At 34.5% G+C, this 72,089-nt stretch overlaps 1 protein-coding gene across 1 annotated transcript; it reads left to right on the top strand.

Moving 5' to 3' along the window:
- The first annotated feature begins 30,203 nt into the window (after positions 1 to 30,203).
- Positions 30,204 to 39,275, top strand: LOC127866572 (Na(+)/dicarboxylate cotransporter 3-like). Its single transcript, XM_052407195.1, has 5 exons — positions 30,204 to 30,366; positions 35,063 to 35,207; positions 35,548 to 35,697; positions 36,574 to 36,689; positions 38,368 to 39,275. Exons 2-5 carry the CDS (start codon positions 35,091 to 35,093, stop codon positions 38,486 to 38,488), a joined length of 504 nt encoding a protein of 167 aa, XP_052263155.1. The 5' UTR covers positions 30,204 to 30,366; positions 35,063 to 35,090; the 3' UTR covers positions 38,489 to 39,275.
- The last annotated feature ends 32,814 nt before the right edge of the window (positions 39,276 to 72,089 follow it).

The following is a 72,089-nucleotide window of genomic DNA, read 5'->3' as shown; positions in this document are numbered from 1 at the left end:
GCTTTACTTTTCCAATATACTCAATAATTGGTTTATTGAGTTTATTATACAGCAATTTAATTGCCTAGCACTTTATAATATAAAATTTAGAAAGCAATTAAACATACACTGATAAACAATTGGTATACTGTTATATTTGTAATCATTTTAATAATGTTTATTTTCCCAATTTCATGGTCTATTGCGCTTTTTATCTCAATGAAAAAGTCACAGGCTGATAAATCTAAAAAATAAAAAATCACTGTATAGTGGTAATTTCTTAAATAGCTAGCAAATATAAATTCTTTATGTTTCTTGGTATATCAATTATAGTTTTGTGGTATTACATAATTATGAAGGTTTAGACCATTTTTTTTGTAATTGTATTGCACTGTAAATATTGGGCATTAAAAGTCACAATATTGTGTTGTGCTTTAACATAAGCATACACATTGCAACTTAGCCATGAAACAACCTTAAAATTGCAATTTTTAATGGATGTGCATTCACAGCTATTAACAACAATTTAATGATGTGTACCATATTCTTAACACCTGCAATTGTACAGTGGCAAAATAGGTAACAGCTGGTTAATGACCCAAGTACCTTCTTATCTTTATGTTTAATCTGTGATCCCAGCATGATGTTGATTGCTGTTAATTGTAAACCATAGTACTGGCTTTTACATACTTTTGCAGGCAATGTTTATATAATGGGTAAACAACTGCAGCAAACATTTAAGGTTGATTAATTAGAAGTTTGGTGCAGGTTAATTTAATAATAAACTACTTCTACTACTGAAACTGCTATTGCAACTACTACTTTTACTACTATTACTATAACTACTACTGCTGCTGCTGTATAATAATACACTTTTACTACTACTTACACTGCTATTGCTACTACTACTACTGCTGCTGCTGCTGCTACTGCTACTTCTACTACTACTACTACTGCTACTACTATGACCACTCGTGAATTAAAATCGATAATCAACCGATTCCAACAAATATCCTATATTTATTTTTTAAATTATTTTTTTTTAATAAAAGGGCATGTCGGGATCTCGGAAGGGCAGGGCAGAGCGCCCTTCCATTTAGGCCTAGCTGGAGCACTGGAGCCTACAACTACTATTAATTACTGCTACTACAGACACTACTGCTGCTACTTCTACTACTACTACTACTACTACTACTACTACTACTACTACTACTACTACTACTACTACTACTACTACTACTACTACTACTACTACTACTACTACTACTACTACTTTTATTTATACTAGCAGTAGTTGTACTTCTACTATTATTACTACTTCTACTACTACTGCTACTACTACTACTACTAAGCAATTACAATTATCTTTATTATTTTTTATTATTATTGTACTGCTATATATAACATATTGGTATCAAATGGGACGATTGGGTAGTGGGAAAGTCTTGTTTTCATGACAAATTGTGTTCTGTTCTATTTATTTAAATGTTGTATTTTTTCATATTGCAGTTACGTTATGTTGCTGTTGTTTTCAGAATGGAAAGACACAGTCAAGGAAAACCTGAAAACCTGTGGACCAGCCATACAGCGCCACCATGAAATCTCATATTTGTTGAATCGCTGTATTTCCACCGAAACAAATTTCTTGTTTCTCCTGGAAAATACCTTGTTTGATATGGCAACATCAGGTAAATTTCCAAAATGTTTTGAACAATTGAAGTCTCAATGAAAGAATATTAAAACAAAAAAGTTTGTGTTCAATTATGAAATATACTCATAACACATTGGATCTCTTTTAAGCTTAGGTTAAGTCTCAATCACACTTTTCTGTTCTTACTGCGGTTGTTGAGCTTACAGCGTCAGAAATAAAGTATGTAAACAATTCGACATTAATTTGAGGTTTTGGACTTGAAATTGATATTTAATTTTATGATCAAATATGTTGAGATAGTGTCCAGATACCAGTTTAACTGTGTCCAGATTCTCTCAAACGCAATCTGACAGTTTCTTTAAGGATTTCACAACTTTATTTTATTTAATTACCCTAACGCTGTTGGGAGCCATAATATGGAATGTGTGGCTGTTGCATGAGGACCATTTATTTGTATAAATTACTATAATTGACATTGTACATAAATGGAAAATGAGGATAGTATACAGATAGATTTTTTCCAAATAACGTTTATAATATACCCATGTTTATAAGCATTGGTCATCTATCCATTGTATGTATATTACACAAAAATATTTAATAACTTGAATTTAAAGCAATAATCATGTTTCTTGGGCAAAGAATAATTTTATTAAAGCAGAGGGTACAACTTTCAAATGCAGGTGTGTTTTTTGGCCGACATATGTTTAGGACATTTTAAAATTTCTTTCAGAGTTAACAGATGGAATTCTTTATGCTGTGGCGTTCAAATGTGGACAGAGAACATTCCTTCGCTTCTTTGAATATGGAGGGTTCTCTGGTTTTATAGAATCCAAAGGTAAGATGCATAAAATATATATGAAATAAACACCTGCTGACTGACACATACACTACAAAATAGTAAAGTATCAATAAACCGCCAGGTTAAGTTAAATTGACATCATACGCCAATAGCATAGTGACAATAATACACTATGCATTCCAGGTTTATCCCACATAGGATTTGATGAAAATATGTTCTGGGAGAATATGTTCACACAATCTGATGTTGACATGGGAAAAGAGTGTTATCGAGGTGCACTGACTGAAAAGAGAAAAAAGTTGTTTGGGGATGAAAGTAAGTAAAATCTATGTAGAACATTAACTCAATGTAACTTCCAAGCTCTGCCTGTTTTACGGTAAAATAACCCATTCAATGTGAATTTTCTGTTTATTTTATTTACTACAGTTTGTATATTTATTGATGTTATATTTGATAGAAAAAAATCACAGTGTGAAAATAATAATTACCGTTAAACTTACTTCTGCATGTTTCGTATATTTATCTGTTTAACATGCAGAATGTATCATTGAAAAGCACCCTGTATTCATAGCTAAAATAACATTTGTTTTGTTCATTCAAATTGCTCTATTCTAGAAATGAATCAGTTGCCAGCGTCAGGAACGAAGCATTCGGCTCTTCTAAAAAAGAACAAATACAGCATTTCAACTCTGATGGAGCATTTTCGTGCACATGTGCAGACAGAGCAGTTCCGGGAACATTTAACCTGTATTGGACTGCTTGCATGCATTATAAAAAAGAAGAGTTTTAAGGACAAAGAAAGCAAAAGGTAATTATTACAATTTTGTACACCCAGAATCTGCCAGTGATAACCCTTTAACTCATGTGTCCATGGAGATTATGATTAAGTGTTATTTTTTTGATAGAATTATGCGACTTATAAAATAATTTAGGTAGATAGGAGTATGTTTATCAATGCTCCTGCTAGGATTCGAAATGGACAAGGTGCTCTTTAGTCAAAACAGCACTCAAGCTTCCAAGCATTATATGCTTGTTGCATATATATATATATATATATATATATATATATATATATATATATATATATATATATAATGGCTGAACTAAAATGTGATCAGATTAAGAAAATAGCATGAAAGGGTGCTCATTGTTTGAGATCAACCTTAATTATTGTGAAAAATGTGTCTCTTTTTTAACTCACCAGAGCACAAAGTTATTATGGTGAGCTTTTGCGATTGCTTTTCGTTTTGTCCGTCTTATCATTGTGTGTCCGTCACCAACATTTATCTTGTTAACATTCTAAGGCAACATTTATTGTATGATCTTTATGAAACTTGGTCAGAAGATTTGCCCCAATGATATCTTGGCTGAGTTTGAAAGTGGGTCATGTGAGGTCAAAAACTATGTCATAACATTTGTTCTAATGATATCTCGGTTGAGTTCCAAAATTTTTCGGTGGGTTGAAAAACATAGCCGTAATAGGTGGGGCAGTATTCCTTATATGGCTTTAGTAAAATCTTGTTTACACTTTAGAAGTGTAATCGATGAAACTGGGTCAGAAATTGTGTATTTATTATATAACATATGGGCAGAGTTTGAAAATGGATCTGGTTGGTTGAAAAACATGTCAGCCAGGTGGCGGGCATTTTTTGTAAAATGGCTATAGTGAAACCTTGTAAACACTATTACTGTAAGTCACATTTTTAGTTTTAAATTCAGACTTTGTCAGAAGATTTATCCGAATGATATTTTGACTGATTTTAAAACTGGGTCATGTTAGGCAAAAAAAAACTTGGTAAAATTAAAGAAACAGATAGTTAACACTCAAGTCACATTTTGGACAGAACATTTGTTGTAATTATATTTTGGCAAAGTTAGAAAATTGTGGTAGTCTGTTGAAAAACATTGCCAACAGGGGGTAGAGCAGTTTTAATTATATGGCTATAGTGAAACCTTGTAAACAGTGTAGAATTCACATTTTTAGTCATTTAGTTCCTTAAGGTCTCAGATAAGCGCCTCAGGGTTTATGGCTGGCAATCTTGCTTATTTGTTTGTCATGTTGATTTTAAATTTTTTAACAGATAATGTGAAAAATAAGATTCATACAAAAACCTGTCAGATATAACAATGTATAGCTGTAAATTCATACAGAAATACATACGGTATCATGTAATTTTAAGTAAGTGGATGCAATTCATGTGTAGTGCTTGTAATTGTACTGTTTACATCAAAATTATGTACATCATTGAGTGTCAAATTTAGTAAGACAAGCACATTTGGATTTAACAAAACTTACTGTCTGACAGGTTGGTGTGTCCTTTTTGCTTTTACAGTGAAAAGGTTTAGTTTTATTGAATAATACAATCATTTTAGCTTCCATTAAGCATACAAACTGTTCGACGATGAGGCCTTCCAAGATCTGATGAATGCATTCAGAGAGGAAGCATCCGTTCCACAGTCACCAATGTCTCTGTTTTCACCTCTTCGATCACCTTTCTCTTGGATGGCACAAATGCAATTTATTTCGTCCATTCCGAATAACCATAAATGGCAATTAAAGAAAGTTAACTTTTCTCAATGGTTACCCCTTTGTGACAAGAAATATAAACCAGCCTCAGCACGAAATCAAATTCTATATTACTTCCATGATGATTACCTGTCAGAAGTGTTTGATGTTTGCTTGAAACTTAAACACATGGAAACCCTACCATCAACCTCCACTGTGAGACTGTCTCCACCAGTGTCATCTGATTTAGTAGATGATGGCCAGCCCCCTCCACAAAAACGATCTCGTAGAGAAGTTAAACGAAGGTTAACGCTTGCAGATTTAGAAGTTAAAGGGATCTTTTCACGATTTGGTAAATTGACAAAATTGAAAAAAGTTGTTTCAGATTGGCACATTTTCGTTTTAGTTATGATATTTGTGAGGAAACAGTATTACTGAACATTAACCATAGTCCAATATAGCCAAATATGTATCTTTTGACGATATGAAAACCTAAAAAATTATAAAGCGTTGCAACGCGAAACGATTTGGAGAGTTCTGTTGTTGTCGTTTAAATTTACGAAACTACGAAGATTGGTTATATAAGGTATAAAATACTTAACCTGTGTACACCCGTCGGAATAGCCGAGAGGGCTAATGCGTTTTTACTTCAGACTAACTCCAGGACTCCGGGGGTCACTGGTTCGAGCCCTGGTACCGGCTCCTTTTTTTTCCTTTTTTAAATTTTATTCTTGATTTGTTTACTGGAGCTTTTAAGATCCAATGTTTACATTTATCAATATAAAGTATTTAATGACAAACTTCACAATATGCCAAAATCTGTGAAAAGGCCCCTTTAATATAAGGTCTGTTGCCCCAGATTTCTCTTAAGAATCCAAAATTGATTAGGAATCGGCTTATCAACAATTTAAATTTGCATTAATTACAAACGGTAATGTCATTTAGCGCCATTCATCAAGTTTCATGAACATATTTGCAATGAACGATATAAGCTTGTCAACTGGCCTTTTCCAAGAAGATTCATATGTTCATCTCGCATATTCCAATGCTAATGAACATACAGACATGTCTTGTTCCTGTGACATATACTCGACATTGTTTCGTTTGGCAACAATAAACATTCCTGCTCAAGAATTGGCCACTATTGATGTCTCCAGGGTCAAATGTTGCCATATGCCTCTCTTTGAAGAAATGATAAAACCTTTCATGAATTTAGTTATTCGAAATGTCACTGACCCTGTACTTCCAGAAATAAATTTGTACAAAAAATCAGAGCTGACTAAGGAAAAGTTAATGGGTTGGTTTGTCCACTTCCAACAAAGTCACAAAAATATGAACAGTATTCTGTATTTTCTGACCATGACTCAAGCTGTTCCATTGTAAAACTTCGTGACAACAGATTTCATTGTCTGTCAGGTTACTGCGATGCAATGTTTTCGTCTTCCAAAAGACACATTGTTTACATGGACAAAGCCTAAAACCTCTGCCCACATTTAGCAATATTGAAATATCATAAATATTTCTGGTAAAATGAATTGCTAAATACTGCTATAGCCAGTAGTTCCAATGAACAGGCCTGTGAAGATGATACTGAAGAGACAGGGACATTGGGACTAGATGAGACGAATGAGGATGACCTAACCGCACAACCTGTACAAGTCCAAGATATTAAGGTATATTTAAATGAAGTGTAATTTTATATTAAACTAATATACTGCAGCTTCATTTGTATGGTCATAACCCAAACTATAGCTGTTATTTGCCATGTTACTTCATTACCTTCAGAACTGACAGAATCTTGACCATTATAATCATAGGAGCTTATCAATACATTGGACCAGTGCTGAACTATTAACTATAGCAAATATCCGATTTTTCTGAAGTGCTTAACCGAAGGACGTTACTGGGTGATTCAGTTAGTGGAATGAGTTGAGTTTTCTTTCTGATTATTACATCTGACCTTGCTATCTTTAACCAGGGTCATCATTTCAACCCTGCATGCGGATTGTGGGAATATCCCAGCCTAAGCAAAGAATTGCCTCTTCCTGATGGTTGTGCCAGTCTGCAAGACAGCATACAAGCACAATCCCTAATTTGTGACAGAATGAACGGAAGGGATGGTGAAGGATTTCTGTTGACCAACCAAGGGGGGGGGGGGTTGGAGAAGCTGAGCGTGCGTTCCGTTCGTTGCCAGCTGAATGTAGTTGTGGAGTAAGTTGCACTTGCATTATATATCCAATAACATACATGTACTCAAAAAGGGAAATTAAGGAAACTAAGACATTATACATGTGTCTAAATGGTATTTTTTTAAGGGGATCCATACTATCAAGTTGAGGGTTATATATACTTGCGCATTATATCGAGTAAAATGCATAGGAAAAGTAAACAATATAGCACAATTGACTTTTTTTACTGTCCATTATGTAGCATTACACATAATCGGATCAACATCAATGCAACGTCATGTTGTTTGAGTATTGACTTTAATATTTAAATGTATGTTTATATAAATTTTGAATTCATTTGAGTATTTACGTTAATATTTAAATCTACGATACTGTAAATTTTGAATTCAAACAGAAAGCTTTACTTATGAAAATGACCAATCGTTTATAAACATAAACTAAATTAAATAAATTTGTGTTTGCACCGATAATCCATTTATTGTCAAGATCAACATCAAATTCATATGATCCATATATTTATCTATAATAAGTTTGATATAACAGTATATTGATTATCACAAAATTGATCAGATATCATAACAAAATATTATGATATCCATGAGACACGTGCATTTGTTTGTAACTACAAAGCTATTGACAACCTTTTAATATAAAGGGGACTGTCTCTAATGAACAGACAATTCAGCTTGACACGAAGGATAACTTTTGTATCAGAACATTTAGACTTGTTGCTGAATTCATAAAATTGAAACAGACAATTGTTGTTTAGAACTTTGAAATTATATTATTTGGAGACTCTGTATAGAATTCAATAACATCACATAATTATTGTTACTACAAACAGAATGAAATTTGAATCACATTTATAAAAGACTTTGTTCTAAATTTTATTTTATTGTGTCGTTGTTTTGAGTTATTGGGTCGTGGTTCCGAGTTACACTACAATCATTTCAAAACGCCTATATGTTTAAATGATTGGTTGCTGTTACTTCGTTCAAATGTACAATACTGAGTAATCAAAATGTTCATCAATTTCAGGCTGGTTATGGTCACATTAACAGAGTTCACTAATATGAGACTAAAGTTTATTTGCTGCATGGACCTGCTAAATATAATATAAGTATACTGGGCCTCAATATAAACTGTTAAGTCAAACAAACAATTTACTAAACACATAAAAACGTGTGCACTTGTGGTATAAAATTGTGGCTATGGATTGATGATTGTAGGGATGGATGTTTGTATGTTTACTTGCTTGCGTGTTTGTTTGTTAACTTTGTATGAATGAATGTGTGTGTGCGTGCGTGCCTGTATGAATGAATGAGTATGTATGTAGTAGTATGAATGTGTGTATGTATATATGTATGTATGTTTTTAGCTGAACTGAGCACAACGTTCTCATGGTTAGCTTTTGTGATCGCTTTTTGTCCGTCGTGCGGCGTCAACATGAACCTTGTTTACACTCTTAGAGGCCACATATATTGTCCAATTTTCATGAAACTTGGTCAGAACATGTGTCTGAATAATATCTTGGATGAGTTCGAAAATGGTTCTGGTTGGTTAAAAACATGGCCGCCAGGGGGCGGGGCATTTTTCCTTATATGGCTCTAGTAAAACCTTGTTAACACTCTAGATGTCACATTTGTTGTCCAATCTTCATGAAACTTAGTCAGAACATCTGTTGTAATGATATCTTGTTTAAATTGATGGTGTGTTGGTGCTGTGTTATTAATTTATTATGCTCCCCAGAAATTTATTTTGGGGGGAGCATATAGTCGCCGCTTCGTCTGTCCGTCCATCCGTGCGTCCGTCCGTCCGTGCACAATTTTTGTCCGGGCTATTTCTCAGCAACTGATGCCCAAATTTCAATGAAACTTTATGGGAAGCTTCACTACTAAGAGGAGATGTGCATATTATCAGCGGATTCTGGTCGGATGATTTTTCACAGAGTTATGTCCCTTTGAAATTTTCCATTTACTGTACATATAGTGCTATTCTTGTCCGGGCTGTTTCTCAGCAACTAATGACCGGAATTCAATGAAACTTTATGGGAAGCTTCACTACCAAGAGGAGATGTGCATATTATCAGCGGGTTCTGGTCGGATGATTTTTCACAGAGTTATGGCCCTTTGAAATTTTCCATTAACTGTACATATACATGTAGTGCAATTCTTGTCCGGGCTATTTCACAGCAACTTATGACCGGATTTCAATGAAACTTTATGGGAAGTTTCACTATCAAGAGGAGATGTGCATATTATCAGCGGGTTCTGGGTTCTGGTCGGATGATTTTTCACAGAGTTATGGCCCTTTGAAATTTTCCATTAACTATACATATAGTGCAATTCTTGTCCGGGCTATTTCTCAGCAACTAATGACCGGCATTCAATGAAACTTTAGGGGAAGCTTCACTACCAAGAGGAGATTTGCATATTATCAGCGGGTTCTGGTCGGATGATTTTTCACACACAGAGTTATGACGCTTTGAATTTTTTCATTAACTATACATATAGTGCAATTCTTGTCCGGGCTATTTCTCAGCAACTAATGACCGGAATTCAATTAAACTTTATGGGAAGCTTCACTACCAACTACTGTGCCCTCAAGACGTTTCCTTTTATCTGAATATATTGTGCCATATTGTGACAAAAAAAAAACTTTGGGGAGCATCACCCGTCTCCAACGGTTTTTTGTTTATTGCTATTTGTATTATGATGGGTCATTATTTATTTTAGATGGATGTTGTGAAATGCCAAGCGAACATGAGGACCTGTGATGATGGGCCAGAAAGATATGGAATACATTTCCTTAGCCGTGAGACTGGAGCTTCTGATGCTATAGGCTATGAATTTGTAGATGCAATTCTTACAAGCAAAACAACATTTACAGCTTTTTGTACTCTTAAAACTTTACAGGACAAGCGAGCAAATGCTAAATCTGCACCTTTCATGCCTCTGAATTATTTTATAGCATGGTGGTTTTCCTGGATCTGTTAATTTAAAATTGATTTTCGGCAACCATGTACTTTTTGTAAATTAAATCCTAAAATGATGGCTGCGGATGGAACTAAGATTGAAATAAATCATTCTTACTCTTCAGTAACAGCGATTGAAAAACCAACTTCAGAAAATATTGTTGATCCATGTAGTAGAAGAAATGATCGTTCTTTCATTAATTTTACACAAGGATCAAAAGACTCCAAAACAAAAGAAAATTGTAGGGATCATCTTATGTACATTGCTAAAATATATTTAGGGACAATTGAAAAATCTAATGTGATAACATATGAAGTGGAAAAACAAAGAAATACAATCCTGCTGGAAAATGTCGATGCTCAATTTCGACCTTCGTTGTTTCTATTTGTTTCAAAAAAGCTTGGTTTTTGGTTGAGTCGAAAGTTAGCTGTGCTTCTTAAAATCCTGTCTTCCAGGCACTCACTATCAAATCTTGTTCTATTCAGGTATTTAGAGGAAGTTCGAGCATTTTAGTTTCTCTACAGTGTGGAAATTGCACATCTTCTGAAATAAATTTGGTTGGAACTTTCTCGCCAGAAATCAGAGATATTCTGATTGAAGTGCATGAATCAGAGCATTTGACTATTGCAGTGTACTTTTTTAACCACTTATGTTTCAGAATGTCCCAAATTTTTGAAAATTGTAAAGAACCTGATTCAGTCAGTCCACAGCCATACTCTTACAACCCAGCAAAGTTTGGACGGGCTTACTATTTCACACCGCATGGAATGCAGTTAAGAAATATACCTATCAATAGTATGGGGAATGGGGGCTCGAATTATGACGATACTCCTCAAAATACAGCTGATCAATGTTCAAAAAAGTTTCCAGAGGTTGGAAGAAAGGGAAGCACATACCTCTTTTTGTGGATTGATCCGCAACATTATGGTCATTGTTATGGCTACCATATGATACCAGGACAAGAGGGCCGCAAAGATCCAGCCTCATCAGCTTATGCTTTTATGGACTCAGCTCAAGATGAGTTATTCTATGATTTTAGTTGTTAACTTGAGGAGTATTGTTTGAATCGAGAACCAGGGTTTTGGAAGAACACACGTTTTTTTCACGATGTGTTTCATGGTTTCACTCACAAATGTCCCCAGACCTTTAAGTCCTCAAGACTCAAATTATTGAGCAAAATTAACACAGAAGTGTCCCTTCTCAAAAAAGTGTGTGAAATGTACGTTTTAAGTACGTTTTGCGTGTGTAAAACGTGGCGGTATTGTCACTGCGTTTTATGTGCGCTTTTACTTACCGAGTGAGTTTTTAACAAAAACAAACAAACAAGAAACTGTGCGCTTTTTGTAGGTAAATGTGCGCTTTATGTGCGTTTAACGTGCGCTTTTTATAAGTGCGTTTTTGACTGCCGTTTATGTGTGTAAAATGTGCGCTTTTAAGTGGGTTAAATGTGCGCTTTTCGCGAGTTAAATGTGCGCTTTTTTATTTTAAAAGCGCACATTTAACTCACTTTAAGCGCAGTTATAACCCACATAAAAGCGCACATGTGTGTTAAATGTGCGCTTTTATGTGCGTTAAATGTGCGCTTTTTATAAGTGCGTTTTTTACTGCCATTTATGTATGTAAAATGTGCGCTTTTAAGTGGGTTAAATGTGCGCTTTTCGCGAGTTAAATGTGCGTTTTTTTATTAAAAAAGCGCACATTTAACTCACTTTAAGCGCAGTTTTAACCCACATAAAAGCGCACATGTGTGTTAAATGTGCGCTTTTAGGTGCGTTAAATGTGCGCTTTTCGCGAGTTAAATGTGCGCTTTTTTATTTAAAAAGCGCACATTTAACTCACTTTAAGCGCAGTTATAACCCACATAAAAGCGCACATGTGTGAAAAATGTGCGCTTTTAAGTGGGTTAAAACTGCGCTTTTCAGCGAGTTAAATGTGCGCTTTTTTATTTTAAAAAGCGCACATTTAACTCAAGTTAAGCGCAGTTTAAACCCACATAAAACGCACAATTTAAGGACATGAATGGCAGTAAAAAACGCACTCACAAAAATCACACATGTGCGTTAAAAGTGCATCTTTTGCATTAACAGTTGATTCAATTATATGCTGTTAAAAGTTTTTTTTAATTTAGATATGCAATAAAAACCAATAATTATATAAACATATATTTGTGTATTTAAATAATTACAAGATTATTCAATTTTATACTTTAATGTACACCAACATTTTTTAACATACATGAGTAATTAAAAATCAATGACAATTTGATGAAATAAATATTAACATAATTAGATAATAAATAAACAAAACATAATAGCATACTAATAAATAACATGTACAGTATATACACAGAAACATCTATATACATAAAAAAGATGAGAATCAATCAAGGCCTGTCATTTCTTTGAGGCGGCGGAGTGCGGCTCTCATCTTTTTCTCCACGTCTGCCACCAGCCGGTCAAACTTCTTTGCAACTATTACACTGTCATGGCCTTTGCGCGGTGCGTCTCGTGCATGATCTCATTTGATCATGTCCTGAAAGATATTTTATAATGTAAGTGTTGAATATTGCTGTTATGGTAATCTCCATGCTATAAAAATTGTAAATTTCAATCAAAACTATTTTGTTTGCTTGTTGTTTTTGGTTGTTTAGTTTTGCAATTTTAATCCCCGGATCACATGTGACTTAACGCTTTTCATAAATAAATATGTTTGGTAGAAAATACTGTTTGAAAATGTACCAAGCTACGTGGTCTCATTTGGCTGTGTGGACTGGTCGGAAGTGTGGCACCTTTAAAATGCAATAACCAGTACCCTGTATAGTTTTACCTCTAAACAAATCCAGCTTTTGTTGGTCAAGGAGAGGGCGCGGTTTTCCCACTCCTGTTCTCCTCATGTTGGCCAGCTTGTGCAGGGTAAAACCTGGTATTCAAGTCAATACATCAGGTAGACTCCCTTTTGCTCCCTTTTTTGGCAGGCGATGCGATGATGCTCATTCTTTCCAAAGGATCTTCTGATCAATGTAAATTTTACGGTCACCATGGGGTATAACCTTAAAATTTAAAATATAAAAGTTCTCATTTAATATGGGGGAAAAAACTGTTCATTAATGACCAAAAATAGGTATAAATAACATTTAAGATGACAATAACCATAAAATACAGCCATACTTATTCAAATGGTGTTGTTTTTCCTTACAATTGCATTACATTTACTCATCCATTAACATTTCCCAGTGACAATACATAAATATGATAATGATCATAATTAATTCAATAAACTAAATAAAAAAGGGATGCAGAATTGAAAATACAAACCTGTTACAACAGACTGTTCTTCAGTATACCAAAAATACAGGCAGTTGTTGAACTAGACCATATCACTTTATATGTCTTTAACCACCCACTTTGAATCTCCTATGCAACAAACTTATTGTTGATTTACACATTGTAGTAAATACACATTTTATTTCATCACACAATACTTCATGCTAAAAGTGGTTTAAGACATTTTACACTAGAATAATAAGTCTGAATGTTGTTCACTTTATACATGTACCTTAAATCTAGCTTAAAAACAGTTGCTGATTCTGCTTGTTTTCAAAAAAGAACTTCCTATCTGTGGTTCTCAAATAGATGGTGCCTGAACCAATCAAAAGTATATTGACACCCCTTTGTTAGGCTTAGATGGAGGACTGATAGGGCCTGGCTATTCTCTTATCTGATTCCATGCTGTGTCTAAGCCAAAAATTACATAATTTGAGAAATACTGATAAGGCAGTCATTTCAACACCAAAATATTTATTGAATAATACACAGCACCCTTAACGCATTATATTTAATTGTGAATATTTAAATATAACATGCTGAATGGTGTTAGCAAATAATAATAATAGTATAAATATTATTTTAATTGCCTTTTAAATGTTTGTTTATGGTCAATGTGGTAGACATTAATTGTATTGGGGTATAAATATCAGTATAAGAAAGTTCAAATACTTATTTTTTATGTTAAGGAAATATTATTGATACTTTCAAGCCCTAATAATATTTTTTACACTTTCAATATTTTTAATTAGTTACCCACAGTCTGATTTAGGTGGAAATTTTTGGAAATGTTTGAGATTAAAACGAAAGCAATGTTATATGCATTGAAATTGTATTTTAAAGTATATTAACATTTAACAGGTTCATATGCACAACCAGTAACCGCTTTGAATTCAAACTGCACCTTATATTATAACAGGTTACTGAAGTACATGTCTATGTGTATTCATTTGATGCAAATAAATTGTTAGAGCCTGCAACAATTTTGTTTCTTGTTCAATTTCTGTACAACATTTGCTAAACGGTTGTTAAAGACGCACTTTTTAAGAAGTGTGTTAAACATGTGTCTTTTTAGATACATCCGTTTAAAACAGATCATATGCTAAAAACGCACTTATGAAATAAAAGACTAACTTATGCTTAAAAAGGACGCACATCAAAAAAGAAAAACGCACTTTTGTGAGAAAAAACCCACATCTGTAAATCTTAAAACACACTTCTTAGAAATAAAAGACGCACTTCTCAGATAAAAAACACACATTTTGCTCACATCTATACTCAAAAGCGCACTTACAGATGAAGAAAACACACAAAAAACGCACTTCTTAAATACAAGACGCACTTCTTAGATAAAAAAAACACACATTTTGCTCACATCTACACTCAAAAGCGCACTTACAGATGAAGAAAACACACAAAAACAAACTTTTTCACTTAAATAACGCACTTGAAAAGAAAAAACGCACAAAATGCGCACTTAAATGCACGTTTTTAACACTGAAAACGCACATATTAACACAAAATACAGAATTAACGCACTTTTAAGTGCGCTAAATGTGTGTTATGGTAAAAAGTGCGTTTTAAATTGACAAGGGGTGTGAGCAGACTAATTCCTATTTGCAAAGAATGAAGTACTAGCTCTGCCAGGGCTATGTTTATGAGTAAATTTAATCATTTTTTGCAGTTTTTCATTTATCAGTGGAATAATAGAAAATTGACAAATTTTATGGAAAGATGCAAATTAGCGGTTAGAAATTCTACTTAAATTTAGAATGCAATACCCACACCTTTTATGTCCCCCAGTCTATACTGGGGGACATATTGTTTTTGCCCTGTCTGTTGGTTTGTTTTTGTCAAACTTCAACATTGGCCATAACTTTTTCAATATTGAAGATAGCAACTTGATATTTGGCATGCATGTATATCTCATTGAGCTGCACATTTTGAGTGGTGAAAGGTCAAGGTCATCCTTCAAGGTCAAAGGTCATATATGGGGGACACATACAAACACATCTTCTTAGAACTACATTAGTAGGTACACTTAAAACATGTGGAATGTTGTTTTGCTTGTAAGAATTGCATCTACAGTTTCTGCTATCATTTGCAGTTGGACAATTGTTGTTGTTTTTATTTTTTCCATTTTTTTTAGGCCATAGAAAGAAATGATAGTCATTTAACACACATGTCAAGTGTTTAATTGTGTGCAATTAACGTCCAGATTACCTATGCAATGAACGTCAAGTGGACATATGCAATGAATGTCAAGTGTACATATGCAATTAACGTCAAGTGTACATATGCAATTAACTTCAAGTGTACATATGCAATTAACGTCAAGTGTACATATACAATTAACGTCAAGTGTACATATGCAATTAACTTCAAGTGTACATATGCAATTAACGTCAAGTGTACATATGCAATTTACGTCAAGTGTACATATGCAATTAACGTAAAGTGCACTTATGCAATTAACGTCAAGTGTACATATGCAATTAACGTCAAGTGTACATATGCAATAAACGTCAAGTGTAAATATGCAATTAACGTCAAGTGTACATATGCAATAAAGGTATTTATTTTTGTTTACTTCTTTTCTGTGTGCATTATTGTTCAACATATTTTATAGCATACATGCATGTTATATACAGAATAGCTCATGCACACACTGTTTGTATATAAAAAATATGCAGTTGTAAAACATTAATTCATCTATAATACAAACAGTTTTATATTTCTTAAAAATATACTGAATTGCACAGACATATTATATAAAGATATAAAGTTGTTTATGTAAGCATGTATGTCTTCTATCTATATACTATAGCATATGAGATCTAAAATACCTGTGCTGAAGTGCAGTGTGTAATATACCGGTACACTGATAATGCAGACTTGACAAAATACAGTAGTTCTGTGGTACACAATATGTGTATTATGTATAATAAAAATATGTAAACAAAGGACCAGTCTCTCAATTCTGCATCTGTTTTTATTGTAGGTTAATTCATTCAAACGTTTGCTTAATACTTTTTCAATAATGTCCTTGCTGTGAATTTTACAAAATTGATGCTCTCATGGTATGTTAAGCCTACGTTATTGACATGTTGTTTATTATGTTCAGTTATGTGATTTTTTCATATTTTTGTGACGACATGATATACTAATTTATGCCATCAAAATATTGTTGTGTCGTGTTATGTCGATAGTTGATCATTTAACTGTATTTTTATTGATGAATTTAAAAATGTTGGTTATAATTGTGTTTAATAAATATTTAAAGGGACACTGCTATTATATATGTGTTTCTTTCTCGACAACCAATTGCAATTACCATTTATACTTGCTTTATTGAATACGATCTGTAGAATTTTCGCCCCAGGTTAATAACTTATAACAGTTAAAGTTGTAAACCACCGTATGTACAACTTATCTATAAATTTAAAGAATAAGTTGGTCGCCTTCACACGTTTGTATATACAACGAACTCTTTTTAAACGTGTGGTTATAATGACAGTGTTTTTACAACAGTAATAAAGTTGTCACAATATTACTAATGAACGAATGGTACAGTACCTACTGCTGTGTATTTGACGTGCATATCAATGTACTGTAAAGCGTTACATAATCATGACATCGTTAAATACTCACAAGAAAACATGCGAAAAATATGTATATATTTCATTGTGCAGTGTATATAAAATTCAACTTGAAATAGCAATGTGCCATGTCTGTTTTGGGGTCTTACTAAGACGAAAAATATACTTGTATCTGTGATTCAATCCGATCCAAATCTGTCGTCACGAGCATATATTAGAAGTTATTTAGTCCAAGAAACCATCACATAATGTTTGTATTTCGTTTTTGATAATAACAAAATCACTGTCCATCAAATGAGAACTTAATATTGTGTGATACAAAGAACGTGTGCGTAAAATTGAACATGTTCATTCTGTGCCAAAAACTTCACTACTTTAGCAGCAACACATGCATAATCATACAGCGCCCTTTTCTGCGAACGCAAGTCATATAGTCACTATAAGGACATTATCATCTAGAACTTGGATACCACCGTGGTATAATACTATTGTCAACACTAATCATGTATTCACTAAACAAACACGATCACCAAGTTGTTGTATACCCTCGCGACCCCGTGTTACTGTCAACGCTCAGCATTATATTCACAATACGGGCATGATCGCCTAGTAGTTTGATACCTCCGAAAACCCGTGTTACTGTAAACGCTCAGCATATAGTCACTATACGTGCATCATCATCTTGTAGTTCGATACCCCGCAGCCCCGTGTTACTATCAACGCTCAGCATATAGTCACAATACGGGCATGATCATCTAGTAGTTTGATACCCCGCAGCCTCATGTCATTATCAATACTCAGCATATAGTCACTATACGGGCATGATCATCTAGTAGTTTGATACTCCCGCAACCCCGTGTTACTTTCAACGCTCAGCATATAGTCGCTTTACGGGCATGATATCTAGTAGTTTGATACTCCCGCAACCCCGTGTTAATATACACGCTCAGCATATAGTCACTATACGGGCATAATCATCTAGTAGTTTGATACTCCCGCAACCTCGTGTTACTATCAACGCTCAGCATATAGTCGCTATACGGGCTTGATCATCAAGTAGTTTGATACTCCCGCAACCCCGTGTTACTATCAACGCTCAGCATGTAGTCGCTATACGGGCATGATCATCTAGTAGTTTGATACACCCGCAACCCCGTGTTACTATCAGCGCTCAGCATATAGTCGCTATACGGGCATGATATCTAGTATTTTGATACTCCCGCAACCCCGTGTTACTATCAACGCTCAGCATATAGTCGCTATACGGGCATGATCACCAAGAAGTTTAATACTCCCGCAACCCCGTGTTACTATTAATGCTCAGCATATAGTCGCTATACGGGCATGATCATCTAGTTGTTTGATACTCCCGCAACCCCGTGTTACTATCAACGCTCAGCATATAGTCGCTATAGGGGCATGATATCTAATAGTTTGATACCCCCGCAACCCAGTGTTTCTGTCAACGCTCAGCATTTAGTGACTATACGGGCATGATCATCTAGTAGTATGATAACCCGCAATGTCGTGTTACTGTCAACGCTCAGCATATAGTCGCTATACGGGCATGATCATATAGTAGTTTGATACCCACGCAACCCCGTGTTACTGTCAACGCTCAGCATATAGTCGCCATACGACCATGATCATCGAGGAGAATGATACCCCCGCAACCCCATGTTACTGTCAACGCTCAGCATATAGTCACTATTCGGGTATGATCATCTAGAAATTTGATACCAACGCAACCCCTACTTACCCATGCTCGTATTAGTAAACATATCATACCAGCTCTATGCAAGAAACCCCTATTGCGGATATAACCAACTACCCCATCGTGTAAGTCATGGCGTATCGCACCAGTTCTATACAAGAAAGTCATATAGCGGTTTTACCCGACTGCCCGATGCACTTGTTGGTCATACTGTTGTACAAAAGTTATATACTAACAAAACATATAGCGGGTATACCCGACTACCCCATGCTTGTATAAGAAAACTTACACAAGTTCTACACTCACAAGTCATACAGTGAATGTATATGGTTAGGTTTACTAACCCTAAACATATCTTTAACAGCTCGCTAACGTGTTCTGTTCAGGCCAGATCATGCCATTTATGAAATAAAATGATATTGTTGTGCTAATAACTATTCTGATTAATGCCAGTTCGTTTTTTAATTGACATATTCACTTGAATGCGTCTGGCACAAATCAAAACTCGGTCAAGAATATAAATTTGTATCGCATTGTTGAGATGTCCTCGAGTGTGTGTGTATGAGAATGAATGAATGCGACCTAAATTGTTATAAATATAACTAATCTTAAGAAAGCGCCCAGTTCACAATTTCTAGCGCTTTTTTTTATCTTTTCAGTTCATTACCGTTTGTGTCTATACATGGAATTAATGAGATTAAACTTTAAGAGTTATTCGAGTGTTCACTGACCATCGTTAGAGTATCAATAGTTTTTAAATTAATTTACTTCAAACAACCCTACTCATGCCGTCAGTATGCAAATTTTAAAATCATTTACATGGGTACAATTTTGATATTTCGCGGTCTTAAACAAGTCTCAAAGCTGTGAAGTTTTACGTTGTATCCAAGGTCAAACATCTATTTACTGGCATGTTATATACGGCGATATTTTTGCCAGGATGCATGAACAGTCGTATATGTTGATATACCTTTTTTCCGAAGTAAACATGTTTTACCAGATAAGTCGCCTGCTGGTCTGTCTCTCTGTCTGTAAACAAAATCCTGTCTGACAAGGTGCCCCGTCACTTTTCAAAGCACATTGCAAATTGCACGTACATGAAGATTTGCATGTGCATTGTCCTAACATTCGTTAACCAACTTGTTTTGTTCTGCTCAGATCATGCCATGTATGGAATAAATTGATTTTGTTTTGTTTATTTCTATTCAGACCAATGCCAGATCGTTTGTTTTATTGACTAATCACTTGATTCGGACAAATTTATTTCGGACAAAATTCCACAATACATTTTGCTGAGAAGAGGGCAGTCTTATCCACTATATGAACGATGATGATCTTGCGTTAGAACCCTAATACAACTTTGTAACGAGTTTACATTGTATTATGAATGTTACATTGTGGTTAATGAATGAAGACTGAATGTGTCAGGCACAAATCAAAGCTCTGTCAAAAATATAGATTTGTATCGCATAGTTGAAATGTCCTCGATTGTGTGTATGCGAATGAATGAATGCGACATAAATTGTTAGACAAATGTAACTCATCTTATGATTCAATTCACATTTTTTTTAACTTTTCTGTATAGCACTGTTTGTATCTGTACAAGGAATTAATAAGATTCAACTTTAAGAGTATATAATTCGAGGGTTCACTGACCATCGTTAGAGTATCAATAGTTTTTTAATTATTATACTTCAAACAACCCTTCTCATACCGTCAGTGTGCAAATCTCAAAAACATTTACATGAGTACCATTTTGATATTTGGAGGTCTTAAAAAGGTCTCACAGCCTTGAAGTTTTAAGCTGTAGGCCAGAAATCTATTTACTGTCATGTTTTGTATCTATTGATTTTTGCCAGGATGCATGAACAGTTGTATATGTTGATAAACCCTTGCACGGAAGTAGCCCTGATATACCAGACACGATTACCACGTCGCCATTCAAAAGGACGGACGGACGAGAGAGATAACCACAATATCCCCATCCTTTTCAAAAAGCGTGGGGATAATGACGTGCGTAATCTCCATATTGCCATTTATCCACGTTTCAAGTTTCATGAAAAAAAGGAAGTACTTTAAAAGTTATCACAGGATCCACCTTTTTCAGCAATATTTCTAGTCTATTAGTTGCCATAGCAACCAGAATTCTTGACGTAGGAACAAAATGAAATGATGTGCATAATCTCCATATTGCCATTTGTCCATTTTCAAGTTTCATGAAAAAATATGAAGAACCTTTCAAGTTATCGCAGGATCCTGAAAAGTGACAGACTCACGGACACGCAGATCGCAAACCATTAGTCCCCTCCGGTTTCACCAGTAGGGGACAAAAATATCAGAAATTTACTGAACTGGATGAATTGGATTTAAAATGATTGAGAACACATACATTTCAATTGCCTGAATTTACAAGAGAAGTTGTTTTACAGGTATTATTTTATGGATCAACTTGAAAATTAGGGCTAAATAAATTTTCTGACCATGTTTTATGAAGATGAGACTATAAATGTTACTCCTAGTGTTAACAAGGTTTTACTTAAGCCATATTAGGAAAACTGCCCCGTACCCTGGCGCCCATGTTTTTCAACCAACTAGAAACATTTTCAAACTTGTCCAAGATAACATTGGGACAAATCGTCTGACCAAGTTTCATGAAGATCGGACAGCCAATGTGGCTTCTAGAGTTTAAACATAGCAATTGTTGACGAGGCACGACGGACGACAGACAAAAGGCTATCATAAAAGCTCACCCTTAGCATGGTTCGCTAAGGTAAGCTTAAAAACACTTTAATACCTGTTTTTTTATAATAACTTACTAGTCCAAATGTTTACACTTTTTATTTCATTATTATTATTGGCTTTTGCGTAGGAAAATGAAAAAGAAAAAGTGTCTGTTAATCAAATTTTTCATTTTCTGCGAAAGAATTGAATTCAGCAGAAAGGCAAGCTAAAAAAGTTCTTTAGCGCATCATTATGTGTATACACATGGTGTGTAAACTATTTTTCAATTATACCAGTAAATGCAAACTTATGTTCCATCTGATACAAATCAGTACAATTGTACAGAAAAATTGGGCAGAACACAGTTATTATGACACGTAAACATTTTGGGATAGTGTCCTCTTGCTTGTTTTTGTGGCCTTTAAAATGTTCAAGTCAATAATACTATAGAAACTACCAGAATTGGTGACCTGTTAAGCATTTTTAACTATTGTGTCACTTCTTTTAAATTTGAGTTATTGGGTGGATATTATACATGGGTGAACATTTAAAACCTACAAATAGACAGGAATAACTACCAATGATGCATTAAAATGAATTCAGTTATATACACAAGTTCATATACGAACATAACCTACCTATGAATTGACTGCATATCGTTTGACATCACTACTAAAATACATAATTATTAACAATATTGGTATCAAAATAAATTCTCACCACTATGTATATTATACTTGCACTTGTCACTTCAAGGTATGGCTGTCAATTAAATATTTGTATTAGTATGTATTTTAACAAGAGCACCGCATAACGGTTGCCACACTCAACTACGGGTGCAGTTTCGAATAAATGAAAGCTTGTCAGATTTATCTTTTTTTTTAAAGGTTACAGCGACCTTGACCTTTGACCTAGTGACCCAAAAATGGGTGTGGTGTGTAGAACTCATCAAGGTGCATCTACATATGAAGTTTCAAAGTTGTAGGTGGAAGCACTTTGATTTTAGAGCCAATGTGCAAAACCTTTACAAAATGTTAAGGTTTAAGCACGACGCGGACGTCGGACCTCGAACATCGGACGACGAGCTGGCTATAATAATACCTTGGGATTTCTCTAAAAACGCCAAGCTAATAAAAAACCAGTAGACAGACATTTTTTTTGTAAGTCTCACTGCAGTTTTGATTATTTATCCATTGATTTTTAGTAAATTCATTGGATTGGATTATGCAATCTTGTGCTATTATTTGCCCCTGCAATACAAATCCCTAATTGATGAGCTCAATAATTGATAGCCAGGTACATGTATCCACTGGTCGATTTAAGGATGTCACCAATTAATCTGTTGCTATATAGACCATTATGATAATCCACTTAAAACCCAAGTTGCCTGGGTGATTGACTTGTGGAAACAGTTAAACTGATACCCAGTATTTTGGGATGAACTTTAAATTTTCACATACCAGTAAGCAGCCTAGCATCACTTAAGCATTAAAGTCATTTGTGTGAACCCCATATTTGTGTGCAAGCCTACCTACTAAGTCCTTGTCTAGCTCTCACAGGTACTGGCACTGTTGTCTTTTTGCCTGGGAAAAGCTTTTTGCATCTTCTTAGCCCCCTACAAAAGCAAACATTTGTATTTTAAAATAACAATTTACACGATTTAACAAAGTCATGTTGGTGCAATTTCTGACTCCCATTATTTGTAGTAAAACTTGTCCATAACCTAGCGACCTTATTTATAAGCGCTAATCTCATTTCATGTTTTCCCTATCACTTGAACTACTGTATTTTATTGCTTATTATCACCAGTTTATAACCTAAATTTCAATTTAAAAAGTTGGTGCGCATGAGTACATATATATATACTGTCAGTATATATTAAAATTTCAACAGTGCTGTATTAGCATCGCATCCATACAGCAATCAAAGTATTATTATATTTTTGAGAGTGACAATTATTGAAAATTGGATGGTGTTGATGCTTTATACATCCAGGGGAGACCACTGAAGACAATAAGGAAAGTACACATAAACTGACTGATGAACACCACCCTTTACAGGACATCTCGTATCCTTCAGAGAGAGAATCTTCTAAAAATAAGTCATCTGTATATGTCATGTATCCTATGCTGATGATAAAAAATGCTTAATATTTTGAATACAAAATAACAGTTATCAATCCAGTGACATTGATTATTGATTCAAATGTTCAGCCAATTACACAATAGTAAAAATCAGCCAATGTTCTTAATTAAAATCTTTTGTCATCAAGTTTGCCATTTAAAAATAGGATACGCATTAAACATGGTTGCGCAGAATACATGGTAAGTGCAATAGATTCATGTTGTCAAGAAAGCATCTTGAATTGTAATTAAATATAATCACATTTTATAACAAGCTGAGCCCCTTTGCCCTGTAAATGTGATCTGGACAGTTTGAATTGTCTTATGATTTATTTACAGGCAAGCTGTATAATACCCAGATTAGATCTTTGACTTGAACAAAAAATTGGAAGTAAAAAAATGATTGAAAAGAATTGGAAGTACAAATATTCAGTTAATTGCAGAAAGAATTATTTGTTGCATTGTTTCACTTTAGAAGTGGTAGTTCGTACATTGGACATGGTTGAAATTGGACTAATGCATATAAAAATAATTGCTTATATCGTTTAATAACCTTGAAAATTACATTTATAAATTGACGTAATACAGTGATTAATTTTTTTTATCAAAGTTTTATCACCTGAGTTAATTTCCCCTTCTGTGTAAAACACTGCTGAAACACCCCCACCAAAGGCTCTGTTAAGGAACTCTAAACCCAAACCACTTAGAGACCATTACTTACAAAACTTTACGGAAAAAGGGGAATTACATGTGACTTATATAACCTTGTTATTGGGTGTGCAATCAGAAACACTATCCACTGAGTGCCAGTATCATCCTGGAATCCTGACACATATCTGGTCATAGTTCTTCAGGCCTTCACTTTAGCCAGAAAGTTATATTAAAAGGTTTGTTTGTTGATAAAAGTATTTGGCATTAGGTACAAAGTATGGATTAACAATTAAATGTATTGGAATTCCAAGTTACTATAGCATTCAAAATATACTTCAATTTTTAATGTATTCTTAAAATATAATCAGGCAGCGAGTAATTATTCAAATGCTTCCGTGTTTTACCAGGGGTGACTGAGGTGAAGTCTGAGGGAATAAAAATTCTGTAGACTGATTTTGACTAAGCAAATCGCCTGCATAACGCAATGACATACCTTAAAACAGACATTAAAATAAACACCATCTTAAACTCATTAACAAGATTTATTTATGAAAACCTTTTTATGCTCCCCGAAATAAAATTTAGGCAGAGCATATAGTTGCCAGTTTGTCCTTACTTCCATACTTCCTTACTTCCGTCACACTTGTGTTACAGTTTCTCATAGCACCTTCAAATCTTTACCAATCTCTTTCATATTTGGCATGTACGCACCTTGCATGGACCTCTACCTTTTGATGAGGTTTGAGGTCACTGGGGTCAAGGTCAAGGTCACCGAGGCTAATATTAGATTTTTCCGTCACACTTTTGTTACAGTTTCTCATAGCACCCTCAATACTTTACCGATCTCTTTCATTTTTGGCATGCACGCACCTTGCATGGACCTCTACCTTTTGATGAGGTTTGAGGTCACTGGGGTCAAGGTCAATGTCACCAATGCTAATATTAGATTTTTCTATCACACTTTTGTTACAGTTTCTCATAGCACCCTCAATACTTTACCGATCTTTTTCATGTTTGGCATCTACGCACCTTGCATGGAAATCTACCTTTTGATGAGGTGTGAGGTCACTGGGTTCAAGGTCAAGGTCACCAAGGCTTATAATAGATTTTTCCGTCACACTCTTGTTACAGTTTCTCATAGAACCTTCAATACTTTACCGATCTCTTTCATATTTGACATGTTGGTACCTTGCATGGACCTCTACCTTTTGATGAGGTTTGAGGTCACTGGGGTCAATGTCACCGAGGCTAATAATAGATTTTGCTGTCATGCTTTTGTTACTTTACCGATCTCTTTCATATTTGGCATGTGGGTACCTTGCATGGACCTCTACCTTTTGATGAGGTTTGAGGTCACTGGGCTCAAGGTCACCGAGGCTAATATTAGATTTTCCGTCACGGTTTTCTTACATTTTCTCATAGGGCCTTCAATACTTTACCGATCTCGTACATATTTGCCATGTAGGTACCTTGCATGGACCTCTACCTTTTGATGAGGTTTGATGTCACTGGGCTCAAGGTCACCGAGGCTATTAATATATTTTCCGTCACGTTTTTGTAACAGTTTCTCATAGCACCTTCAATACTATACCGATCTCTTTTATATTTGGCATGTATGTACCTTGCATGGAACGCTCACTTTTGATGAGGTTTGAGGTCACTAGGGTCAAGGTCAACGAGGCTATTAATAGATTTTTTAGGTGGTCATTAACACATAGATTGACAAAGCGCATCAACGGGAAGCATCCATCAGTTTCACTGATATTCTTGTTTAAATTCAAATTTAACATATTATGCAAAGTAACCAGTATTAATTTTGACTTTCAATTGGGACGGGAGTGTTCTCACTGAACATGTGTCAATCTACTGACGCAATATATGAACATTATGTACCAGTCTGCAAAATTAACCCATCACCTGATCACCAAAGCAATTACATCTCAGCTCTGGCAATTAAAAATTGTTAATCTATCGCCCGATTTGTGATGAAAACAACACAGAAAAGACTGTTCTAAAATAAAACAACAATCAATTTACAGTCTTCACAGTTAAATGTTTAATATTCTATGTTAACAATTACACCGCCTTTAGTTACTTCTGTTACATATTTTTTTTAAAAGGTAATCACCGTATTTATCTCCCCTAGATTTGAGAGGAAGTGTAAACTCCTGTTCGCAGTTTTTAAATAACTTAACATTTATGATAAAAGTAACTTGCTTTGCTGCTAGGCTTATTGTCAAATTAGTAAATCGGTTGAGTTTAAGTTATTGATAGCTCTGAAATTACGAAATATAAATTTAACAGTAACATGATTTATCAAAATATATTATATATTATTTAGATTGATACCCGTAAATACCAGCTTTATATGGATGCTGCAGAGAAATCAAATGTGTTATGTTTATTTATATTCATCTGTCAATTACATAAAACTTTTTACCCAACTTAAGCCCACCTAAAGGCGGAGCGTTGTTGTATTGGAAAATCGATATAAGCCAATGAGAGCGCACGCTTTCCAAGAGCAACAGCACTTTTAGGCCTTCATACATCCTCGTGGAAATAGTGCATTTCATGAATAATGTTGTCAAATCATTTATTCGACTCTAAAGCGTTATAACAAATTATTGATGAATTATACACTTTTACAAATGTTTTGTTGAATTCTCAAATTAGCATAGTTAAATTTGTAATCCAAAACTCGCTTCAGAATATTAATGATAACGCAACATAAATTAGTTCTAGCTTCAAATAAACAGTGCTTCATGTATTTTGTATTGTGTCTTGTGTACCATGTCACTTGAAAAGTGTGGGTGTAATTATTGTTGTAAAAAAACGCAAACAGCATGTCAGGCGATATACGTAAGTTATGTGGGACCCGCCCCCGCCCCGATTTAACGTTGTATAAAAACGCAAACAGCATGTCAGGCGATATATGTAAGTTCTGTGGGATTCCCCCCCCCCCCCGCCCCGATTTGACGTTATTTCATCAAATCTTTAAATAGTCACATATGCAAACATTCATTTGTTACTTCAGAAAAAAGACGACTTTGTGTTTAGGAATTTCTTGAGTACTTTTATCGTCCATATTTACAAGAATTTGCTTTAAAAAGGGAATATAATTATGGGATTATTGGGTAATGACTAGTGACAGGAAAAGAAGTAAGTATTCAGTAATTGAAAGACGGGATGATACGGAGGGGAACCGATCGAGTGGGGATTATGCTTATATATGCTTAAAAGTGTTAAATGAATTAAACAAAGATGTAATTTAAATCATGACTTTATATCAATTTTTTTTCATGATGAGTCATAACGCACCAAATAACGTCATAAGTAAATAAAACAAAATTAACGTATGCAGGGAGTTGCCCTCCCTATACCACATCTAATGGCCCCAGGGTGTCTGAAAAATATCATGTGGAAAGCACTGAGGTACATGAGACTTTCACTGTTAACTAACTATAAATCACTCCAGCTATAAAAGTTTGCCTCTGGCTATGAAATGTTCAACGTTTTGTTGCCAAATTGGCTATACAGAAAAAGTTAGTTTTGCAGACTGATGTACATGAATACAATTTAAAAAAAAGAACAAGAGATGTGTTTGTCAGAAACACAATGTTCCCTATAGCGCCGCTTTGAAGCCGTAAATTTGACCTTTTACCTTCAAGCATGACCTTGACCTTGATCTTTCACCACTCAAAATGTGCAGCTCCGTGAGATTATTTTTAAATATGTTCAAATATTTTATTAAAGCATATGTTAAGTATTTGGCTAAAATGACTGCTCAAAATGCCAAGAGATGACATGGAGGTATCATAAATTGCGTTTAATGACCAGACACATGTGGTTTATTCAGGGTATAGGTCCCCGGGTTTAAGACACCCTGTTTTCTTAGTAATTGTCTGGACAGTATCCGATCATAACGAGATAATCGGTTTGTGATGAACAAAGGGTCAATTAAACACTGGGTTCAAAATGCTGAAACAAAGAGTGTCGAAATTGGTGTGAACCATTAAATAAAAGCAATTACATTTATCGAGAGGATTTAGTAAATCTGTAACAAGGTAAGTTTTTACAGACATATAGGTTCAAATCAGTTTCCATATGTTAATTACATGAAATCAATATATTCGTTTATATTCGTCCTTATTTGTGTTCGTTCATTAAATAAAAGTTATTCTGAGAAAAAGCTATTTCTGAGAATGTTGTTGTTCTTAAAAATGGTCGCGAATATGTGTCAAGTTAAGATTATTATGATAACTTTATCACGATGTGGTTCATCAAATGAAAACAATAGCAAAATGGCCGCAGTTTTGACGGCCAAAGTTCGAGCATGCGCAAACATGACGTCATTATCGGAATCCCCAAAACCTCCTATACCAATCATCAAGCGTGTGTCAAACTATATGGTAAGTACAAATTTATTCGAGTTTATTTAATCAAAAAAGTATTTAGCTTAGGCATTATTTCTTGTCGACATTTCGGTCGGACATATTTCGGACAAATGTTTTGACAAAGCCATATTCACTGGTAAATAGTTTGACCACTCTGAAAACTGTAGACTATAGTCTTATTTAAATGCACTTGAAAAAAACTCAGTCTAAAAGATTTACGGCTTCATACGGTTATAAAAACAATGGCGAACACCACCCCTCCTCCACCCCCATTTTTTTGGCATCCCATCATCTAGCTGCTTGTTCATTTAAGTCACAGACAATGGTTATAGATGATAAATCAATAAGTAAATGGTATATTCCGAAAGTGTTATGAATTACAGATTCCAGTGATTGTTATTTTAGACTTTGACCATCATGCGGCGTCTCATCAAGGTCTCCGCTGTTTACAAAGGCCTTTTTTCTAGACGCTAGGCATAAATGGATTAATTTCACTCTCTAGTAATTTGTAACGTAATAAATCATGTGGGTCGTAAAATGTGTAATTAAATTGCTGTTACGTGTCAAGGACATGCTTTATACACGCAATATACATCCTAAGTTAATTTAATTTATAAGAACGCATTCGTTACGCATAAATGGCATCAATGGTAAAGGTTTGTTTATCATACATCATATATTTTGTGCGGCCGTTGTTTTTTGTAGGGGCGCCTTCTTCTTAAAGACAGTAGTAATATCGGACTGCTGTGTATTTTGTTTATCTGCGCGTTCACGAACACGACACAAAACCTTTCCAACTGTTCTACTGACCCATTCCATTAAAGCTTTATAAAACGATTTCACTGTATTGTACTCCAACTCTTCAGTTCGTTTGAATGTTTATGATTGTCAATTTAAGTGCGGTACTAATTCACAATCCTCTTACGTTATTTGATTATCTAAACATGTGAAACGTAATAACATGCACCGCAAACGTTTGTATTTACGTTTCTTTAAAAAAACAACAGTAACAGTAATACGTACATTATGTTTAATTTGTTCAACTGCATGTACAGAATAAATTTCTCAAACACGTTCCAACTTGTATATAGCGACATTGAAAAATAAGATATTCAACGATAATTTCTTGAAAACTACACTTTAAAATCAACCTTACATTTTTAAAATGCAAAATCTTCGTTTTTAAAGTAGAATTACTCTGTTGCATGCATGAAAATAGTGTGTTATAATATTCTCCACATTTTGTTCTTGCAGGTTTCTGTTATTCTCGAGGAAGTACTAATATATCACAAGTGACACATCAGTATGAATATTGTGCAATATACCCAAGTATTGTTAAAGCAGTTTATCTTTAAATACACGGAAACAAATAAAGTTTTGTGTAAAAAACATTCATGCATTTTACAAGCAGTTAAAGTTAAATACAAAAAAACTTCTATTTGTGTGTCGAACACTTTCATGATTATCACAAAACAGTTCCATGTCTTTATACTGGTTCGTGAAAATTACGTTTTAAATATAAACGTAACCTTTTAACAGTATACAAAAATCCATGTCGGCTATAAATACAATGATCGCACATATTCCATGAAGCGCGACCAAGGTGTAAACAAGATCTAGTACAACTCATATTGGGAAGACTTGAGGTGCTCAATACGTGAATGTTAATGTGCGGTTATAACTTGAACATTGTCTAATACGGATTTAAGAGAGTATGGCCTTGATTAAGACATATATTGGTAACGTCTTTTTCTGTTTTTGAATTGATTTGTGTCATGAATAGTGAACGAAAGACAAGTAATTTAGATATTTGTTAAAATTGTATTCAGCCGTTGCGTACGAAATATTAATATATTTGTTACAAATATATAATAAAAAATGTATGGTCATCAATTGATTCATCCGTTTATTTTTTTCTTTCAAATATCATTATCATATAAACAAAAAAATGCCTAAAACATATGCATTTGAACAAAATTGTTTAATAATGAGTAAAAAGAGCACCAAGGCATAAATCAAAATGTAAATCAAAGCGTTTACATGTACAGCTGTTTGGTTGTAAATGTTTGAATATTATGAAGTTCGTTTGTTGTCAAGTAAAATTTCTTCGATTTATATCATCCGTATTTAACAACCAAAACATGAGATTACAGAACGTAACTTGAATCTTTCGTTTGTGACAAGTGTGTGCATGTTTTATTTACCTTGATTTTATAATACTGTACACACACAAATAGATCCTGGTGATAAAGAGCTTTAATATGTTCTAAGGTTTCAGCGCATTCTGTATAATTGGGTCTAAAATACGGGTGTTGTAGGGTCTTAATTAGTTCTCAAATAAATAACTCACTTATGCATTAAGTAGTCATCCAAATGGTCATTTGTATATATCAATAATACTTGGAGTTATTTTCAATTATACTTTGAAGGTCACCGCATGTGTGTCATTAACAGAAATTAATTTTCGTCACAATAACGTTAACGTTTTTTTTTAGATGTGATTTTATGCGAAGTTGTGTTCATCTTCAATTACGCAATTAAAATTGAAAAAGACGACAAAACAGTCCCATTCGTAAAGCTCGATATGTCATTTTAACGATAAGTGCACTCACAGAAAAGTATCAAGACTGGCATTTTTACCGCACTTAATGCCTTTATCTCACCAACCACTACCAACAAGCGACTTGTAATATTGCGGTCCGCTACGAGGCTTATCTCGGCTGGTTCGGATATACGACGAGCAGATATGATTGTTCGCGTTAAAACTTAACTTCAGTTTTATTAAAGTACAAAGCTAAATATTATTTTATTTGCGTACATATGACCCCGTAACAACTTTGTTCTTGATCACAAACGACCGTCAGAAATGTGGTTTAATTTCATTACTCCTACTCCGTACCTTAGGCATGTAGAAGTATTTAATTAGAATTGCTTCCAATTTTATTCTACAACTTTTGAAACTTGGATGCAAGGTTATTTTCTTTGTTTGACTATTGCAGTGCTTGCACGATAAAGGTGTACGATTTTATGGTTACTGAACGCCTTCGTCCGATGTACAAATGGGATCGATTGTATTATACTTTAAAACTAGCAATGGCGCGGCAGAGGCCGACGCGTAACCCCACGCCGCATGCTTGACCCAGGGAACACCCCAGGGTTGGTAATGGGGCCATGCATAGTTGAGATTGACCGTATTGTCATAAGAGATGTTCAGTATCAATTTGAAGGGAAGCGGTGTAGAAATGAAGAATTTCAGGTAAAATAACATAAAACAAGAGATGTGTTTGTCAGAAACACAATGCCCCCTCCTGCGCCGCTTTAATTTTTTTTTATCATTTTGCAGGTTCCTAACTAACCTCCCTTTGAAGCTTATTACTTTCCTTGGATTTCTTTTTACCTTTGAGTTTGTCAGAAACACAATTCCCCCTCCTGCGCCATTTTTATTTATTAAAAAAAACCCAGAGATGTGTTTGTCAGAAACACAATGCCCCCTATTGCGCAGCTTTGAAGCCATAAATTTGACTTTTGACCTTTACCTGTCACCACTCAAAACGTGCAGCTCTATCAGATACAAATGCATGCCAAATATCAAATTGCTATCTTCAATATTAAAAAATTTGACCTTTGACCTTGAAGGACGACCTTGACCTTTCACCATTCAAAAATGTGCAGCTCCATGAGATACACATGCATTTTAAATATCTAGTTGCTATCTTCAATATTGCAAAATTTGACCTTGACCTTGAAGGATGACCTTGACCTTTCACCACTCAAAATATGCAGCGCAATGAGATACACATGCACGTCAAATATTAACTTGCTATCTTCAATATTAAAAAAATTATGGCCAATGTTAAAGTTTTCGAACGGACGGAATATTTGACATTTGACCTTGAAGGATGACCGTGACATACACCTTTTACCACTCAAAATGTTCAGCTCCAGGAGATACACGTGCATGCCAAATATCAAGTTGCTATCTTCAATAGTGAAAAAGTTATGGCCAATGTTTAAGTTTTTGGACAGACAGAATATTTGAAATTTGACCTTAAAGTATGACCTTGACCTTCACCTTTTACCACTCAAAATGTTCAGCTCTAGGAGATACACATGCATGCCAAATATCAAGTTGCTATCTTCAATTGTGAAAAAGTTATGGCCAATGTTAAAGTTTTCGGACAGACGCCATATATTAGACATTTGACCTTGAAGGATGACCTTCAACTTCACCTTTCACCACTCAAAATGTGCAGCTCCATGAGATGCACATGCATGCCAAATATCAAGTTGCTATGTTAAATATTGAAAAAGTTATGACCATTAAAGTTTTCGGACGGACGGACAGACTGACATACTAACTGACTGACGAACAGTTCAACTGCTATATGCCACCCTACCGGGGGCATAACAATATCATTTGGCAGGTTTATTACTTACCTCCATTTAAAGCTTATTAATTCCCTTGGATTTGTTGTTTTACCTTTGACCTTGAAGGATGACCTTGACCTTTCACCACTCAAAATGTGCAGCATCATGAGATACACATGCATGCCAAATATCAAGTTGCTATCTTCAATATTGCAAAAGTTATGGCCAATGCATCATACCGAGGGCATAAAAATGAGTGAAAATCTCTGACCCCCATTTCTTTTGACTCAGGGGTTTGATCAAAATTCCAAATATTGCAGGGTCGCACATATGCTCATAGCTGCCATGTGTGTAAGTTTCAAGGTTCTAGTGCTTATAGTGTAGGAGGAGATAGTGGCCAGGAGGGACGGACAGACAGACAGACAGACGGCGGAGATAACCACAATATATCCACGCTTGTCAAAAAGCGTGGGGATAATCACTATTTAACTTATGGCGGAGCAAAGTCTACCGAGAGAACAAATGTGGTCTATACGCGTTGTATCCCCCACCCCATTTAAAGAAGGCGGCATATAGATGTCGCACTGTTTTCTGTCCGCCTGTCTGTTGGTCTATGCTTCTGCTAAAAAATTCATGTCTTTCCTATAAATTTGTCATGTATTTATGGATTGTTTCTATAAGTTGCCACACATGTCGACCATCATATTACGACGTGTCACGTGTAACAAAAATCGTTTCCCTACCTAAGAGGTCACGGTCACACCAAGAAGTCATATGTTAAAGTTGACCATAAAACGTTGTTTTTATAAATGTGGAGTTTAAAGACAGAGTGAAATGTGCCGTTTGTTCTTGCCCAATGGACAGAGTCTTGTTTTAACTGTTACCTATTCCCTTTACGCAACAATAAAACACGAACATGTTCATAGATCTTCGCACTTTTTTTTAATTTGTCATTGCATGTATTTAGTAACAAAACTATTTTGTTAATAACAGTCTTAAATAACGGAAAACGTAGATTACAGTCAGTCTCATCAAGGTATTACAAAACAACCGATCGAAAGCGAATAAAACTTTATCATTTTATCTACTTCGGTAAATAGAATGAATATTTGATCAAGGAGACGGCATATCAAGGAGACGGCATTTAGTGTTTCTCCTGTTTATTCTTCAAGTTTGCATGTGGACACAATTCCCGTCATGACTTGTTAAAATTCAAATTAATAATTATAATCAAATTACAAACAAATATTGGCATTTTAAATTGAGAGCTTCATTATGTTTATTTGTTTTCATTTATCATGTTTAGTTTTGATTGGCTGTTGTTGTTTTTGTTTTAATTTTCGACACCTTGTAAGCATTTCATTAAGCTAAATTTAATATTTATAACTACTTTACAAACCGACTGTAGATAAACATGTGAAAAATAATTACATGGATAGTTAATTCGACCCTTTTATCTAGAACTTATATAATTCTTGCAAAACATGTGCATTGTGTGAGAAGGGCTTATAAAGCCAGATCACATAACTAGTGTGTTTAAAGAAGGAACCCTAATCATTATTCCGTTTGAAAACCATCTTTAAGTTAATCTGAAGCAGGCGCTTCTTTTCTGAATTGAAATGAGTGTTTAAACATTAACAAATATACGACATTGTAATTTATAATAGTTTTAATATAAATGTATTCTTATTATTTATGTTTTAACATACCATCTGTTTTCTTTTCGAAAAAAAAAGAAGTTTTATTCTGATTACCGCTCTTAATTTCTTATTTAGTCCGATGATTGCAAAATGTTATGCTTAAATACCATGCATTTCCGTCTTAATTTATTTTATTACGTGCATACTCTGTTTGCTAAAAGTATTAAAAAAAATATCATATTAGTAAATATTCACTTTGAAGTAGTAAACAGACACAATCATATTTTGTTATTAACTTGCTACGGCCTTATAAAATTAAGGTCCTTATGATAACATCAGTCGAGTTACCACTTTTTGTGATTCCTGTATTATCTTGACATTTTGCTGCAATTGATTGAATGAAAATCTGAGCATTTTTTTATAATAGGCGTGTAACATAACCTCAATTTGAAACGATGGGTGTGAAGCGTTTTTTCTCCCATCTGTGGGCACTGAAGTCCATATGGATCACTGTGATTGCGTTCGGTTGGCCGCTTTTCTTCGCAATTGACTACCCGCCAGAATGTGAAAAGGTTTTACCACAACTTTATAAATTAAAACTAAAATGTATATTTAACGCGGATTCTTTATTATAAAAAGAAAGCGATCGTCTCTTTTTTTTATACACTTGTATTTAGAGGTTATTATTTTGTACGATTTCTAATAATTCTTTTCCAACTTAGCATTTGTTAACCGTGAGATTTACTTGTTTTTGTACACACGTCAAACTGACGTGAAGTTCCAGATATGATGTGTAAAATATATCAACCGTTGAACAAATGGTATCTTAGAGAATAGTCTCGTTAATTGCCGGTAAATGTCCATATGATTTGTTATTAACATTTACTGTATAGTGTCTTAAAACATTTCCAGCAATCCAAGTGCGCGTACGTGATCATCGTGATGGCGGTGTTGTGGCTGACGGAAGCCATACCGATATCAGTGACGGCTCTTCTGCCCATCTTCATGTTCCCAATGACCGGCGTTCTCTCCGCGTCAATCACCAGTGCGTCGTACGTTACGGTAAGAAGAGCTTTGGTTTGAAAACAATATTGTTGCAAAACTAAACCCTCATTGAACTTATTTTCTTTAAAGCGCGCTATTAAAATATGTTAGCTCCGCCAATATTATTGGAGAATAATTTATTTAATGCTTTTTGTCCATCTACGTCTTCACGACGTTATTATGACAGCGCTCAATTATGGTTCATTTCCTTCTCTATTTTTATGAAACTGTGCACGTACCGTGTAAGAATCTGCAACAATTATGGTCAGAACCTAATGTTTGAGACATTGTTTTTAAAAATTCCTTGATTTTGTTAAGTAAAGAGCACATGCTTAATCTGAGTCTTCAGCTTAATGTTGTATGAATAAAAGTAAAGATGCGAGTTACGTCCTGCTTCGCACTCTGTAAAGTCACATTTATACTCCATATCGTTGGGTATTCGGTAACAAACTAGTAAATAAAATTAAACGGTTATTACTCTTTTTCGAGCTAGTAAGTTCAAAACATTGTTTATATTAGAGAAGTTGTGTTCATCAGTAACATAATTATATCGACTGTTATTTTCAATGGACCACTATGATGCCCATTCTCAATGTTTTCACACAACACAGAAAAAAATCAAAGTTGAGTCAGAATATTGACTTACGTATGTTTATGATCAAGGCCATTGAATCGGTAATGGCAAGCGAAACTTTAATACCAGGTAATGAATAATAATGTTTTATTAAAGCGAAGTTTATATTGTGCTATTACCAAGATTTGTATTGATTAAACTTTTACTTGAATGCTATGATTGCGTACACAGAATATATGATTAGACTATTTTAAACAGTGTTTTCCACATATATTTAAAAAAACGTGTCCGAAGGCAACACATGATTATTCAAATTGCAGGACACAACCATGTTGTTTTTGGGAGGCCTCATAATCGCTGTGGCATTGGAAGAGACAGGTCTTCATACTCGAATATCATTATGCGTCATGATATTGGTGGGCGCGCAACCGATCATGTAGGTTTATTAGAATTGTCATTAAATCTCGCTGTGCGCTTGATTCATGTGCGATAAGTGGCGTATCCGATTAGCCAGTGTACGTCCGAACAGGCTATTCAATGTTCGCCTGAAGTGAAGTTTCACTAAGAAGAGATTTTCTTTAAAAAAATAATATTTAAAAAGCGGAAAATGTCGCCCCAGAGCGGACTGCACATGCTAATTGTGGACGACACGTTACGCACATGCTTCAAGGCGTGTCCGGATAAGAGCATCTGCATGTTTGTATCCCAGAACGAGGGAACGAGGCTCAATTATTCTGGAGTTTATATTTAACAGAATAACTGCTCTGAGGTGATTGTCAACATATCAACTGATATATTTTTCATGAACCTCTTTAAAAAGTCAGTGCGTCATAACTTAAATATCCAGTATGATAATAAAAATTTGTGGATGCATAGATATTTATTAAAAATGTTATTTTTTGATTTGCGTATTCAACGATGCTTGTTTAATGGACGTTTTCCGAAAACATTAATGCCAAGAGCAAAGCATAAATGATAGGAATCGTATGTAAAGGTGGTCATCATTTGAATTGTTTCATTACGTCAAATCGAGCGTACCCTCAGCAGACATGAGTGACACTTAAAGCCCCATAACACTAACAAACAAAGACTATTTCGTAAAATATTTAACAACATAAAGTTAACGCATGAAAAATAATTGTTTCTTATAGAAATAGCCAAAATTTCCACGCAAGATGTGGTATGGTAACATAGATTAATTGAAATACCAATTGCTCGTTTATAGCCCATTTGCAACGCAAATAGGCTTTTGTAATACCGCATTTCAAAATCACAGGGGAACGGTTGTCCTTGTCCAAGCCTTCCCTGATTTTGGGCAGACGAAATAGATATTTAATATAGTATTTCGTAATCCTTATCATTTTATTTAGAAACTTTTTTTTCTAACATTTTCTTCGAAGAATATTGCTTACACCATTTTTAGTGAATTTTTCAAAGACCGTTTTACGTAAAAAAAGTTCTTAGAAACTAAAACAAATTTCGTTCGTAAAACAATTCTGATATTGGCAAAAGCTAGTTATTTTTAGAAAATAACCAAAGACAAGGCAAACTTAAAAGAATGTCATCAATAATCTGACTTAAATATTAAATGTCCGAACATTAACGAGCGAGCGCGGGATTGGCCTCGGGCAGCATTGGACGCACGCCGTAATTTCTGAGCCCCCCCGCCCCACCCGCCAAGCCATCGTGCATTCGCTCATTAATGTTCGTATATCGTCGCAGGAAATTCACATGGAATATTATGTTCACAAAAGATAACGAGAGCGCCGATGGCGTTGATAATCTATTTGCAAGATACAGGAAAGTTTCTGCTGAAGTAAATTTTACAGGATTATTTGTATGAATGAATATGTAAATGGCTATCAAAAATAGTTTTTTTCTGACGAACAAGACTTTTGCCAAGCAATGAAAGTCTCCTACCTCGCATGGGGCAGTAATTTAATTGTCTCCCTTTGGTCAGTCAGTAAAAGTCCTTTGAAGATAAACAAGGCCACTTTTAATTACGCTTGCAAACATGTATGTCTTAATTGTTTTGAACAGTGCCTTCTTAAAGCTTCCTATCCTGTTAACGCATCTTTATAACACAAAATAATGGTGAATATTTAATCCGACAGTACGATGACTATCTTTATCAGCGGGGCACCAGGCACATACTCAGTGTCTATTCAAAAGGATCAGATGTCGCAATTTCCACTGTTGGGTTTACCTGTTTTTCTTTTTAATTCTTTGCATTAATTTGCAACAAAATGATAAAGAGTTTAAATGTAAAAAATGTATTCAAGTATTATGAGCAAAGTAGTTACTTTAAGTTCACCACTAGTAGCTACATACCTGTTGTAACCTGATCGCGATACAATACAGTGCTTACAAAACTTTGTTAAATATATTCCTGTTGTAATTTAGATAAGATCTTATTTACATGTAAATTTCTTTTGTTTGTATTTTTGAGTAAGCTAACCTACTTTGACGATACAGATGTGAGTTGTTTATTCATCTATGACAATGTGATGTTTTTGTATTTCATTAATTTGAATGCAGTCTGTATACCCAAGTTATTTGACGTACAGATGCTGTTGACATATATACTGGTTGCTTTAATATACTACATTCAAACGGAATATAAAAACCGCTGAACAGTGTCATATAAGGGCATGTGCACTAAACATGTACTTTTGTATGTAGATCTTATATTTGATAAGTTGCAAGTATGTCTCTTTGTATGTGAGTCAACGTCTGTCAGCATGTCTATTTAACCCATTTATGCCTAGTGGACTCTCCCATCCTAAATTGGCAAAATTAGGGATATCTAGTATATTTAGTTCTATATTTAGAAATTTTTCTTACAGAAATTCCTTTAAGCAAACAGCGCAGACTCTTATGAGGTCTTGGTCTACGCTGTTTGCCAAGGCCTTTTTTAAAGACGCTAGGCATAAATGGGTTAATCTTGAATAATTTGTCGATTTTGATTACTATGTTAGTATGTTCATCCTTACCTTGACAAAATACATGCTCGATAAGATTCTACCAGCTTTTGTTCAATTTAAAACACCAAATTTCATATAATAAATCTGGCAAACAATTGCATTCGATAATTGTATTCGATAAGACTGCAAGACTATTGCATCACGGTGTCTACAAGCATGCACATAAGTATTTGAGTCAATGAAATTCACAACATCTAATCCTTAAACTCGTACACTCACAACATGTACTCGTTAGTCTTGTACATTCACAGCATGTACTCGTTAGTCTCGTATATTCACAACATGTACTCGTTAGTTTCGTACATTCACAATATGTACTCGTTAGTCATGTACATTCATAACATGTACTCTTTAGTCTCGTACATTCACAACATGTACTCGTTAGTCTCGTACATTCACAACATGTACTCGTTAGTCTCGTACATTCATAACATGTACTCGTTAGTCTCGTACATTCACAATATGTACTCGTTAGTCACGAACATTCACAACATGTACTCGTTAGTCTCGTAATTCACAATATGCATTCGTTAGTCTCGTACATTCACAATAGGTACTCGTTAGTCTCGTACATTCACAACGTGTACTCGTTAGTATCGTTTATTCACAACATGTATTCGTTAGTCTCGTACATTCACAACATGTATTTTTTAGTCTCGTACATTCATAATATGTACTCGTTAGTCTCGTACATTCATAATATGTACTCGTTAGTATCGTGCATTCACAATATGTATTCATTAGTCTCGTATATTCACAACATGTACTCGTTAGTATCGTGCAGTCACAACATGTACTCGTTAGTATCGTACATTCACAGCATGTACTCGTTAGTCTCGTACATTCACAATATGTACTCGTTAGTCTCGTACATTCACAACATGTACTCGTTAGTCTCGTACATTCACAACATGTACTCGTAAGTCTAGTACATTCACAAAATGTATTCGTTAGTCTCGTACATTCATAATATGTTCTCGTTAGTATCGTACATTCACAACATGTACTCGTTAGTCTCGTACATTCACAGCATGTACTCGTTAGTCTCGTACATTCACAATATGTATTCGTTAGTATCGTACATTCACAACATGTACTCGTTAGTCTCGTAAATTCACAATATGTATGTACTCGTTAGTCTCGTACATTCACAATATGTACTCGTTAGTATCGTTCATTCACAGCATGTACTCGTTAGTCTCGTACATTCACAATATGTACTCGTTAGTCTCGTACATTCACCATATGTATTCGTTAGTCTCGTACATTCAAAATATGTACTCGTTAGTCTCGTACATTCACAATATGTACTCGTTAATCTCGTACATTCACAACATGTACTCGTTAGTCTCGTACTTTCACAGCATGTACTCGTTAGTCTCGTACATTCACAACATGTACGCATTAGTCTCGTACATTCATAATATGTACTCATTAGCCTCATACATTCACAATATGTACTCCTTAGTCTCGTACATTCACAACATGTACTCGTTAGTCTCGTACATTCACAGCATGTACTCGTTAGTATCGTACATTCACAATATGTACTCGTTAGTCTCCTACATTCACAATATGTACTCTTTAGTCCCGTACATTCACAGCATGTACTCGTTAGTATCGTACATTCACAACATGTACTCGTTAGTCTCGTACATTCACAACATGTATTCGTTTGTCTCGTACATTCATAATATGTACTCGTTAGTCTCGTACATTCACAACATGTACTCGGTAGTATCGTACTTTCACATCATGTACTCGTTAGTCTCGTACATTCATAACATGTACTCGTTAGTCTCGTACTCGTTTTCGTACTCGATTCCCATGACAATGGTAACAAGTCAAGAAAGTTTTCTAACGAGTAAGCATTAACGATCAAAACACGTTAACAATCTTATGAATTCAAATTTCACTGAATAACGTTTATTTTTTTCGGCGTAGCTGTTTAACGTCACTTTTGACCTTACCTGACTATTGTAAGTGTCCAATAAAATTCAAATAAAATTTCCCGCGGCTAGAAACGAATGAATACACTTCATTTATCCTATTGGCTGATTTGAGCATACCACCAGAATATTGGATACATGAACGCGTCTTTGTAACAATGTTTTACTGCGTGTTCAGCATGAAACAATTTTATCTCTAATGAAAAGGCTTGATAGATAGAACAGTTTTACAATCAACTCTTGACATCAATACAGTTTGTGCGTGCACCTTTTATTTTCAGACGATTGCCAGCGACAGAGCGTTTGTACTCAAAGGCTATGTTCTCATATTTAGTAATTACTTACATATTCCTGTCTGTTTACTAGTAAATTTAAGTTCATAAAAGTATCGTTTTCATTATTCTGATATTCGTTTTGGCCAAACCATTTTAAATTGCTTTCAAAATTGAGCATTTTACATGTAAAAGAATAAAGTTTTAAACAAGCCGTCGTTCTAGCAGTGAAAGCGTGGCCTCACATAAATGCATTGAATTCCAACCAATGTATCAGGGTCAGTTCACGGCAAGTAAAATAATCGTTATATAATATAGACGCTATCGCGTGAACGAGGTGACCTGGAATTTTTTTTAGACCAGAAATATGTTAAATGAAGATATTCAGCGATATAATTATGGTATGTCAATAAAAGATTCTTAAGGTGTTTTCAACAATACCATGATAAAAAAATTTTTTGATTAATTTAACAAGAATTATTCCGACATATGGACGAATGTATTAAGCATGAGCGCGATGATTCTCGATACTGTTAATAATTGAATCAAATAGCAAAGCCCGACAAACCATTAAACAGGTTTGTTCGAAGAACGCGCGTATACATATTTAAAATATGTACGGATATTTCGCGTGTGGCCGGTTGACTCATATGTTTTAATTTCACTTCTATTCTTCTTTTGGTTTTCTGTTTTGTATCTATAGGTTTATGACCAGCAATATGTAAAAATGTAAAATAAGCCGCGAAAACTCTGCGTAACATCCCGTACTGCGGTTGACGCAGCTAAGAACTGCACAGAAAAATACATTCGCTATCTTTGATCTCATGCATTGAACCCTTTACCTTTCACCAACTCCAACCACAACCAACGCCGTATATCTTTTTTTAAAGATATTTCTTGTTATTATTGTTTATTCTATTGATACTGTTTATCTACTTTCATTACTATTCTAGTTTTACGACATTGATACCAACAAGTAATACTTGGAGGTACTGAATTCTCATACGAGTTTTAATGTACAACATTATGTTTTTGTATATCCTCTCAATAGTTATTACCATTTTTGTCATGATTAAGACTCAATTTGAAAAATAAATAATACGTTATTAAAATGCTAATGCTTATGCCAATGCTTATAGTTAGTTAATGCAGTCGGGTTATGGAATAAATAGACATCATGGCAAGGTACGAATATGTACATCATGCTTCCTATTGCTGCAGGTGGTTTATATAAATATAAATAAATAAATATATATATATATATATATATATATATATATATATATATATATATATATAGATATATATATATATATATATATATATATATATATATATATATATATATATATATATATATATATTTATTTATTTATTTATTTATTTAATAAAGTCGCTTTTAGCCGTTTATATTTAATAAAACGCTTTTATTAAATTTGCCGTAGCTTTCGACCTCTCGGTCTTCTTCAACGGCATTTATTTGTGAAGCATATCATGTTTAGCGGAAGTGACGTTATATTATTAAACGTTACATTGCGCGCCATTTTTATTAGTCTTTTGTGTTCAGTCCATATGGTTTGAACGTCCTCAATTTACGCTTCCAAAGTTGTTCGATGGTCTTCCGGTACTCGTCCGATCCATTTAATTTTTCGAGTCCCATGACCCGGAAGTCCGCGACGCTGTGGCCGTTTGTGTAAAAGTGCTCGGCAACCGGGTCATTGTGTCGAGTCCGTAACCGGACAGGTTAAGGAGATGTCGCTGGTACAGGGTATCTCCAGTTTACCCTACGTATACAAAGGTCTTACATAGTTTGCAGTGTACAGAGTAGACTACATTGGTGGATTTGCTGGTGACCTCGTTCCGCACATTGTAGCTTTTTGCCGGTGGTATCGCTGAACTTTTCGGCCTCCATCATAAACACATTGGCTAAAAGACATTTCCAAAAGAAAGTGGAATCGACATTTTGACTTCGATGTTGTTATATTTTCAGCCTTCAGAGGCTGGTAGCGGCATTGTTATTTTTATTATTTTTTAGAAACCTTGTTCAAGACCTTTCTTAAACTTAGATTCTTATACATTCTCTGTATTTAAAAAGTAAAACTTGTTGTTCATCAATTGAGAGTTCTTCCGGTTATACTGAATTTTTACAGACCATTATCTGACAAGCTGCCTTTTACTCTTTTATGTATGTTGAATTAACAGTGTGTATTACTGTAACTATAAGTTTGGTGGTTTCGCCAAATTAGAAAACTATGGACAAATTGATAACGAAAAACCCTAAGTTGTCATCTCCCCATTGAAAATTCCGATTGCACGAGGTATTCATTTGCCGTTTAATTATAGACAATTACTTTTTTTCTAAGCCTACACTCAAAATAAGTTTACTTCGAACATCTTACATTGGAGATACTACACAACAAGGTTCTAATTTGCATCGTAATCAAGCTCCGTGTAATCGGTATCCTACAATAAAATCAAAGTACTGAAAGTACTGGTTGACGATGCTTTTGAAGAGGATGGATATATAGAAGATATTTGTTGGATTCGGTGGCATATCGATTTTCCCAGAAAAAATGCGAAAAATACCGATATTTTCACTGTTTAAAAAAGTGAAATACCAGTTTATTTCACTGATATTTCTGTATAAATCATCGGAAAGCATAACATAAATAAGCATCCATTTAAGTTAATCTTCATCACTGCAATTGTGTAATTTTTATTGCTTGTCATTTATCCGCAGGCCAATAGTTAATGGTTGTGGTGCAATCGTTTTCGTTCTTGGACACTGCATCCCTTCAATCAGTTCAATGAAATTTATTTACCTTAATATCTCATATTTGAACTTAAAATTCTTTTGGGAAAAATGGTCCAGACAACTGGATAAAACAGCAACAATATGCTAACCCATTATTTTTCGAGGAACATAATTGAGAATTCCTGTGCTAGCCCCCAATCACAGTATGTTGGGGTATAATAATAATCAAACTTTGTTTTTCTTCTCAAAAGATTGTCGTAGATTACAAATTGATAAATATATCATCCAAGACTACAAGTTTTAGAAAGCCATTTTTTTCATTTATTTTTATTGATAAACAAGGTTTTGTAACAATCTATACTATACATAGATAGCTTTAACAGCACAATGTGGCTCACCTGAAACTGATTGTTTTCTTTTGGTGTTAACTAATTTTTCATGAAGATCTAGAAAAAAAGGCATTGTGAGTATGAACAAACTATTTGCGTCTATCCGATCTAGTTGAGTCTTGTTACCAAGATCCTACTTTTATTTATTTGAACATTCTGATCAACTGCCATGAAGATCAGGTAAAAAATATAAGTTTTAACATGGAGTTTAATGATTTTAGTTATTGATCAACTGTTTGGAAGCACATGACCCTTTTTGGAACGTGACCTGTTAATCACTGAGACTAGACCTTGTGACCTAAATGTTAAATATGCTACTTTCATGCTTGACTTTGAAATCATTTAAAATAATGTTCTAACCAATTTACAAGTGAATCAGAGAGAGAATGTGACCACTAAAGTATTAACAGACCTTTTCTTATATTTGACCTAGTTGCCTAATTTTTGATAAAATATGAAAACAAAAATGATATAGAGGTGACTAGCTTCATAAGAATCTGGCAAAGAGGTGACACCCAAATTATCTTATGTGTTCACAATAAACTTTGGATAAAATACAACAAAGAGTGATAACAAAAGCTCACCTTGTCACATCATAACAAGTGAGCAAAATAACCAAAACTATGACATCATATAATTGCTCAGTTACTTCCAATAACAATAAAATGTTACTTTTGAAACAAATACAAGTCCTTCCCTTTCTTACTACAGGCTGTTCTAAAACAAGATAGACCTGTATCGCTCACCCAAAACTCCTTCTATAGTGTCAAAAACTAGTGTATAATTTGACTAAGTTGTAACCTAGCTTTAGCCTGCCAGGACCAACTTGCAAATTCAGCTTTTGATTTGATTAAGATCATTGTAAGCAATTTTCATGAAAATCAGGAAGATAATGTGACCTGTAGAAAGGTAAAGGAAGTTTTCTATATTTTAACCTAATGACCTAGTTTTTGACAAACTACCAACTTTCAAACTGAAACTTTATTTAATCGAGATAACATTCAATTCTGTCCAATTTTCATGAACATCTGGAAGAAAATGTGACCTCTGGAGTGTTCACCAACATTTTCTGTGATTTGGTTTGTTGACCTAGTTTGGACCACATATGACCTACTTTCAAACTTAACCTAGAATTGACAGAGATGAACATTTACCAACATAAGACAAACAAGGGCTGTTTGTAAAACATGCATGCCCCCCATATGGGCTGTCAGTTGTAGTAGTAGCCATTGTGCGAATACATTTTTTGTAACTGTGACCTTGACATATGACCTAGTAACCTGAAAATCAATAGGGATTATCTGCCAGTCATGATCAATTTACCTATGAAGTTTCATGATCCTAGGCCTTGCTTTTCTTGAGTTATCATCAGGAAACCTTTTGACTGTTATGAGTCACTGTGACCTTGACCTTTGACCAAGTGATATGAAAATCAATAAGGGTTATATACCAGTCATGATCAATGTACCTATAAAGTTTCATGGTCCTAGGCGTTAGCATTTTGAGATATCATCTGGATACTATTTTACTGCTTTGAGTCACTTTGACCTTGACCATTGACCTAGTGACCTAAACATCAATAGGGGTAATCTGTAAGTCATGATCAATGTACCTATGAATTTTCATGATCCTAGACGTAAGCATTTTTGAGTTATCATCCGGAATTCATTAAACTGTTTTGACTCACTGTGACCTTGACCTTTGACCTAATGACCTGAACATTAATAGGGGTCATCTGCGAGTCATGATCAATGTACCTATGAAGTTTCATGATCATAGGCGTAAGCTTTCTTGTGTTATCATCCGGAAACCATTTTACTGAGTCAAGTCACCATGACCTTGACCTTTGACCTAGTGACCTATAACTCAATAGGAGTCATCTGCGAGTCATGATCAATGTACCTAAGAAGTTTCATGATCATAGGCGTAAGCATTCTTGACTTATCATTTGGAAACCATTTTTCAAAGTTGAGTCACTGTTACCTTGACCTTTGACATAGTGACCTGAAAATCATTAGGGGTCATCTGCGAGTCATGATCAATGTACCTATATAGTTTCATGATCCTAGGCATTAACGTTCTTGAGTTATCATCCTGAAACCATTTAACTATTTCGGCTCACCGTGACATTGACCTTTGACATAGTGACCAGAAAATAAATAGGGATCATCTGCGAGTCATGATTAATGTATTTATGAAGTTTCATGATCCTAGGCATGAGCGTTCTTGAGTTATCATCCGGAAACCATTTAACTATTTCGGGTCACCGTGACCTTGACTTTTGACCTAGTGACCTCAAATGGGGTCATAAATTATGCGAGTTATGATCAATGTATCTATGAAATTTCATGATCCTAGGCATAAGCGTTCTGAGTTACCATCCGGAAACCATTTTACTATTTCGGGTCACCGTGAACTTGACCTTTGACCTAGTGACCTGAAAATCAATAGGGTTCATCTGCGAGTCATGATCAATGAACCTATGAAGTTTCATGATCCTAGGCATAAGCGTTCTTGAGTTATCATCCGGAAACCATTTAACCATTTCGGGTCACTGTGACCTTGACCTAGTGACCTCACAATCAATAGTGGTCATCTGCGAGTCATGATCAATGTACACATGAAGTTTCATGATCCTAGGCATAAGTGTTCTTGAGTTTTTATCAGGAAACCATTTTACTATTTCAGGTCACCGTGACCTTGACATTTGATATAGTGACTTGAAAATCAATAGTGGTCAACTGCGAGTCATGATAAATCTACCTATCAAGTTTCATGATCCTAGGCATAAGCGTTCTTGAGTTATCATCCGGAAACCATTTTACTATTTCGGGTCACTGTGACCTTGACCTTTGACCTAGTGACCTGAAAATTAATAGGGGTCATCTTCGAGTCATGATCAATGTACCTATGAAGTTTCATGATCCTAGGCATAAGCGTTCTTGAGTTATCATCCGGAAACCATTTTACTATTTCTTTTTTTTGTTAAACGTCGTCAATTATTAATTGTATATAGATTTCTCTATAGTTCGAAAAACATTTAGGCAAATATTTCTCATGTAAGATAAAATGCAAATAATTAATAAAATATTCCCTTTTAATCAGTATGTTGGTTTATCGGTCAATAACAATATCACTTTGAACATTGAATTATTTAAAAGTTATAACAAACATTAAATGTTCTCCGAACAAATGACTCATAACAAATATAACAGATTGATAGGAAGATATGAACAAATCAAGGTTGCTAGGTTGCCCGCCTAGAATGGTCCTGTTAGTATGGAAGTACTTGATATATAAATTTAGCCTGTCGGTGTTGTAAAGACACAAAATATTCTATGAATGTCTCAAAGTGTAGAATTATTTTTCATTTAGTAAAAGAAAGGCAACATATAACCCTTAAGTGGCTGACAAGAACTTGTGGCTAAATACAACTAAAAAGAGGCATTATGATTCTTGAAAATAAAAGTAAACATCATTATATATGAATTTTCTGATCAAAAGTGTTATTTTTAGTGAATAGGGGAAATACATTTTCAAGAATAAACAATATAATTATAAATGTTTTGGCGAAGTGCATCATAGTATTATCATAGTACAGTTTTGGTCTAAAAATCCCGTAACATTTTTAAAATTTCATAACACCTTGTTGCAAAAAAAAATCATGTAAAATAGAATTTTCAGAGTAACCTATTAAAATAAAATAAACAAGGGCTGTTTGTAAAACATGCATGCCCCCCATATGGGCTCTTCGTTGTAGTGACAGCCATTGTGTGAATATGTTTTTTGTCAATGTGACCTTGACCTTTGACCTAGTGACCTGAAAATCAAAAGGGGTCATCTGCGAGTCATGATCAATGTACCTATGAAGTTTAATGATCCTAGGCCCAAGCGATCTTGAGTTATCATCCGGAAAACCACCTGGTGGACGGAGCGACAGACCAACAGACCGACCGACATATGCAAAGCAATAAACCCCCTCTTCTTCGAAGGGGGGCATACAAATGCTTTATATGACCTTAGATATTATTTTTGCAATCATTTTTCATCAATTACAAATGTTTAAAAAAATATTGTTTCATTCTACTCATGGTACCAGTTTTTTGTCAGAAAATTAATCACATTTTTTATAAATTCATTACCCCTTGTTGCCAAAAAAATCATGAAAAATATAATTTTCAAAGATATCCTTTAAAACAAAAAGAAAATGCCTTCTTAAACCTTAAATATTATTCCTTCAAGCATTTTACATCAATAATTTATGTTTGAAAAAATCATTGGTTCATGCTAAATACTGTTTGATAAACTGTAAATAATGTAACTACACATCCAAGTAGTGAGTCCATCAAACTTTTGCAACCGAAACACCTGGTGTGCCAAGGCACCAGCCGAATTCAAAAGCCTTCTGACTTGGTGCATTTTACTATTTATTTTTGTATGCATTTGTATGTGTTTGAAAAAATGTATAATCTTTAATGACATCTTCTGACCATGCATGTCCTAGATTTCAAAATCCAGGCCCTGGTCTGTCACATTGGTAACATTAATGTTAAACTGTTACCAGGCTTCTGAATTTAATTAGCCAGGTCACAGGAAAAGGGCAGTCTAATATGTATCCAATTAAACTATTTGTCATTGTCAGAAACCGCTCTTAAGCAAACAGCTTTCAAGCAACTGCAGGCTGAACTGGATCTAAACTGGCCACAATCGCCTCAATGTCTCTTTTACTGGGATATGGTTCATTTAACTTTAAAGAGATCTTTTCACGTTTTGGTAAATTGACAAAAATTGAAAAAAGTTGTATCGGATTTGCACATTGTCATTTTAGTTATGTTATTTTTTGGAGACAGTATTACTGAACATTTACCATGGTCTAATATAGCCATTATATGCATCTTTTAACGATTTAAAAAATATAAATCGTTGCAACGCGAAACGATTGAATAATTTGGAGAGTTATGTTGTTGTTGTTTAATTGTGTGAAACTACGAAGATTGCTTATACTAGGTATAAAATACGTCAACCATTTATACTTGCCAGAATAGTCAAGCAGGCTAATGCGTTTTTACTCCAGGACTAAGGGGGTCACTGGTTCGAGCCCTGCTGCGGACTACTTTTTTTAAAGAATTTTATTCTGGATTTTTAACTGGAGCTTTTAATATCCAATGTTTACATTTATCAATATAAAGCATTTAATGACTTACTTCTAAACATGTCAAAGTCTGTGAAAAGGCCCCTTTTAACATAATATCTATTCCTATAAATATGAGGTCAATATACATGGAATAAACGGTAAATTACGTCTAATTATTTGGACTGTAATGACATCAACTACTTAAATATAAAGAAGAAAGAATTCATACTTACCAGTAATTTGAGTAAAGAGTTTGTATTCAATGTTGTATTTCAGGACAGCTTGGTGATATGCAAATCCCATATGACATGTTGATATCGGGTATCATAGCCATTCAATAAGTCGCAAAATGCTTAAACAAAATTTATAAAGCAAAATGTGACTTAAATTGATAACTAAAAATACCAGTATCATCAGTATGCCAGTTTTGCCTTGTCAAACTGTCGAGATCCAGAAAGTGCTTCATTCACATTGAATATATCCTTCGAATTCCATTAATTGTTGCATTACTAAATAGCGAAACAAGCCGATTTAAGCTGTAAGAAAGTCTTGACACGAGTGTTATCAAGTCTCTCATGGGCGAAGCCATAGAAAGTGATCCATTCACATCGAATATATCCTTCGAATTCCATCCTTTGATGTAATTAGCGGAGATTTAGTGAATAAATAATTCATATATCATAAATGACAGCTTCTAAATAGCGAAACAAGCCAATTTATGCAGTAAGAAAGTTTTGACTCGAGACTCTCATGGGGGCGGCCATTGTTGAATGTTGAACCACGAACGACAACTCTGCTAGGAGAATGTAATCAATGACGAGCAATCTCCTACGCAGTGGCGAATGCAAAAGGGAAGTTACTGAAAAATCGAGTTATCTCAATCGGACTGGCTTGGTCTTTTACATAGGTCGCCATTGTGAGAATTTTTTCTACTGGTTATGAAACCTTGGGCAACGCTGTTCCAGCATCGTCAAAAAGCAATGGCGATATTTTTCTCAGCCACATAATTGTTAATAGTTTGATATCACAAAATGAACGTGAAAGTAGAACTGTCAAAAATGACAACCTGTCAACGTGTTGTTTTTGCTGGCACGAGAGGGCGATTACACTCAATGTGTTCACATTTTGACCATAGGCTTTGTCAATGACCTTTATAGTATGGGTAGCTTTGATATTATTTATTGCTATCATGTAACTGCATGATTGTGTATATGTTTACAATACAAAAAGCATAAATAATGATATAAATATTTACTGATTGAGCTTATAAAAATCTGAGAACTATAGCCAGGTCAATTAAGGACTTAAAATACAATTTTGTGTCCTGATTTCATTAAGAAATGACCATGCATGTCCTAGATTTCAAATTCAAGGCCCTGGTTTGACACATTGGTAGCATAACCGTTAAACTGTTACCAGGCTTATGAACTTAGTTTTTATTGAACTATCTAAGGAAATCTAAATCAGGCACTTGATTTTTCTTGTTTTAATACAGTCATAGATCAGTTGTGGCGTCTGGGTAATGACCAATTTTTGCTTACTTGTCACACCCTTAAAACTTTCCACACGTCTATAATAGCAAATCTGGATTTAGGCGATCTTCAATGGTACATTTAAACTTTAGCTCTGTTACAAGAGTGCTGGTAAAGTAAAGTCACATATTTTAATCTAGGCCATGTCAAAATCAAAGTGTCAAAGACAAATGAAAGATGCGTTCATTAATTATTTCTAGTTGTTTACTACTGCTGTAAGTTTTTATATAATATGACTGATGAACATCATGTGAGAGAAAATTCACATTATCATTGTAAATCAGGTTTAGCAACCTTTTAGATAACAAAGAATGCTAGTTTTCAATGTCGCTTCTGGGGATCAAACCCGTAGGGCTTTTAGGAAGATTCTGAAATTTTCGATCCCTCGAGAGCAACAAAACCAAAAATTAAGTCAAATATTGCCGAAATTGTACTCGGTCCATATTAGACTGTAGCCGAGTTGTATTCGCGCCCAAAATCCGATGTCGGCGCAACCGATTATCTTAAACACATTTCTCTTCAAAAAACACTGCATCAACATGCTTTTTGAGTATGTGTTCCGATAATATAGAGGCCATTCTACAGAAAATTGACATAAATGTGTATATATAATTATTACAAAAAATAGTCGACAATGACTGATTTAAGGTTAAATTTCCCGGGTACATTTTAGTATATTTACCGTACCCGGGATACATGTAAGTATACTTAAGAGTACACGGGGTACATGTACGTAGTACCCGAGACGACAATGAACAATCGAGCGATACTGGAAGGTGCAACATCTCTCACGCCCCCTAGCATCGCCTTTAGCAGTATTCAATTCTTAACAGGAAAGTGCTGGAGTCATTGATCCCAAGTGACAAGAAAAACAATTGAATAATGTTCGAAATAAATAATTTGATTAATGACAATTCTGTTATTTGAGCCAGGTCACAGGAAAAGCGCAGTCAAATCAGTATCCAATTAAATTATTTGCTGTCAGAAAAACGCTTTTGAGCAAACAGCTTTCAAGCGACTGCTGGCTGATCTAGATCCAAACTGGCCACAATCGCCTTAATGTCTCTTTTACTGTGACACAGTTCATTTAACTTTAAAATGATAAAAAGTAATAACACTAAGAAAGAGTACTAACCATTAAAGAGTTTGAAATCAATGTTGAATCTCAGGACAGCTTGGTGATCTGCAAATCCCCGATGAAATGTTGAATCGGGTATCATAGTCATTCAATAAGTCGCAAAATGCTCGAATACAATTTATAAAGCACAATGTGACTTATATTGATAACTAAAAATACCAGTAATCAGTATGCCAGTTTTGCCGTGTCAAGCTGTTACGATCCAGAAAGTCCTTCATTCACATCGAGTATATATCCTTCGAATTCCAACTATTGTTGTCATAAGCGGAGATTTAGTTAATAAATAATTCATATATCCTAAATGACAGCTTCTAAATAGCGAAACAAGCCAATGTATGCAGTAAGAAGTTTTGAATCGAGACTCTCATTAAGGCGGCCATTGTTGAATGTTGAAACACGAACGACAACTCTGCTAGGAGAATGTTATCAATGTAGCATTGTGTCACACCGGTTTTTACTGACCTGTGTGAATGCGCGCTAAGCATTGTGGGAAACGGACTTTTTTCCATCATGGCGTTGGTAAACATAATAAACACGGAAGTGAAAAATGGTAATTAATTATTATCAAAAACAGGCCCCATCAAACCGGGCCAGCTGTAATATATAATTGGATGCAGTTTGTGCTTCAAAAGAGCCACTTTTCATGTCAGTCTATTGTTTGTAAGAATTACTAAACACGTAACTTAGACTAACTTAACATGTTGCAAGACTGTATCTTCGAAATAGTAAATAAATCTAAATCATAAATAAATATTTATAATTTAATACCTGCTGAAATTTATGAACGTAAACGATTTAAAATAAACGCTGTGAACATTACAAGAAAACTTACATGTAGGCCTAATGTGTGAGAGGATTAGTCAGGGATAAAATAAAATGGACTTCGAAGGATCTAACATTTTGAGGAAGACGTCATGGTATCTTGGACATTTGGCACTTTCATATATTTATTAAGTAGATACTGAAAATGCTGAATGTGCTAATAGCAACATCAAAGACAAGCAGGTGAGATTTTTACAGCTTTATTTTTCTTGACATAATATTGTATGTTTTCCATTTAATTTATATGCCTGTGTTTTTTTAACCATTTTGGGAATGGTTTCCGGTCATTTCCCCCCCCCCAAGACGTTTCCCCCAAAAGACGTTTCCTCCCTATTTTAGTCTTAGTGCAGATGTTTCCCCCCCCCCAATAAATTTATAATTGTTCGGTTGAAGTATAATCTTTGTTTATTATCAAAATTATTATTTTGTTTATGAAGTCTTTAATTAACTTTTAATATCTATGAAGCAGCTTGTATGGTTTTTTGGTTTTATAATTGTTTTTGGAGGGTTTAACTGTGTAATGATTGCATGTAAATTATTAGTAAGTGCATGTTGGTGGAATACATGAAATATCCTCAAAATCTTACTGAGTATCTTATACATGTTGCTCAACACAAATGCAACCAAGAATAATGTGTAATCAAGACCCGTTTTGAATACACAATTAACACCTTATTTCAGTTTGAGTGAACCTGGGCAGGGTTGTGCAAATGTAGTGTTTGTTGTTTTTTATCCAATTGCATATGGTCAATTGGTGAATTGAAAAATTGTAAAATCCAATTTAAATTAATTTCGAAACTGTTTTCCTTGTAACAGTTAAATATGATAAAAAAATATTTACTTTGTAACTGTCAACATTTTTTTCATGCATTCATATGTTTATTATCAAATTATTCGACGTCACTGATATTTTTTTTTTACTAATAACTCATTTAGACTAATTAAAACAGAATTGAACTTTCCTTGCACATTATTTCATTATTAATAATATAATTTATTAGCAAATGTAATAAAAACTTATTGATATAAGAAACACAAAACACAATTACCCGTTTTTATTAAATGAATTTGTGGAATTTAAGGAAAAATTAATAACTTTATGAATTAAAAAAAGGTAAATTCAAAGCAATTTATTAATAATAATTAAAACAGTGATAAACTATATAAAAATGTTTTTGTATGATAATGTGCTAATCTCATCTTATGAATGACTATCCCCTTCAAAGATGTCACCTAATCTCATCAATGCTGATTAATGGGCCTGTATATTGCACCATAAGTACCCCTTTATACAATAGCTGTTATCTTGTTATATACACTGGCTAATCCTATTAATGCTTGTATATTGCACCATAAGTGCCTGATATATTGTTCAATGGTAGGTGTGTGTTGTTACTTAATATTAGTGAAAACATAACTTTCCTATTATTTGCCTGGTTTTGAAAATATTTTCATTGTTGAGTTTCCTTTAATTTTTAAAGAATATTTTTGAGAGGTAACACCTGAGTACTACAAATCAATGTAAAATGACTCAAACAAGAAAGAAACATGACGGTTTTTTGTTTACAAAACACGAGTAGAAATGTCACATATTCGGTCTCGGAACGAAAAGCAACATTCTTTGGAATTGCAATTCTTATGACATTGAAATTTCCCTTGCAAGAGGCCTGCGGGCGTTCGTATCGGGTGTGGTATCTGCAATACTTATGGATAATATAATTATGTCTGATACTTACTGTGTTTGATAAGCTTTTTGTTATAAGTTTTTTAACAATACCATATATCGTTTGCTAAATAGTGATAAAGGTTGTTTCATGTTTTGAGAATAATTTAAATATGCGAATTTTTAAGATAGTTAAATGTCGATTTTCAGGCAGTCAGTATTGTTACAAGTTACTTGCTGAGATAGTTGTAGATGTAAAGGAAATTGTTTTGTATCGTCTGGAGTTTCGAATAAAAGCGTTGAAGGCACCGAAATTGTTCGCTATTGCATAATTTAAGACGCAATTCATTTTTCAAAATTAATCGCAAGTTTGAAATGAACACACGCCATTCACATTTATGAAGAGTGTGTCATAACACACGGGTCGAGCTTTGTGTGCACTTTTTATCATCCTATTTATTTCATAGATATAACTTAGACAAAATAAAAACAACATGGCCTTTTTTGGACGTTCTGAAAGCATAGAAAGTATGATGAAAATGGCAGTGAGAACTGAATATAAAGGCAATTTGCATTCACCATCGTATTAAATGAATATTGTTGGAATATCGAATACCTATCTCACTAAGAATATAATTTCATGATGAAAACTCACTTTACGAAACTTTTGATTTTTGACACCATATACAAATTCAAAATATACAAGAAGATCATTGATGAAAATAAATAATAAATCTGCGAGTAATACTTTTTACTCACGAATTAGGTAGTCATCAAGACAGCCCTGTGACCCGTACTTTGTTGTTTATGCATTACTTGTAACCCTAGCAGTTCACACGGTGTCAACAACTCTTACCTTAACATAGGTATGGAGCACTTATGCGCTTTTTCGGCGTAGCTGTTTTACTCAGCTTTTCATCTTAATGACTTTTACATAACGCCAGCAGACACGCATGAATATTTTCGAATATTTCATATGCTGATTCGAGATAAAACCTCTGCCTCTGAACTTTGGCTACATCACTGTGTCTGTGCTGAGCGCAAAGGATGTAGCACTGTTCAGTGTAAGGAATTCCGGACTACTCTCTGAGTGTTCAAACGACACTAATTGTGGCCCAGTTACAATTACGCGTTAAAATCTATTTCGCAGAATTTCAGTTTTACTTTCAAGATAAGAAAACAATCATTACCAAAATAGTAAAGTGTCACGATAAGAAGAAAATCGTTTAATTATCCAACCACAATGTTTGCCGTACTCCTTCAGCACGTCTGGAAATCGTACCTGAACGCCTGGATAGGCTGCCCTTATTTACAAGTTTGTTATTTTGAATTCAATTTTGTATCGAAAAGTATTGTGCTAAAATGTGCCATTTACAATTCGCAATGAGATTTTAAATTACCCTCGTCATGCGAAAGTGGGTCCATATGCGCCCATATATATATATATATATATATATATATATATATATATATATATATATATATATATATATATATATATATATATATATATATATATATATATATATATATATTTCTTAAACTCAACATGTGCATTTACGCAGTCTGGTCAGAGGCTATACTGTTCGCTATAAAATCACTCAATATGTTATGGTCTCATTATGTATCTCCTGACCAGACTGAGAGATGAGCAGTCTGAGTGGGCTATATATATATATAGCCCACTCAGACTGCTCATCTCTCAGTCTGGTCAGGAGATACATAATGAGACCATAACATATTGAGTGATTTTATAGCGAACAGTATAGCCTCTGACCAGACTGCGTAAATGCACATGTTGAGTTTAAGAAACGCTAACCGAAACGCATAAGACCCATTTTTTGCATGACGCGGCTATGAAATTGTGATTTAAATGTGTCGAAAGAAAACTGCGTTTAAATCAAACATTAACATACGATATATTTCGATAGTGAAGAAATATACTCACACTAAGGCATGTGAAGACGCATATGATGTGCAGTCCCGTAGTATATTTTTATATTCTTACACTAATGTGTGGTTTGACACTTTATTTCAAAGTCAGCGTTTACGCCGACTACATTTTAAAAAAGATATTTCCTGTTCTATTTAGTCGTTTTCGGTTTAAGCGATTATAAAGCATTTTTGAGGTTGTCTATAGTATACCTGTAGTTATTGGTGAACTCATGTCCAACGTTTTATAAATTGAGAACTGTGAATATAAACAAGCTTAACCTTCTACTATTGCGTTGTTAGCACCCGTAAATAAAAAAGATCGCCGCTATCTGTTGAGAACAAAAGAACGTTTCCCAGAAATCCCCGCTGTAGAAGCATGAATGAGGTTACGAAACAGATCATTCGTGTTATATTTTATTGTTTGTTATATTTGGTTTTAGCGATTATGTTGTTGTCTATCATGTCCCTTATGTTATTGTTGAACTCATGTTTAACGTTTTATAAATTGAGAATATAAACAAGCGTAACCTTATACAATTGCGTTGTTTTCCCGAATCTATTTATAGCCTCAGATTAACAGGCGTAACCTAATACTATGGCTTTGTTATCACCCGTGCAATTGGACTCTCCCTTGTTTATCAGCAGCCGCATCTATTAATAGCCTCATATTATGAATGGGCTGTGCAAAAATACTACGTCATGAAGACGCAGCAGAAAGTGGACTATTTTAATTATTCATAAACAATCTTAATCATTCTTAAACAATCTCTTCCGCGACATGTATAATACAATCATTGTTTATTGATTCTTTTCTATATACGCTCCGTTCGAAACTATTACGTTTAACACGATATTCATATAATGTTTCCATTTGTGAATGAATATAGTTGGAGAACTCAAACCTGTGGCATTAATTATTCAACCTTTCTCGCGCGGATGTGGCAGGTAGTGGGCTCTTCGTAGATAAGCCTAACCGACTTGAAATTTTGAGTAACAGTATTAGCTGGTCGCTACGCGACCAACTAAAAATCATGTACACATGATCATTGTCAAATAAAATGCTCCTCTATTAACCGTAGAAACGAACAACCCGTGTTTAATATTGTGCACTAAATGACATTTTAAAATGGCACCTTACTGTTAACCAATATATGTTAAATCGAACCACCAATGAAGAAATGTCTGTGTGCGTGCGTGCGTGAGCGTGTGCGTGTGTGTGCGCGCGTGCGTGCGTATGTGCGTGCGTGCGGGCGGGCGCGCGAGTGCTTGAGCGTGTGTGTGTTTGCACACCAACGCTGTTTGTATGAATTCATAATTTCATTTAGTAAATATTATATGACATATTTTAAGTACATATATCAATCTTTTTTACACCGTAAGAAAAAAAGCGCTGTTTACAACGGAAATAATGTCTCGCTTAGAGTGTCTAGAGCACTACAGAAAGCAGGTTCTTTGTTATCTTGTAGATTTTAATTTGTTTAAAATAGAAGAATAAGGCAAATATCTACCTTTTCACTCAAGATGGCGGCGGTTTTTTGGCAAATTGATGATAAACAGCAACGCGATTACCCACACTGGCTTATGTTGTGATTTGATGATCAAATGCTGTTTATTATAGGGTGACTTGATAAATATCAGAATGTGGTCTAGCCAACAATACGAAGGTCGGTATAACATCATCAAGACTGAAATCGAACAGATGTAAAATGCATCTAACACTACATCTCATGGTAAAATCTTAAAAACGTTTTGCTACCATTTTAAAGACCATAATTATATCTTCATCTTTATGAAAATTGGTCGGTATGATTATCGATTATGTATTCACCTCATCCATGTGAAATTCTCACTAAAACATGTTGTACTGCATTCCTTTTTAAATTGATATTTCTTCGAAAGGATGTTTGTTTTATTTAATTGAAACACATGCTGTTATTGCAAATTTATGACGATGAGCTGTATATATGCTGAAATCGAAATAAACTATCATGTTCTGTTCTGTTCTGATTATCTTGAAAATATCTAGGCCGTGTTTGAAACTGTGTCATTTTCTCCCAATAATCAGGTCTCAAGATGAAATCTTAAAAAAGCATTGTTGCCCCCCCCCCCCCCAGTCTTAATGAAACTTGGTCAGAATATTTTTTCTTACCAATATCTATTCTTACTTAGAATTCTGAGTACATGGTCAAGAACTAAGTCAGCCGATCAAATCTTATGAACACATATTATCAACTTTGTAGAGTCCCCATGATTTACTCAATCTTAATACAACGTGGTCAGAATGTGTATCTTGACAAGCGTTAAAACATTAGGCCACCTTGTAACCAAATGTTGAATCCAATCTTGATGATACATGGTTAGACAATCAAATTTTATGAACATCATGTTACCATTCTATGAGGTCTTTTGTTGACAACTTAAAATTAATGAAACTTCAAAAAGATTTAAACTTTTCATTATCTAGACCCAATTAGAAATTGGATCAACTGCGGTTTCAAACTATCTCACAGGTAAAATCTTAAAGCCCAAATTTATAACTCATTCTTGAAAGACAGTGGTCAACTTGTTTGCCTTAAAATTACATATTCAAATACCTAAAAAAATATCTTTATATGAGTCGCAAAACTATTCCGCCGGGTCAAATCTATGCAAAACCTTGTAAAGACTTAAAAAAACACGCCTTTCATCAAATATTAATTAATATTGATGAAACTTTGTCAGCTTATATATGTGCCGAATTGAAATGTGGATCACGTTTTCCAAACGCGAGTCAACAGTAAAATGTATGAAATACTTTGATACCAATCAGAATGTTTTGGCAATTGATTATTATATTTTTTGTTAAGTAAAATGAATAGAAAAAATAGCAAGTAAAGAAGAATCTACAAACTATTTCAGGGGAGAAATTCCTGATCATATAATTTATTTCTTTTATAACAGCAAAGCAAATTTCAACATAAAATGATTGAAACCGGGATCACAGCCTTTAACACGTTAATAGAAAACTGTTTGGGGTTCAAACCGGATTGACAGCTTATCGAACCTTACGCTTACCGCAAAGTAAATTACAAACCCACGGTGGGTGTGCGGATACTTTGAAAACAGATGGCACTTCGATAACAGACAACAACACGAACCACGCGCGAGAGAAGAGTTTTAGAGCTATTTGGCATTTTTGTTCAGTTCATTTGGTTTTCAGACACGGAATATTGTTTGGTCAATTTATGGTATAGCACTTCGTATTACGAAGAAAGAAAATTCGCGAAAATACGGTGGATTATATTTAAAGCAATACCGATAAAATTCCGTCGATAATCAGCATGAATTGGATGATCAGTACATATTCCACAAAATAAAAAATAGTCGGATATAAATCAAGAACGTGCATACTATTCCAAATAAAAGATCAATATGTCCATTTATGTTACACAATGTTCTTTTAGTTTACTAACGTATCGGAGGAAATTCAAATGTTAAAAGTGTCGGGTGCCAAATTTTCATGGCCACTTTTTGAACAGATCATCTCTATAACAAAATCTCTGACACCTTTTACCAGATAACTATCTTTTAGTGTATCGGAAATGCAGAATACGCTTTTTCGTTAAAGTAAGCAGGCAATACATAAAAATGTATGTACTGACGTATATTAAAATCGAATAGACCCTTTTCACGATAAGCCAAAGTTGATAAGAGGACTAAGTGGGAAGAGGATAATTACAACGAGCGAGGCATGGTATAGGGGAGATAACCCTGGGTTATGGTTAGGTTAGAATTATGGTTAGGGGTCGGGTTACGGTTAAGGTATGGGTAAAGGCTTACTCTAACCCAAACCCCTAACCCTGACCCTCTAACCCCCTCCCCCCCCCCATGTGCATTACAATACCATGCCTCGCTCGTTGTCGTTGTCCGCTTCCCGGACTAAGTCATGTGACTCGCAGAATTCCAGAACGAGGTTGAACGTGTATCCATTGCTAATAAAGCCACGCAACACCGCATCTTATTTCAATCATTCTTTCGTTTTTAACATTCGGCGACGTTATAATATTGTCAAGACATGATGACGTCAGAATTAGCAGAAATATATAATTCCCATTTTGAGTGTTTCTGCATTAAATAAATGTTCCTGATTAAAGTATTTGTTTTATCTAATTGCTTGCACACAGTTTGACACTCTTCGTTCGAGCATTTTTACCGCGGTGTTTAATCAAAGATCGATCAATAATTGTGTGTATGTGTGTGTATGTCAGAGTTTATTTACAGGTCATCGCCGAGTCTTCACGACTACCTTATGTGCTGACCTCTAAAGGACGTACGCGGCAGTTTAGTTTTTCGCAAATTTGTTTTGACCGTAACACCGGTTGAGCAATAAGTGTATGCTTTTTCGCATATTCGAATAAAAACGTGATGCATAGTCAATAAGGGAATGATACCAAGAAATAAGGAATTATGAAGGTTAGAAGATTGATAAACAATGTGTAGCCCCTAAATACCACAGTAAGAATCGACCATCATTCCTGCGTTTTTTTATCGCGTGTTTGTAACAACAAGCAAGAATCTCATTACGGAAAACAGTAATTACTTCCATATAACTGAAAATGTTTGTGTCGCAAGTACGACATGTTTAAAACGGATAGCTTTCCTTCAAATTAAGCAATTTGTCATTGAATCATTATATATTTAAAACATGCCATGTAAGCATGTTTGTTATATATAAAATATTATCAAAATCGTTATGTACGTTTCATGCTATGCTTAAAAATAAATCAAAAAACTTTAATTTATCAAACAACGGCATAAGATATAAACTTTTATGTAATGTTGTTTGAGATAATTTACTACATAGAACTGATGATTTATTTTATCCACGACGATCTGATACTTCTGGACCATGTGCGGATTATGTTGCACCTTGCCGCACGTGTATATAATACTTGCATTGTTTCGCTTAATTTATTTTTCTCTGACCAATAAGATTCGAAAAAAACTAACACTGTGTTTACTCTTGGTAGGCAATTGATTTTAAATCAAAGTACTGACAGCACTGGTGTGACGATGCTTATGAAGAGGATTGATATATAAGTATCTATTTAAATTTATTTACATCACCACAATTGTGTATGTGGGTACGAAAATTTTGGGTAGGAAAAAAATGGGTACGAAAATTTTGGGTACAAAAATTATGCCAAAAAAAGATTAAGTACGAAGAAAAGATTTGGTTACGAAAAAAAAATTGGGTAGGAAAAAAATTGGGTAGGAAAAAAATCTTTGTTACGAGCAAAAATTTGGGTACGAAAAAACGTTTCAGCATATACATTCAAAACTTGACATGCTCTTTAATTACACCATGCTCTTTAATTTGACATGTATATCATACCAAACTTTATATTTCGTTGTTTCCTTTCCTAAGTTAATGATGCTATGTGTACGGACGTGATTTCACAATCCCATGTGTATGAACATATACTTTTTCTCTGTTGATTATTGTTCTGTTGCTCTAATTCAATAAGCTTAGGCATGTTTGTTCGTTAAGTACGGCAATAATTTCATGATGATTCCCGATCGAAAGTGGGTATGAGCACATAGTCGTAAGAGCACTTGAATACGTGAGTTCGCCCATGAACACATGGTAAGGTTAACTAAATATCCGCGATATGACCTAATATGTGTTTAAAACAGCAAACAATATCCAACAAACTAATGAATTGTCAAACATAGTATGTGCACTGATGTGGCTCTGTAATTTATGTTTGAAAAGTTTATTAAATATGCAAAATGAGACAGCACGCAGAAGAGCGAGTAACACAGATATGAAACAGCTATTATGCTGTTTATATACCGTACTCGCTACAACGTTTACAAATGGCAGGTTCGAAATAATTCGTTTTCTTTGCACTCATGATCGCGTTGAAAGTTAATTATACACGTTTTAATTCGCAATTTATTGACTGAATCACGACAAATGTCAATACAGAAAATGCATAGTTGTTTCATTGATCTATAACATATAATGGATTGAATATAACTGATTTAAAATTAACGTTTTCAAACTAATATTAAATCTTTTCCCAGAATATGCTGTCCTATTTATAGCTGAGCTTCCTATTGTTACAATTTTCGAGGGGGGTAAGTTCATAACTTCACAACACAGTATATGTACTCTACATTTTATTTACACACTACGAGAATAAAAATATACACCAATAATGTTTATTTGTTAACTGTCTTCACAATCTAGGTAAAATCCATTCTCTCTCAAACTGCCACCAACTCTCTTACTACTTGTCTCTTTACATCTCTACGTTAAATTCTACTCTCTCCCAGCATCTCACTGCACCTGGCTTTTTATACAAATCTGTCCACCCTCCCATATTTTGATGTGTGGAAAGACTCTGATAGGACCTAACATTTAATTGATATTAATTATTGCAACTGTTGAAATATTTGACAAGCAGACTTTGCCGAGCAACAAACCAGACTAGTCTTTATTATGAAATGATGACCACATGGTATCCTGTTCTGATAACACAAGTCCACCATGCCCCCATGGCATCAAAAAAAGCAGTCTAAATTGAGTTCATAAACTAAAAATTACAACACTATACCTTTATCAATGATAATCAGCGAGGTGTGCCGATTAGAAAAATCGAGCTATCTCAATCGGACTGGCTCGGTCTTTTACATAGGTTGCCATTGTGAAGAATTTTTTCATGATATGATAACTTAGACGATGCTTCGCAGCATCGTCAAAAAGCACATTGATGTACACTAACGCATTTACAGGCTGGTCAATCGTTACGCAAAGTATTTGAAGGTACGCCGGTACCGCATCTGCAACCCACTTATAATGCGCACATAACGTCATATTACACGAATACAATGCCATCTAAATACTTCTACCTATATATAGTGAAATCCTTTTTATTATTTTTGTGACACGCTGCAATTCTTAATACAAGACATGTGATCACGTGTAGCATAGGGGAATTTGATAACGCCCGTATTCTTGAATGGGAAAACAACAGCTTTTAAAGTACAAGTATGTAATGGAATTTCAATAAGATGTGTTCTAACATTTGACAAAACAATGACCCGCATTATATTGAGCAAATATATATTTATTTAGTTCATTTTCAGTCGTGATGCGTTAGAACTTAGCATTTATTGTTTGACTGCAAATTGTATTTTAAATTGTAATTGTGAACAAAAGAGCCGGTTGACTTAGTAAATATCCCCCGCTAAAGGCGGAGGGATATAGAATTAGCCTTGTCCGTCCGTACGTCAGTTCGTCCGCCCGTCTGTCACAAACAAAATGTTGCGGGGGATATCAATTCAACGAATATGGTTGTTTATATGTTTTCTTATTTCCTTTTGATAACCCACGAGCTATTTTTGAAATTGCAATGAAATCTATATGCGGGAAAGTATTAACAGTTGAAAGTAATAAATTATATATTTTATAATTTTACAACGTAAAACGTAGTCGTTTAATTCAAAGGTCAATACAACGAATAAGAACACCCGTCACCCTCGATTTTTATTTTTATTTCAATATCAGCAAAAGATGGATCTATCAAACATTATGAAATATGTAAAAAAAATAATTAAAATTACCGCGTACGTTTTTAAAAGGTAATCTGTACTTTAAAATATCTGAGTCATTGTATATTTAAAAACAAAATACGGATTTCGGTATTGTTACATTACAGTGGCGTATCAACAACTAATAGATTATTTTCATATACAACAAACTCATAATAGATAACGAAGTTCATGTACGTAGTGAATGATTGCTTTACATATACGCCATAAATGTCTTCTGTAGTATCTCTATGCATATGCGAACTTGTTTGTAGTATGTAAACGCTTTCCTAAAAATGCAATACTCGCGCTGGATTAGATTTTTATAGTACACGAACTATAAAATTGTTTTTCATATAAATTTTCCTAGCTATTCTAATATTATGGTACTGCGTTTATATACATTTATTCATTCTAATGGTATGCCGTGAATTGGTGAAGTCATATCAAGAATCACAATTAATCCCGTTGATATGCCCCTTTACGTGCAATGTATACGTATTGGTATTAATTGAATACTTTATTAACCTAATGTAATGATCTCGATATATCTCATTTATAATTTGTATTTTCATTATATTCAAATCTACATTTGCATACAACAATAAATCGGTAAAGTCATGTCAAGAATTTCATTTTTTTAAGTGGTATGCCCCTTTAAATGTATTCAATTATCTTGTTGTTGTTGTTTTTTTTGGTTTGGTTCAGTATAAACTTATATTTGTTTGATCTTGCTACACATTATTTGTGTTTTCACTTTAATTAAAATTTTCTTTTGCATTGGCATCCACACAAACATTAGTCAAGTCATGTCAAGAATTACACTTAACACCTTTGATATGCCCCTTTAATATATTGTATACATCTTGATTTCAGTTCTTTACTGTTTAATTTTTCTTTACTCATCTTGTGTTTTCATTTACATTTAAATCTACTTTTTCATTGACATACAGCAATACATGTACTAGTATGTGTTTAGACCTGCGACATGTACATGGTTTTCAGTGTTTTAAAACTGTATTTTAATACATGCAGTTAAACTGCATTTATGAACATACGACCCCGGTGACCTATTGTTTTCTTTTTATAGTTGTATTAAGTTATAACTCATTAAACATTTAGGTAAATGTGGAAAAATCTGGGCGGAGAAAGGCATGTTAAAATTAAAATGACTTTGATGCATTTTATTTATTTTCATATGTGAAATTCTGTTGTTTAAGTTTATGTTTATGAAAAAAACATGAATAAATCGATTCATATTTAAAAAATAATAATAATTTGCAGTCAAATTAAATCAGTATTACATTTTCTGTGTGAAATAGAGGTTGTTTTCAACACTAATCTCATTAATTTACTCTAGTTTTTATGTTATTACCGTATTGGTGAAATGTTCTTGTGCTGAAATAAGCTTATTGTTCAAGTGCAAATAAAAAAATGAACAACACCGGTGACCCGTAGTCATAAATACAGCCTTGTTGACCCTTACTTTGTTGTTTATGCATTACTTGTTACCCTAGCAGTTCACACGGTGTCAACAACTCTGACCTCAACGTAGGTATTGAGCACTAATGCGCTTTTTCGGCGTTTACCAAGGTTTTCACTTTAAATGACTTTAACATACGTGTAACGCAAGCAGACACGCATGAATATTTTCGAATGTTTCATAGGCTGATTCGAGATAAAACCTTTGAACTTTGGCTACATCACTGTGTCTGTGCTCAGCGCAAAGAATGTAGCACTGTTCAGTGTAAGGAATTCCGGACTACTCTCTGTATGTTCAAAATACACAAATTGTGGCTCAGTTACAATTTTGTGTTAAAATCCATCTCGCAGAATTTCAGGGTCAGCACTCGTTCACTAAATCGTCCGGGGAATATATAATTGACTATCGATAAACGCAGTTTTGCTTTCAAGATGAGAAAGCAAACATAACCGAAGTAGTATAGTGTCACGATAAGAGGAAAATCGTTTAATTATCCAACCACAAATAATTGCCGTACTCAGTCAGCACGTCTGGAAATTCCTGAACGCCTGGATAGGCTGCCCTTATTTACAAGTTTTCTATTTTGAATTCAATTTTGTTTCGAAAAGCTTTGTGATTAATGTGCCATTTACAATTCGCATTGAGATTTTTAATGACCCTTGTCATGCGAAAATGGGTCTTATTCCATATGCGCCCATCATACATACAGCCCACTCAGCCTGCGCATCTTTCAGTCTGGTCAGGAGATACATAATGAGACCATAACACAGTGAGTGATTTTATAACGTGTAGCATTGCCTCTGACCGGACTGCGCAAATGCAAATGCAAATATTGGGATTAAGATACGCTGGTCGAAACGCATAAGACCCATTTTCGCATGACGCGGCTATGAAAGTGTGATTTAATTGTGTTGAAAGAAAACTGCGTGTTAATCAAATATTGACATACTATATATTTCGATGGTGAAGAAATATTATCATAATAAGGCATGTGAGGACACATATGATGTGCACTCCCGTAGTATAATTTTTATCTACTTACACTAATGTGTGGTTTGACAATGATAACACACATTTAATGCGGTAAATATGCGACTCACAAGTGAAAAAAACACAATAGTTAAACTATTGGTTTCTTTTTAATTATTTAGAAAGGTAAATCGCAAACTTTATTTCAAAGTCAGCATCAACGCCGACTACCTTTTTAAAGGGGTCTTTTCACAGTTTTTGGCATGTTTTGAAATAAGTCATTAAATGCTTTATATTGATAAATGTAAACATTGGATCTTAAAAGCTCCAGTAAAAAATAAAGAATAAAATTTAAAATAGGAAAAAAAGTAGCCGCAGCTGGACTCGAACCAGTGTCCCCCAGAGTCCAGGAGTAACCTGGAGTAAAAACGCATTAGCCCGCTCGGCTATTCTGCCAAGCATACTTTGATAATGTATTTTATGCATTATATCAGCAATCTTCGTAGTTTCACGAAATTTCACGACAACAACAGAACTCTCTAAATTATTCAATCGTTTCGCGTTGCAAATCTTTATAATTTTTAGGTTTTTTAATCGTCAAAAGATGCATATATTGGCTATATTGGACCATGGTAAATGTTCAGTAATACTGTTTCCTCACAAATATCAAAATTTAAACAAAATTTGCGAATCTGAAACAACTTTTTTCAATTTTGTCAATTTACCAAACCGTGAAAAGATCCCTTTAAAAGATATTTCTAGTTATTTTTAGTTTTTTTTTTATATTAGGATTAGCAATTATAAAGCTTTTTTTTGTTGTCTATGGTATTCCTGTAGTCATTTGTGGTCATGTTCAACGTTTTCTAATTTGAGGACTGTGCATATAAACAAGCTTCTACTATTGCGTTGTAAGCACCCGTGAATACAAAAATCGCCGCTATCTGTTGAGAACAAAAGAACGTTTCCAAGATATATCAAATTTAACCCCGCTGTAGAAGCATGCACTATGAACGAGGTTACAAAACATCCCACTATAGTCCAGCAGAAAATGACATATACCCGACATTGAGATGTATAGTAAATGAAACAGTGTTTTTGTTAGGGGACATGTTACTTATGAAGAATCTAAATGATGCCGGGCTGGTATTTTGGGGAGTTTTGAGAAATCCAAGATGGTATACAAGATGGCATTTTAACGTATGTGGTTATAAAATAATGACTGTATCCATTAGTTTGGATCTTTTCAGCCTAAGATATAATAATGTTATGATGGGTAATGTTTTGGAAGTGAATTAATCAAATTCCAGATTATACGCAAGATGGCTGCCAATATGGACGCTTATGCAAATAATTGCAGTAAAAAATCCATTTCACTATATTAAATCGGAATTTTATGATTTACAAACTTAACAAACTGTATTTCTGAATGGCATTTTGTAAAGATCATTTAATAGCATTCATTACAATCCCTTACATGTATTATGTTACTTATTCACGAAGAGATAAAAGACAATGAAACAAAGAAACCATAATTAACAAACAAATGTACTGCATAATACACTTGATGCGCTCATCAAGTACATATATTCGTTGAGTACAAATGATTTACACCAGTTTTATTTACTTCGGGTAAGATTGGACTAAACAGAAAAATTAATTATAATTCTTAATTATGTTCCTAATAGATACAATAATAGTTCACACAAGTTACTTCCCTTTGATAAGTGAAGCGTGTTAGATAAGTTACTTCCTTTGTTGTTGCTTTCACCATTATTATTTCAGTCGAAATATGTTTAAGTCGAAAAAAGTATGGATGAATGTCAAAGGTTAGTAGGAATTTAGCGATTTCAAGGACCGGAGTATACACAGATTCCAGTAGAAATGGCACAAAAACAGGCTGACCACTGAAACGTCTGGCCAAAATGGTTGCGTCCGCGATTTATGCGAAACAAACTGTATTTCTTCAAGATGCACTAACCACATAGTCATGTACTGAATACAATTGATATAATACGCGGTTTTGCCGAGAGCAGGGGCATTCAGTCAGACTCACGACACATGTAGATTATATCCCAGTAATAGATATGAGACCTGCAGACCCAGACACGATAATGACATCTCTAAAAAATGGAAAAGTATTATCATCTCCGTATGGTCAGACTTTCACTGTCTTTACAGGTGATCAACAACTATATAGAGTTGCAGTCAATATTATCTGGGTATTCCCGGAGCAGTTTCAGGATATAATACTACGTCTTGGTGGTATGCACTTCCTGATGAGTTTTGTGTGGTCAGTGGGACGCTGATGGCAAAACGTAGGTTGTGTGAGCTGCTTGAGTCAATATTTGCTGGAGTCTCAAAACTCCTAAATGGGAAGAAATATCCTCAGAATGTGCGGGCATTACGACAAGTGACAGAGGAATTGTTGTGCAAGGTATTCACTGAAAATGATTTTCATGCATTTGTTGATCTAGAAATGTATTTCAAAAACATAGCATATGCCGGTCGATGGTCTAAATTGTGGGTTGATTGTTTGAATAAGGTAGTATTTCTTTTGATTGTCTATGTTCGAGCAGAAAGAGAAAAGTGATTGGCCGCTGTACTTGGTACCAGTTAAGTTCATGTTATCATACTTCTTTACCGCTGCACAACCAAACAACGCGAGATACGGCATATATAATCTTAGGTCTATGGAGCAAATGCATGAAAGCTCACAATACACGTTCTTAAAGGGTGAGCATGTAATGAGACATGTTCCGGGGGTAAGGAATGCCATATAGACCAACATGTTCATAGAAACGACTTTTATGAGATAAGACCATGCCAAGAGGGGAATCATAGGTTCAACACTTACACCTGAAACTCTCAAAGTTTGGAGTTTGAGCCTGCATAATTGCAGCAGGATGGAAAAGATCTGAGAGAAATTAGCAGTGCCAATTTAGTTGACACTGATGAACAAAACAAAGAAGAAAAGCGGGGGAGGAATAATAAGGCTAAGGATAAAGCAAGTATTCGGAAAAAGCAGACAGAATGTAATGGTCAGTTGGATTCAAGCAAGTATCCACCAAGTTTAGCGAACATTATGACTGGAACAATTGCATCAACGTCTACTAATGTTGATCAAGCAATATATATTGGTAAACGCCAAATTATTGAATTTGAAAAACCTCATTGGCTGACAATTTTTATGGGTCAATATCTAAATAGATTGCAACACAGGTTGTGTCGAGAAAGCGCATTAGGTTTTCAGACACCTAAGTGTATGACATCAAACTGATTTACTTACACGCTAGTTTTATGGAAATTGTCATTTACCATATACTAAACCATGTATTGGCTCCAGTACATACTGCTATGTTTACTGAAACAGGGGAACTAAGAATAGAAAAACCCAAATCGGCGCTAAAGAATCAATTAAAAGTAGACGTGTCTTAGGGGTACATTGAAAGCCAGATCACATGTTCAGTAATAGATGGATCTGCTATCCTGTATGTCATTCACTTGCCCTATACATGACTCTATTCAAAACTTTAAGTCTAATATAAGACATAAACAACTCTGAATAAATGTGATGTCTACTTAGTGTTTGACCGATACATGTAGTTAAGCACCAAGAGTGTGGGTCAGGTAGACAATCCAGTGTCTCAAGGGTGTACAAACTAACGGTTGTCATGGCATCTCCACCTTAGAATGTTATACTAGGTGTCATTGAGAACAATCTACAGCTGATCTCTCTGATTTGTTATGCTATATTCCCGGATAAAGAATTTTACCTCTTGTGTACTCAAGCACACACGTTGGTCGTTACAGGAGATCATGATACGCCCACTGAAATATATAAAGGTGGCATAATCAAATCGAGCTGATTAAATAAAACACGAAGAAGCTGATGTTATTATGATAAGGCAAATTATTCATGCTGTAGAATCAAAACACACTTGCAATTCTGTGGTAGCTGATGATACAGATGTGTTTGTTTTGTTTATACATTACTATGTTGTCCTGATACTTTCATTATTGGTCGACATGGAGTAATAGACATTCGCAAAACTGCCTAAAATCATAGAAATATTGCGACAGACTTGCTGTCTACTCACGCTTTCTCTGGATGCGTCACTGTTTCTGAATATTTTGGTATCGGTAAGGGTTCCGTTTTTAAGATTCTGAAGGCATTAACTGCATCAGATTGTAAGGCGATATGACAGCTTGTATGAAAGAAGTTGTGAAGGAAGCGACCAGATTCGTCTCAGCATGCTGTTGACAGCCTGATACATAGGAAATGTCTATTACACGACAAACCATTTGGGCAGCCAAGATAGGCAAGTCGGGTAAGGCTATGCTATCACTTGCAGCCAACAACGGAAGCATTCTATGACAATGTGAAACTCATTCACCTATATGCGGGTTTATGCAAACACGCATTAGATGCAGATCCCCCGGATCTGAATCCATTTGATTATGGTCTGCGAAAGGACGAGGCGTCAAGCATCATTTTTACCGATTACAGTAGCATCAAATGTTGCTTTAGCTACACTTAATGTGCTTTAATTAGCAAAATTTGAATGTACAAGCGATAACCCATGTTCGTATACATTCTACTTTAAACCATGATATTTTAAATGTGACCTGATCATGACCTTGATGGACACAGGTTGAATAATACATATTATGCAGTTTCAATTGAAATATAATGTACTTTATGGCATATATTACACCGTTGTTTTTTCAAAAGACACATAATATCTTTGACGAAGTTGCTGTTACTGTACACAAAGATAATATAACATTTATCGAATGGTCAGGATTAGGTCGATATGCTCTTGTTATACTATTCTCTGTATACTTATAATTGAAATTCATTTTATCGAACACTTATTAAACACTTTATTGCTACTTAAGTAATATTTTTCTATATTAATAATTATTATAATGAAATTTTTGATATGATCTTGGCTTTAGGCGCAATCTTTGAGCAGCCTTCTCACTTCTAGCAGCCATTTTGGACGCTCCATTTGTTTATATTACACACGTGTGCACTTCTCTATTTATATTGAGCATGTATAACAATATCAAAATTATACTATAATACATAAATTAATGCATATCTATATGTTTTAACAAATAAGACTGAAAACGGCCGCCATCTTGGACGCCATCTTGAATTTCTCAAAAAAAACAAAGATAGCAGCCCGGCATCATTTGGATTCTTCATCAGTTACATGTCCCCTAACAA

The sequence above is a fragment of the Dreissena polymorpha genome, chromosome 1 (genome assembly GCF_020536995.1).
Source record: "Dreissena polymorpha isolate Duluth1 chromosome 1, UMN_Dpol_1.0, whole genome shotgun sequence".
NCBI classification, from domain to species: Eukaryota; Metazoa; Mollusca; class Bivalvia; order Myida; family Dreissenidae; genus Dreissena; species Dreissena polymorpha.
This window is presented reverse-complemented; position numbering and strand designations above follow the sequence as displayed.

What these genes read in the sequence shown, in the direction of transcription:
- LOC127866572 (XM_052407195.1), top strand. Translation starts at nt 35,091, where the DNA reads ATGGGTGTGAAGCGTTTTTTCTCCCATCTGTGGGCACTGAAGTCCATA. An exon ending in ACCCGCCAGAATGTGAAAAG is followed by an intron (nt 35,208 to 35,547) that starts GTTTTACCACAA and finishes AAACATTTCCAG; the next exon opens with CAATCCAAGTGCGCGTACGT. An exon ending in CCAGTGCGTCGTACGTTACG is followed by an intron (nt 35,698 to 36,573) that starts GTAAGAAGAGCT and finishes TTCAAATTGCAG; the next exon opens with GACACAACCATGTTGTTTTT.